At 33.9% G+C, this 72,089-nt stretch overlaps 4 protein-coding genes across 4 annotated transcripts; 1 reads left to right on the forward strand and 3 right to left on the reverse strand.

Moving 5' to 3' along the window:
• Window positions 1–15,268: 15,268 nt before the first annotated feature.
• Window positions 15,269–17,555, reverse strand: LOC109156393 (F-box/FBD/LRR-repeat protein At1g13570-like). The gene is made up of 4 exons (XM_019304232.1): window positions 17,487–17,555; window positions 16,195–17,025; window positions 15,930–16,103; window positions 15,269–15,741 (listed from the first exon to the last, which is right to left on the reverse strand). The coding sequence occupies exons 2-4, from the start codon at window positions 17,002–17,004 to the stop codon at window positions 15,460–15,462; spliced, it is 1,266 nt and encodes a 421-aa protein (XP_019159777.1). The 5' UTR covers window positions 17,005–17,025; window positions 17,487–17,555; the 3' UTR covers window positions 15,269–15,459.
• Window positions 17,556–23,346: 5,791 nt separating this feature from the next.
• Window positions 23,347–26,805, forward strand: LOC109156395 (U2 small nuclear ribonucleoprotein B''-like). Its single transcript, XM_019304240.1, has 5 exons — window positions 23,347–23,505; window positions 24,650–24,822; window positions 24,954–25,038; window positions 26,084–26,160; window positions 26,294–26,805. Exons 1-5 carry the CDS (start codon window positions 23,430–23,432, stop codon window positions 26,573–26,575), a joined length of 693 nt encoding a protein of 230 aa, XP_019159785.1. The 5' UTR covers window positions 23,347–23,429; the 3' UTR covers window positions 26,576–26,805.
• A 5,880-nt stretch (window positions 26,806–32,685) lies between these two features.
• LOC109156357 lies at window positions 32,686–33,563 on the reverse strand. The gene has a single exon (XM_019304189.1). It carries the CDS (start codon window positions 33,389–33,391, stop codon window positions 32,897–32,899), a length of 495 nt encoding a protein of 164 aa, XP_019159734.1. The 5' UTR covers window positions 33,392–33,563; the 3' UTR covers window positions 32,686–32,896.
• A 23,678-nt stretch (window positions 33,564–57,241) lies between these two features.
• On the reverse strand, window positions 57,242–59,654 carry LOC109156406 (exocyst complex component EXO70B1). Its single transcript, XM_019304257.1, has one exon. It carries the CDS (start codon window positions 59,367–59,369, stop codon window positions 57,504–57,506), a length of 1,866 nt encoding a protein of 621 aa, XP_019159802.1. The 5' UTR covers window positions 59,370–59,654; the 3' UTR covers window positions 57,242–57,503.
• Window positions 59,655–72,089: the final 12,435 nt, after the last annotated feature.

Below are 72,089 nucleotides of genomic sequence, written 5' to 3' on the forward strand. Positions count from 1 at the left end.
TCAATTTATTAAAATTATGTATCAAAAAAATTGAATCTTGAATCATGAACCGGCGGTTCTGGATCCGATTCGCGATTTTGAACGGTCTTTATTTTAAAATTTTATTTTTTATTTTAAAATAGTATAAATTCAACAATATATGTATTTTATTTTTTCAGTTCGGAACATGAACCGTCCGTTCTGGTTCACGATTTTAATAAACTCTAAATATCGGATTTCGATTCTAAATTGTAATTGGAATATTTCGGTTTGGTTGCTATAGTGTTTGTTTGGTTTGAACCAAATTATGGTCATAATTTGTTGGAGAAAAAAAATAAATTAAATATTTAGTTGAAGGGTAAATATGTCCATTTAACATTTCAGGGGAAAAACAGCCACTTCAATAATTTAGGGGGCAAAAATGCTATAGGTATATAACTCAGGGGGAAAAAGTGCCATTTTCCCTTGATTATAATTGTCAATAAAATAATTGTATAGGTATGGTTGAAACCAAATACGGGACATAAGGGAGAACAAATAAAAATTAGGGCATAAAATATTAAATATATACTAATATTGTTTGAGGAGATTCTGACATTAGGATTTGTGGTTAAGTTCTATTAAGACTTTAATATTAGAATTAGATTAATGGTGTAGTTATAATTCTATATTAGACTAACGGTGAATTAACGGAAAAGTTAAATGGATAATCATATAATTAAGGATAAATTAGAAAAGGATATGAACCATAAATTAGAAAATCTTAAAAGAAAAAAATTAAAACCTGAACAATATGAACCATTCATTTGATTTAATAATTTGGCGGTCATTTTTTCTACCCAATGTTAATAATTAAATAAATTCGCTGGTCAAATCCGCTAGTATAATTCGCTAACGCTAACCGCTACTGCTGATTGTCAAACAAGGACATTGCGAGGTAGTTCTCACTTCAATTTGTTGTGTGATTTGAATACTCTCTTTGTCACAAATCTCTGTAGTTAATATGGTTGGCTTTATTAATTATATTTTTTTAATTTTTTCATGGTATTAATAAAATACTTGGTAAATAAATATATAGCATTATTTTATGTTATAACTTTAATATTTAATTAGAAAAATAGTGCACAAAAAAGATAATAGATAATATAGTGAATATAATCAATTGATGAATTTGAATGTAAAAAATTTTACATTTCAGAAAAATAAAGACAATATAATGAAAATATTTCTTTTAATTAATTTATTGATAATTAATAATTTTTTTTCACTGAATAATGACATTGTAAAGACAATGTAGCGAATATAATCAATTAATAAATTTGAATATAAAGAATTTTTATATTGAAGAAAAATAAAGACAATATAACTAATAAAATTATTTATCTTATTTAATTTATTGATAATGAATAGAATTTTTTTTTTTTTGAATAAAGACATTGTGGACACATAATTTTAAATTAAAGAAATGCATATGTATTATTTTTTGTTGTAACTACTAAATTATTATTTATGTAATTTAATAAGAGTAAAATAGAGTACTTATTATGCCAACTTTGTTTGGGATGAGGTTCGAACCAAAGGCCTTTTTTTTTTTTATTGAAATCAATGAGTAAGTTAACGGTGAACTAACGGTAATTCTTAAAATTTTAACGGAATTAGTAACGGTGGGTGGGTATTTTAGAAAATTTTAGTGTAAAATTTAATTCTGGTCAATCTTTTAATCAATCTGAGCCATTCATTTGATTAAAATCTGTGACCGCCATTTTTTCTACCCATTATAGGCCTAACTCTCTTGGGCTCTTATTAGTATAGTAGATAGTAGAAATCTGAGTCATTCATTTGATTAAAATCTGTGACCGCCATTTTTTCTACCCATTATAGGCCTAACTCTCTTGGGCTCTTATTAGTATATATATATATATATATATATATATATATATATAATCAAATACATCAAGCATGGTTGTACTAGATATAAAATGAACTAGTAAAAAAAAAAAGTAAAAGATAAAAATACTAATACCGGTCAAAACTATAAGGTGTTGAAAAAAATTAGCTAAATTGACATTTTAAGTGGACATTTGAGGTATCAATTTGATGAGTGGGATCCACTTATAATTTGAGTCTAGTCAAAGTACGTAAAATTGAATTATCCTAGTTGAGATTATGAATTTGATATATTATACATTTAAAATAAATATTAATTGAACGAGAAATTGTTCCTCAAAGTATATTCATTACATGAAGTTGAGAAAATAGAGTTTTGAAAGGCTTTGAGTTTGTTTCAAATTGAAAAGGTATAAACATATTTCAATATTTTGAGAGTTGAATGATGAGCTAAGAAGCTCTCTCTTACAGGTAGAGGCTAAAATCAAAATCTCGAAATGAACTTTGTACTACGCTTTCAATTTGGTGTTGAGTTTTACTGTCACGTGAATTTGTATGAGAATATATTTGTTTTTAATTAGATCCCCTACCTAAAGATTCCTTATATTTATACGATGTCAAGATTTGACTTTAAAAGGGTTAGGTACTATTAAATTAGCTAATAATTGGACAACAGTTAAGTAAAATTTAATATGAAGGAGATCTTTTTATTAATTAGTTACGGATAAAAACAACTGAACAGTCAACTTCCATGCAAATGCCAGTTCCTTAGATTATGATAGCTACCAAATTCTAGCAACCATGGTTGAAATTTTCCTTAGATTAGATTGTATTGGGGCTACCTGTACCAAAAAAAAAAAAAAAGTTTCTTTGTTTGTAAGTATCGCAATTCATTATATTATTTCGAATTTGGTTATACTTGATTTTGTCAATCTCACAGCAAAATTTTAGCAACGACTGCAAATTTTTGTACAAAGTCCAAAACTTGGGATACAAGCTATCCAAAATAATACGTAAAAATGTGTGTGAGGTCGTCTCACGGATCATTTACCGTGAAATACGGGTCAATATGAAGATGTTTACTCGATCATACTGAAAAATATAATATTAATCATGAATAAAATGTTTGTTACTTATAAGAAAATGTGTAATACTTTGGAGGAAAATGTAAGACTTTTATAAATTTATTACATTTTTTTCCAAAGTATTACACATTCTCTAATAAGTAACAAACATTTTATTCATGATTAATATTACATTTTTCAGTATAAGTATTACATTTTCATATTGACCCGACCATTCGGCGGATAAGGATCCGTAAGACGGTCTTATAGGAAAGTCATTCAAATCATATACTATAAGTCAATAGAAATGCATATTAACTCCAGTCAAGTCGGCCAGATTATTGACTTGTTAACTGAGTTGATATTACAAGTTTGCCTCCTAGGGGCAACCATTTTTGACCTTCTTAGTTTGAACAGATTAACTATAGACAATCTATGCTGATTTATCTTTTTTAGTCACCATAAGGCGGCATTTACAATACACACTTGGGACTAGGTTACAGTTTTTCTCCTCACTCAAAAAAAATAAAAATAAAAAATTGCGTATATATATATATTATATGAACCAAGTTGCAGTGAGAATGAATTAAGAAAATTAAAAGAGAAATAATTCGTCAAATTCAGAAAGGCGGAGAGATTGGATGATGGATTGCGTAAGGCATTATATTGCACCCATACCCACATGGAGTCAACACACTCTACAGACTTATAGCATTTAATTGGTTTATATAATTTTTATATTAGTATTAGGTATTTAGGTATGTGGTTGGATATATGATGCGGTCCACGAACACGAATACTCTTCCTTGAAAAACTGATACACATACAAGTTTTTGTTTTTTTCTTTTAATACAGTGGAAAAGTAAAACAAAGCAAACGATTATAGGTGGTTAAGTCACTCTTATATTATCGGTGAGTGAACTTTCTTAGAAAGGAGAAGTCAGAAGTGGAAAACTTTAAAAGGTGAAACCAAGGCCCGGGCACTATAAGTGAAAATTATATCATGGATCAGGATCTATTTTACATTATAAATCTTAGTTTAAAATAAATTTTTGATTATGTATGTGTAGTGCAATTTGACATATTCTGTACACGAAGTTAATAGTTTATGTGTCTATAAAAAAAATTGAATACATAACATGTTAACTACAAATACAAACACATAATGACCATGTTTGGTAACATAGTTAGCTTATCAATCAATTTTGACTTATTTAACTACTATTAATTGTTTGACCTGGTTAAACAATCAATATAAGTGTTTCACTAATTAGCTTTCTGTAACAGCTTATTGTTCCAAAATGCTAAAATTCAAAAAGTTGCTCAAAGTAAATTTTTGGATCAACTTTTTGAGAAAGTCATTTTGCATGTAATCAGCTATCAGCTAACAACTAATTTACCACACACTTTTTAATAATCAATTAATAATATCAACTAGTCAAACCCACTAACCCAATAAACTAACATCTATTTACCGAAGACTCCCAATATGTTACAATTATTAGTAAAAATCACTAAGTGGTCAAAAATTAAATTCTTCTTAAAAGTTTCTATTTGTCCAGCTAGGTAGTCTGAATTTTCTATTACTTTGTTTGGTAGTTAGAAATTAGATTGTTTTATTACCTCAGACAGTAGCGGAAAAAGTAATGCAAAAAAAAAAAAAAAAAAAAAAAAAAACCTCTAAACTTCTCTACTTTTCTAAATAATTGAAAAAGTGAAGAAATTTACAATGGTGTAGATTACAAGCATCAAGTCACTCTCTAGTTAGGACAACCTTACCGACACATTTGTATGAATAGTAGCCTAGCCATGAAAGAGAAATTGTCATATCCATTGATTATGGCATTTTATTGTCATTTCCAAACTTGCTTCTTTCAAGCATTTTCATTTGCAGATCTGAAGATGATTTTGTAATTTTAATTTAATAAAATTAAGAAAGAAAATTAGCAACATTGACAAAGGTTTGATTAATTATATTGGTTAAAATATATTGATATAGACATAAGACATATCAGGTCAATGATATTATCTGTTTTAATATTATATATAAATATTATATACATTACATTAAATAATAGATTAAAAAAATCTTATTGGTGAAAAATTCTAAACTTTGAACTTTTGACAACTTAATGTCAAACAGTTGTATATGGTGACAATTATATACACATATTAATTTTTATTTGTAACAATTATAATTTCCAATTTTTAAAAAGAATCCAACCAAACTCTACTTTCTTACACATTATTTTAAACTTACAACATAACACTTTCTTTTAAAGAAAAAGAATAATATATCAAAATGTCTACTTTGTTAGATAATAATAAAAAAAAAAAAAAAAAAATTCAAAATTAGACCTTCTAAATCACTATTTAACATAATACTCCGTATATAAAAGATGTTCAAACATTATAGGTATAAATTAATACTTAAATTAGGAGAATTGAATTATTTTTAGTGTATAAATACTAAATCATCGCTTTGACTAAATAAGTGGAGCATGATTCTCGTATCTAGAGGATTACAATTTCGATTCTTGTCAACACCCTCTCAATTGAGCCTGTATATATCCATAGATCAAGAACAAATATGCACGATTATAGGTGTAATCAAGTCTATGAGAGTTTAAATAGAAAAAACCTCAAACTCTATTCGAAGCTCGAGTTTGATTGAGTTATAATTTTTTGAGTTTAAACTTGACTTAACTCAAGTTTGCGCTATTTGAGCTCAACTCAATCGAACTCTAGTATTCTATTTTTTACACACAAAAATATAATAATAAATATTTTATGACTAAATATTATTATAAAAAAAAAAACATTTTTATATATCTATTATGTTCATCATTTATAATATATACACATATAATTGTTTGTGTTTGTATAAAGCGTAACTAAGTTCTCAAATTGTTCAAGACGAGTATTAAATTACTTGAATTTATTAGGACTCTTGTAGTGGTAGTCCATTAGGACTCTCATCTATCTTGCTATATCATTCTTGTACAGACGATTAATGATTACATTCATTAATCAAATCCTCATCTAGTATCAGTATCCAGGTCTATTCCATGGCAACCTTGGGAGATGATAATAACAGTTCTGTTCGTGATTCTTTCGAACGGACTGTGTCCGAGGTTGCTCCACCCCTATTCATCCGAACCTAGCCTTTCTTCGACTCACCATTTTGTTTCCATAAAACTTACTGTCCATAACTATCTATTTTGGAGGACTCAAATGCTTCCGTTCTAGTGAATTGTCAAATGTTTGTTCGTCGTGTCAGTTAGGGAAATCTTCCTGTTTTTCATTACCTCGTGTTGCTACTTCTAGTACTCATGTGTTAGAACTTATTTACACTGATATTTGGGGCCCTACGCCAATAACCTCTGTGAATGGTTTTCGTTACTTTGTATTATTTGTGGATGACTTTACGCGTTTTGTTTGGTTTTATCCTATGCGTGCAAAAACCGATATCTATTCAATCTTTGAACGTTTTCAGTCACTTGTTGAGCGTTCATTTTCTCATAAAATAATTTACATTCAGTCTGATTTAGGGGGAGAATACAAAAAGCTCCACTCTACTTTTGAGTCTTTTGGTATTCGTCATAGGCAGTCCTGTGCGTATACGCATGAGCAGAATGGTCGGGTAGAGCGTCGCCATCGCATATAGTTGAAACTAGGTTGGCCTTAATGGCTCAGGCCTCTGTTCCCTCTCGTTATTGGGATTTTACGTTTGAAACGGCAGTCTACTTGATTAATAAGATGCATACTCGAGTGTTGGATAATGAGTCTCCTCACTATCGTTTACATCGTTCTCCTCCGTCCTATTCTTTTTTATGTGTTTTTGGGTGTCTTTGTTTTCCTCTATTGCGTCCATATAATCGTAATAAACTGCAGTATCGGTCGTCTCCGTGTATTTTCTTAGGATACCCTGACTCGTTTCGTGGCTATCGTTGTTTAGATACTAACACTAATAAGGTCTTTATCTGTCGCCATGTGCGATTCGATGAGTCCGTTTTTCCGTTTGCTGGTTGTGTTTCTACGCAGTTTGTTGACAAGCCCCGGGCGGTGCCGTGGGGTGTCGCTCTCGTTGTCTCTGTTCCTGCACCAGTATTGCATGCTAGGGAGGCACCTCCGGATCCTACCCCGTGATACCGAACTCAGACTCTAGCGAGCGGACAGTTTCTGACTGTGGGCAGGTCATGCGCCGTGGTCGGCCTCGTCGTGGTGCCAAAGTGGTTAGGCCGCGATCTCATGTGATGGGCACGCGGAGTATGGGTCCTAAAGAGCATGTCGCCCTGCTGTCTGCTACTGATTCACTTGAGCCCACGTGCTATTCCCAGGCTGTGCGGAATCCCGAGTGGCGTGAGGCCATGGATGTGGAGTTTAATGCCCTGCTTCAGAATCATACGTGGCGTCTTGTTCCTTACACCCCGTGTATGAATGTTGTAGGGTGTAAGTGGGTGTTTCGGGTCAAGCGAAATGCTAATGGGTCTGTTGAGCAGCACAAGGCCCGGTTGGTGGCTAAGGGCTTCAATCAGGTTGCAGGGAAGGATTTCTTCAAAACCTTCAGTCCGGTTGTTAAGCCTACCACGGTTCGGCTTTTGCTTTCTTTGGCTTATTCGCGTGGTTGGTCCATCCGGCAGTTGGATGTCCACAATGCGTTTCTGAATGGCTCTCTTGCTGAGACTGTGTATATGCGTCAGCCGCCCGGTTATGAGGACAAGTCGAAGCCAGATCATGTGTGCTTTCTGCAGCGTTCTCTATATGGCTTGAAGCAGGCCCCTCGTGCTTGGTTCACTCGGTTGCACAATTTTCTTGTTTCTGTTGGATTTGTTCCTTCTAAAACTGATGTATCGTTGTTTATTTATTCTGGTGGTGGTGCACAGCTATATTTTTTGGTGTATGTCGACGACATCCTGGTTATGGGCTCGGATCCACATCGTGTCTCAGGTCTTGTGGCCAAGCTGGCTACGGAGTTCAAGATTCTGGATATGGGGGCTCCGTCTTTCTTTCTTGGTATTGAGACTGTGCCACTCTCAGATGGTGTTCTGCTCTCCCAGTGGCGTTATGTCCAGGATATTCTTAAGCGTGCCAGGATGGTGGACTGCAAACCGGTCTCGACCCCAGTTTCGGTTGTTCATTCTGATGATGTTGAAACCGCTCCTTATGCAGATCCCACTCACTACCGCAGTTTAGCTGGTGCGTTGCAGTACTTGACTGTGACTCGCCCAGATTTGTCTTATGCGGTTAATAGGCTCTGTCAGCACATGCAGTCTCCCACCACGGCTGATTGGAGTCTGATGAAACGGGTCTTGCGATATGTTAAAGGTACTCTTGGTCTTGGTCTCTGTGTTCGTAGGTCTCTGTCTACTGCTATTCATGCTTTTTCTGACTCGGATTGGGCTGACAATCCGGATGATAGGAAGTCTACCAGTGGTTTTGCAGTATATGTGGGCAGCAATCTGGTTTCCTGGTCGTGTCGGAAGCAGCGCACTGTGGCGCGTTCTTCTACTGAGGCTGAATACAAGGCTTTGGCTGATGTCTCGGCTGAGGTTACATGGCTACTTAGAGAAATTGGGTTCCAGCCGGCTTCTACGCCGACTCTATGGTGTGACAACTTGGGTGCTACCTCTCTGTGTTCCAACCCGGTGTTTCATGCCCGGACGAAGCATGTGGAGATTGATTACCACTTCGTTCGTGACAAGGTGGCCAAGAAAGAGATTCAGGTTCATTTTATTTCTACAAAGGATCAGCTGGCAGACGTTTTCACCAAGGCTCTTCCATCTGCTCGGTTTTCCTATCTGCGAAACAAACTCAATGTTGCGGCTGCCCCGCCTTGAGTTTGAGGGGGAGTATTAGGACTTTGTACTGGTAGTCTATTAGGACTCTCTATCTATCTTGCTATATCATTATTGTACAGACTCTGTTAACGATTCATTAATCAAATCCTCATCGAATTCAGCTCAATTTTTACTTAAACTGTTCGAACTCAAGTTAGAATTCAACTCAACAATAACCAAATCATATTCGAATATTCATAGAATCAAATCTAACAGCATAACTCATGTTGTAAATTTTGATGTCCATTGGCTTATTAGCTCCTAATCGGTGAGTTGCTGGATTGTATCGACAATATAAAATGAACAATGTAGAACAATATAGAGATAGAGAAGAAAGGAGAATCTTTCATTCACCAATAACCAACCACACATGTCACACACACACACACACACACACACACACACACACACACACACACACATATACACACACACACAAATGTAATAATGATACAATAATGATAAAACTGTTACATCCATACAATAATCTATATATTTATAACACTCCCTTTGAACATTATTTATCCACAATCGTGGCTCGTTAAAAACTTGTTAGGAAAACTCTATTAAAGAATGAGGGGATTAGTCAATGTGTCCGACGGTGGAAACACTGGGTATTCTTTAAAAAAAAATCTAGATAAGAAAAGAGTCCAAGATTTATAGGTAATTATATTCATGCCTCGTTAATAATTTGACTTGTTTACATCCCATATGCAACGGATAGTTATGATGTGCATCAGTATGCACCATGCATGGTGCATACGGATGCAAAAACGACGTCGTTTTATTAAAAACGCGCGTCTCCCCTTAAAAAAAATTCAGGTTCGATTCCTAGCAACAACATTATGTTGTTCATTCATTCTGAAATTTTAGTTCATAGATTATGGAATTTTAGTTCATTGATTCTGGAATTATAGTTCATCGATTCTGGAATTGTAGTTCATTGATTCTGAAATTTTAGTTCATCGATTATGGAATTTTAATTTTTCGTGCCCCCAGTTGCAACATACAGTTTTATAACTCATAATTTACATTATTCTAAAACATAATCTACATTATTCTAAAGCATAATGTACATGATTTTAAAACATAATGTACATTATATTACCTTAGATGTTTCATTATTCTAACACATAATGTACATTATTCTAACACATAAGAAAAGAAATCAAAAGAGAGGGAGAAGAAGAAGGGCTAACCTTAGAAAATGTCGGCCGAGGATGACAACAAAACTAACTCGGGAAGGAAGGACGTCGGCCGCCGCAAAAAAAAAAAAAAAAAAAAAAAAAAAAAAAAAAAAAAAAAAAAAAAAAAAAAAGTAAAGGGTTGTGAAGATGGGGAGGTCAGCAGAGGATTTGGGGAGTGAGAGCAAAGAAATGCGGAAGGGGAGAAGGGAGAATGACGCGGGTATTTATAGGTATGGTCGGATGACCAGATCGTGCCACGCGTACTCGATCGAACGGCTGGGAAGTGACGTAACGTCTGAAGAGACGATTACGAAAAGGCATGCCTCGAGACTGTAACCGGCGGGAAAGGAGGGGTTGCCATAATTACATGTCAGTGACCGTACCGATTCTCGGCACTGTGCGTCCCGTGCCTCCCAAAACGACGTCGTTTTGGAAGGTGCGGTAGGAAGTTGACATGATTATGTATATTTGTTTATATAATTATGTATATTTTTTATTATGTACATTTTTTATACAATTATGTATATTTTTTTATACAATTATGTACATCCGAATCAGGCAATTTTTGTGTATTATGTTAAGAGTTGATGTGTATTATGTTCAAAGTCTATGTTTATTATGTATTATGTTAGATTATGTGTATTATCTTTTAAAAAAAGAGTATATGTATTTTGCTATATAATTATGTACATTCATGTATACAATTATGTGTATTCTAGTATAACATTATGTACATTTTTGAACATAAGTTTTTTTTAAAGAAAATTAACTGCCAAACACTGGGTAGCGAAATTTCAAAAAAAAAAAAAAAAAAAAAAAAAAATGAAATGACGTCGTTTTGCATCTGAGCGCACAATACAACGCGCGCCGTGGTGCAGGATATAAATTGCCTTATTACTTGCTGTGATTCTTGTTTACACAAAACCTAGTCAAGTTAGTGTTAGTTTAAGATATAATCCAGTGTTTGGTAGTATCTTTCCCGTCTTTCGGGCCAATCCCACCAAAAAAAAAAAAGATATAATCCAGTAACTCATTCAAATTAGCAATATATTTCAAATATAGTTCGAAAGTGTTCTGTTAGGTTAAACTTCAATTCAACAAATTGGATGGACTCAAAAGGACGATATAACTCACGTTCTTCATAGATGTTGGTTGAAGTAGGCGATGCACATGCTTGTTTTGCTTCTCCTCAATTTCTTTGTTAGGATACAAAGTTAGAATTTTACTCTCGCAAAAGAATCACTTTTGATAAAAAGTTGGCCCGTTTACTAGCTAACTGAAAATTTTCTCCTATTTTATGGAGAATTAAAAGAATAGAAAACCAAAAACATGTTTACTAGCATAATTTTTCATTTTGAAAACTAAATACATTTTTCAGTTTTTTAGAAAACTAGAGAACTTCTACAAAATGTTTGCTAAATAGAAAACAGAATCATCTATCATCTATTTGACTATATATTATTATAATCACGTTCTTACCATTATCTAATTATTACATATGTATTTATTACTATAATTACATTAATTATCATATTCTTTTCCTTATCACCATATTTTATCTTTTTGTACTCGCATTTACTTATATAAATATAACTTATTTGCTTACGTTTAAAGTTAGACATCACATTATCAAGATTAAAATTTGAAATCTACACCAAGTTTTAGATTTTGATTGAATTCGATAGATTATTGGTTTGAATATTTTAGGTTATGTTATATCGTAGTACAAGTTTGTTCCGGATATTGGATAATGAAATTTCACATATATTAGATATCAAAGTAAAAATTATATGTATACAAGTCATTCAAATGAATATATCAAAAAATATTAGCTAAAAAATATAAATATTATCTTAACTAAATTTTAGATTAACTTAATAGGTTATCGATTACGATATGTTTTTAGTTAGATATACGGATATGAATTTGGTTCGGATATTAAATGTAAAAATCTTACATATATTAGATTTAAATGAAAAACTATATTTATTCAATTTAAACCAAACATATCCAAAAATATTTTAAATACAAGGTTTTAAAATTACTCAAAATTAATTTTGTGTTAATTTTATAACGTTAGTCTAAAAAAAAAAAAAAGAAATTTGAAAAAAATGAGTGTTAGTAAACAAGTTTTCTAAATAGAAAACAGAGAATGGAAATTGGAAAATTAGAAAATAAAAAACAAAGAACATTTTTCTGAAGTAAACAGGCCCATAATTTTTACTTTGAATTCTAATATAGTAATATATGTGAAATTTCAATATCTGATACCCGGAACAAACTTGTATTATGATATAACATAAATAAAAATATTCAAATCAATAACCAATTAAGTTCAATTAAAATATAAAACTTGGTATAGATTTCAATTTGTAATTTTGACAATGTGAATAATGTCTAACTTTAAGAATAAGCAAATAAGTTATGTTTAAATAAGTAATGCAAGTAGAAAAGACAGAATATGATGATAAGTAAAAGAAGAGTATAATGAATATAATCATAGTATTGAATAAATAAGTAAGTATATAATGGTGAGAGTGTAGTTATAGTGACATATAGCCAAATAGATGATAAATGATTCTGTTTTCCGTTTAGAAGACAGTTTTTAATAGTTTTCTAGTTTGCTATAAAACTGAAAAATTGTTTCCAGTTTCAAAATGGAAAACTATGTTAGTAAACATGTTTTAGGTTTTCTGTTTTCTGTTCTCCAATTTTTCAGTTAGTAAACAGGCCTCATATGTTTGATAAATGTTTCTTAGACATTCTTGAGTCATGAGAATGTCCTTGAATATTCTAGTAGGTGAGATGACCTTGAGAAAGACTTCCATGTGGTTACATGACATCTATCATCTATTCAATTGACTCATCTTCTTGCTCTTAATTTGATTTCACTATCTTGACCTCATTTGTATTCATTCAAGTGTGCTGTTTGATATTGTGTTTGTATCAAAATCAACCTTATGTTTTGGCTAGATTTCAATGAGGAACATTAATATCTTATGTTTGAAATCTTAAAGCTCTATTCCTATTGTCAATTCTTGTGAGAACGAAATCATATGTAAGGGCAAATGTTGTGGAACCGTGTCCACCTTGCAAGGTGAACACGGTTTCAAAACTGTTCATAATTATTAATATATAGTTCAACAATTATGAACATATAGTTCTATAATTATGAACATAGAGCTGTGAACATAATTATGAATATATAGTTCGGTAATTATGAATATAGAGATTCAATAATTGTGAATATGAAGTTAAAAAATTATGAATATATAGCTTTATAATTATGAACATAGAGTTCTATAATTGTGAATATAGAGTTCAATAATTATGAATATGAAGTTCAAAAATTATGAATATATAGCTTTATAATTATGAACATAGAATCGTGTTCACCTTGCAAGGTTGACAAAGTTCCACAACATAATGATTGATATGTAAGGATATCCTCTTACACATCCACGACAAATTATGTTGTGCAATCGTGTGCACCATGCATGGTGCACACAGAATTGGATTCATAATTTTTATACTATAAATTCATAAATTTTGTACTATAGATTCATAATTTCTATACTATAGTCATAATTATTGAACTCTATATTCAAATTACAAAACTCTATGTTCATAATTTTCAATGTTCATATTCCCAATTGTTGAACTCTATATTCACAAATCACAGAATTATATGTTCATAATTTGATAATTATACAGTATAGAAATTATGAATCTATAGTATAGAAATTATGAATCTACAGTTTAGAAATTATGAATCTACAGTTTAGAATTATGAATTTACAGTTTAGAATTATGAATCTACAGTATAGAAATTATGAATCTATAGTATAGAATTATAAATTTATAGTATAGAAATTATGGATCCAATTCCGTGTGCACCTTGCATGGTGCACACGATTGCACAGCATAACGCTCCCACATCCACGGCAAATTATTGTGTGGATCATGAATATCAGATACATTTTTAATATATTAAAAATACATTATTTTTGTATTGAAAGTACATTATATAAAATAATATACCCTTAATATATTTTAAAAATGTACTTTCAAAATATACCTTACGTACATAAATAATGCACCCTTAATATATTAAAAATGTACTTTTTATTTATGGTCCACACAATTATATGGACCATAGTGCATCCAATAATGATTGCACATGCACTTGCCCAAAATGTTAATCAATCACAAACTGAAATATTTTGATTTAAAAATGGTTATTAATTGAAATATTTCATTTGGGTTGATTAATCATATATTTTATTAAATTGTGCACATCCCTAGTCTAGGCCAAGAAAATTGCTTAAAGATTTCAATTATTCATATGACCCAATTAACTTTTAGGCCTCAATTCCTCAGCTCAGTTGGTTTGTCCCTGGAGCCCATTCCCCCCACAGGTTTAAATCTATGACCCAATTAACTTTTAGTATTCCGTTTGTTATTTCGTTCATTTGGTGTTAAATAGACTGACAATTCAATAATTTAAATATTAGCATTTCTTTCCTCCTAGATTGGCGAAGTGCCAAATTTCTCTTTCTTTTACGAATTACTCCTAAACTTACGAATATAAAAATTTGATTTGCAGGTCTAGGAGTAATTCGTTAAGAAAAGAGGGATTTCGCGCTTCGAGAGCGGAGAGTAAAGAAAGACCAACATTGAAATTACTGAATTGTCCCTTTAGTTAACATCAATTTGACGGAATAACAAACGGATGACTAAATTGAGCAAAAACACATAAATTTAGGATTATATTAGATCACCAAAGTCGTTTAGGATGAAAATGAAAAAAATCACTATAATCGAAGACTATTTTAGGTATTAACTCTAAAATATCATTTTCTGACTTTTAGCCAAACACCATAAAGTGAAAATATTTTCTAGAAAATTAATCATTATTCAAAAAATATTATTTTTTGTTCCAAGCGAACCCTGGGTGAAAAAACATAAATATTTGTTTTTTAACAATTATATCCAATTATTAATTTATTAATTTATTATAGTATATAACACTAAAAATCAAAAATAATTCAATCATCTTGATTTAAGGATTAATTGTGATATAATATTTAAACATGATTTTATATTGTCAAATGTTTCTTTGAAGAGTTTAATTTATAATTTTTTATGAAATAAAGTAAACATTTTCATACATTATATTTTTAAAAAACAATTTAAAGTTGTACTTTTGTGCAAAAACTCAAGAAATTCGAGTTAGATTAAATGTGTACTTTGTTTGAAATTATAATTATTACAAAATATAAATGTTTGATATTAATTTGTTAAATTTTAGAGATTTTAAGATAATAATAATTATGCATAATTTGGTACAATTGTGACAGTATATTCAAATCTAATAAGCAATCTCACAAACCATTACACAATACAGAACTTACATACTAATTGTGATAGTACATTCAAATCCAATAAGCAATCTCACAAACCATTACACAATACAGAACTTACTAAGGAAACAACATAAAATTAAGATTCTTGTATGTAAAAAATTTCTGCTTCTGTAGAGGCACAAGCGGAACTTAAAAGTTTCTGCATAATTTTAAAGTCTTCATCAGAGCAAATCCAACCTCGAACAATGACAACCTTCTTAATTCCTGGAAAGCAAGCAAGGAACACCTCAATAGAAAGCATTTCAGACCTCGACCCATTAAAATGGCTAAACTTCAAAGTGTGAAGCATTTTCAGTGTTCGAGCCACAGTGCTGAGTTCTTCCATAAGCACAAAATCCTCTGGATTTAACTTCAAATACTAATAACAGAACATAAACAGGGAATCAGTTCATAATGTACATAACAAATTTGCATTAAGAAATGCAACAATAATGAAATCAATCAGAATTTTATAGAACAATTGATCCATATATATATATATATATATATATATATATATATATATATATATATATATATATATATATATATATAAATGAAGATTACCTCTAGGTGCCATATATCAAGTTCGCATAATTTTGGACATGCTCGCAGCAGATGTATGAATGCAGAATTATTTATATTCTCTGGCACAAAGGTATAACTTGATACACATAGCTTGAGGAGTTCAAAGTTTAGTGCAGGTGCATGTCCCACTCTAGTAAGTTCTTCAACAAATATCTTGGAAATCAAGAGAAAGACAATTAGATCAGTTCCTAAAAATCATTTTATAAAAACAGAATTAAACAAAATAAGTGTCAGGCCAATTTACCTTAAAGAAACATGGGGAACAACTCAAATCAAAACTAGATATAGAACTCAAGTCCAAGTTAGGCGGCAGAACACCAAATGTTTTGTAATAATAACAACACTCGAGCAGGCTGATTTTCAATCTACCAAGCTTTGGTGCAACAATGTCAAAATCAAATATCTTTTCGCATTCGCCAAATGAGAGATCCTCTAGCATAGGAAGATAAACAACATAATCCGAACAAGTTCTAGGCTTAAAGTCAACATTGTCAAGACAAAGTGATGTAACATTCGGAAGTACACAAGATGCATTTATTAGTTCAACAGAGATATTATCAAGTTTCAATCTCTTCAGTGTTGGGCAAGAAAACAAGCAATTCGTCACCCGGCATCTTGTATCTGTAAAACAAGAAATGTCAATTTCTTCAACACCATTCTGGGTGAGAAGAAGAAGCCACGGGTTCAAGTTGTCCGACAACAAATTAGCTATATCCCAAGGATCAAATTCTTCAGAGAAATGGAATGCAAATACTTGTTCAGAAAAGTTGATGACAATTTTCTGAATAGGTCCATTGTGCCGCATGAGAATTTTGTTGATTACTTCCAAAATAGGAGATTGAGATTCCGACTTCCAACCTTCAGCATTGGAATATTTAAGACATATGTAATCAAAGAAGCCATCACCAAAGTTGAGCTTTGTCAAACTAAACCAGATATCCTTCCAGAAGGAAGATAAGATCGCAGTTCTAGCAGCTTCCTGAATCGGTAAATATCCCAAAATATTGTCAAGTATACCCACGGGGAGTTCACTAATTCTGTCTTCTCCTTCCATATATAATCCAGATAACTCGCTCTAACAAACACAAATTGAAAAACAAAGAAATCAGAACATAGTTCTACAACATGAATTCAAAACAAACCTATTTTTGGCATTCAAATTTTGTAGGCCTATAACCACTAATTTAATCTGCAAATTATAATTTATAAAGCAGAGAACACTTAGATCTTGACTCGAATTGAGCTCGACCTTTCAACAATGTGCATTCATCCAACTACTAGCTAATACAATCTGACATTTCACCCAATTTCAAATTATTGAAAGATGCAACTTCAACATCCCTACACTACGGCCCACATCTCTCAGTAAATTAATTGATAAAATTAAAAAAGGAAAGTTGAGGGCTGGGAATAAACAGAGAAAGAAAATGGCAGTTCTTCTGCGGTTCTGCGTACGCCGTACAGAGAAAGAAAATCGACGACGGAGTGAGGGAGCGAGGCAGCGTTCCATAGATTTCAACGAAGAAGAAGACTTACCCAAATTCGTAGATTCGCAGGCCGTCGGAGTGTTTGGCGGAGTCGCTCAGTCGTTCTTCTAGTCGCTAGGGATTTTAGAATTTAGATTTTAGGATTTAGGAATTTAGATATTTAAGGATTAATTAATTACTGAAATGGTCCCTTGATTATATCAAGCGAAATTATCAATTTGGTCTTTGACTATTTTTTTTTAACCAATTAAGTCCCTTAATTTTAAAAATCTTAATCAATTTGGTCCTCTATTTGTTTGACTGTTAGTCAACCGTTAACTTGGGACCAAATTGGTAATTTCGCTATAGTCAATGAACCATTTTAGTAATTAATTTTAGGGGTGGGCAATTTGGTTTAGTTTTCTCGAACTGAACCGTACCAAACTAATTTGGTTCGGTAATATACTGAACAACCGAACGGGGATTGGACTCTTATATACCGAACGGTTCGATAAAAAATCTATCTGAATTGTTCGGTAAAAAATTGAACTGAATCGAATACCGTTTGATTTTTTAATAATAATAATAATAATAATAATAATAATAATAATAATAATAATAATAATAAATAAATAAATAAATAAATAAATAAATAAATAAAAAGTAAATCCTAGTCACTTACTGCTTGCTCTGTCGTTCAGTTCATATTCTCACGGGTATCTCTCGTATATATTTTATTTGATTTCTTTATTGTTTCTCATAAATCCAAAGTTCAAACGGTATTCAATTCAGTTCGGTTTTTACCGAACAAATTCAGTTCGGTTCGAGTTTTTTACCGAACCGTTCGGTATACAAGAATCTATTACCGTTCGGTTTTTTGGTATATTGCCGAATTTAACTAGTTTGGTACGATTCGGTTTGAGAAAACTGAACCGAATTGTCCATCCTTAAAGTTAATTACCAAAATGGTCCCTTGACTATAGCAAATTACCAATTTGATCCCAAGTTAACGGTTGACTAACGGTCAAACAAATGGATGATCAAATTGGTTAAGAATTTTAAAGTTGAGGGACTTAATTGGTCAAAAAAAAATAGTTAAGGACCAAATTGATAATTTCACTATAGGCAATGGACAATTTCAGTAATTAACTATTTAAGGATTCAGAATTTGAAGTATGAATTTTAATTTTTAATTGTTAAAAAGCTACTTCTATAAATTAGAGAAAATATCACAAATGGTCATTTCACTATTTGGTTAGTATTTTTTTTTTAGTCATTGACTCTCTATTTGACCAAAACACGTATTCTGACTTTTATGTTTTAATGTTTTATCATACATATAATCTTCCGTTAAGATTTTTGTTGAATAGATGTTAAATTTAAGGGATATTACCATCAAATTAATTAATATAATTATGATTACCTTTTTAGAAAAGTATAGCAAAATAATTAATTTTAAATATTGAGTGGACTATGAAAGTATTAGTGCAATATACATTTTTAATATATTAAGGTCAAAGTACGTATGAGGTCCATGCACTATAGTGTTTTGTTCAATTTAGTGCTTCTTCCTTAATTTTGTTCAATTTAGTCCCTGTACTTTATAAAATAAAACAATTAAGGACAATAGTTTATGTAGCGCTAACATTATCTTTGCCATGTCATCATACTTACATGCCAACTAATATATTATTTTATAAATATTTAAAATTAATTATTCTTACCACTAATATATTACATTAATATGTCCAAAATAAATACATAAATATTTGTTCACATCAGCTATTGTCTTTAATTGTTTCAATTTTTAAAGTATAGGGACTAATATGAACAAAATTAAAGTAGAATGACTAAATTGAACAAAACACTATAGTACAGGAACCTCATAGGTACTTTCACCAATATATTAAAAGGAAAATGGTCAAATAGGTTCTCGAACTTTAGCCAAAAACGCAAATAGCCCCTCAACTTTTTAAAGGTGCAATTACACCAATAAACAATTCATTTTGATGCAATTAAGTCAGAAAACTGGTAATTAGGGATCCGGCTACCCTCCGACGCAATTTCAGGCAAAAAAATGACTGGTGACTGATGAACGGTCGCCGGTCACGGAGAAGGCAACCCCAGTGGTCGCCTTATTGCTTTGAGAAGGCAACCACAGTGGCCGCCTTCTCACTGGATGTGACTAGAGGTGGCCGGATTTGATGACCTGTGATAGTAGGTCATTTACGGTTTTTGGGCTTAATTGCATCAAAATGAATTGTTTATAGGTGTAATTGCACCTTCAAAAAGTTGAGGGGTCTAATTAACTTTTCAACTAAAGTTTGAGGGCCTATTTGACCATTTTGCCTATATTAAAAGTACATTATTTGTGTACTGAATGTACATTATTTGGTAATATAAAAAATTATACTTTCAAACAATATATTTTATATATACAAATAATGTACTTTTAGTATATTAAAATATACTTTTTATTTATGACGAATAATAGGTATATATACTTGGGGTTATATTATATATACTTGGGGTTATATTATAAATATAAAAATATTTTAGGTATACAATGGAATATATATAGAAGACAAGAAGGAAGGCGAAAAGAAAGCAAAAGAGAGGCAGAAGAAGAAGGGCTAACTTTAGAAAATGACGGGCGGAGAGGACAACGGAACTGACTCGGGAAGGAAGGACGTCGGCCACCAGAAAAAAAAAATGGTTGTGAAGAAGGGGAGGTCGCCAGAGGATTTGGGAAGTGAGAGCAAAGGAATGCGGAAGGGGAGAAGGGAGAATGACACGAGTATTTATAGGTATGGTCGGATGACCAGATCGTGCCCCCGCGTACTCGATCAAACGGCTGGGGAAGTGACGTAACGTCTGACGAGACGATTACGAAAAGGCATGCATCGAGACTGTAACCGGCGGGAAAGCAGGGGTTGTCATAATTACAGTCAGTGATCGCACCAATTCTCGGAACCAGTCGGGATAAAGCGAAACCAATTGACAGAAGCACACACCCCCGACTGAGTGCCGGTTCAGCCCAAAAATGAGATAGCAATCTTCAACGGAAAAGAGAATATTTAACGGAAAAGTTATAGGATAATCATTTTTTTTGAAAACCAACGAGAGAGAACTTTTATTAAAACAACGAGACAATACAATCAGGTATAGAAGAAAACCAACAAACAGGATCAGTATATGAACGTGCTGCCGTAGCCAAGATATGTGCAGCCTTGTTCATTGATCCAGAAATAAATCGAATAGACACTATTTCAAAGTGTCGTTTTAAATCCCGACATTCTCGGAGAACACAACCTGCGAAAGAAAAATCTTGCAAAGTGTCATTTAGTAGGTTACACACCATTTGACAATCTGAATGAATAAAATCTCAATGAAAAATTAAAATCTGATAAATCTGATCCACTCATTTGATTAAAAAAATTGACCGTCATCGTTTCTACATATTATAGGCCTAACTCTCTTTGGCTCTTATTAGTATAGTAGAAAATAATAATTTAGTAGATACAACAAAAACTAATACATATGCATTTCTTTAAACGGCGTCGTTTCTTTAAGTAAAGAAACGACAGTCGTTACAGCTTAATGGAGCGCGCATTTTGTGTGTGTTAATTATCAAATGAAACTACAATGTATCTAAACTAACACTACTTCACTTACTTCTTCCGTCCCATTTTATGTGTCTGGTTCAGTTAACGAAACTTAACTGAAGTTATTTTCAATTCAATTTTTCATAATATTAAGTTTAGTATTAGTATACAAAATTTATATATTTAGAAACTACACTAAATTACTATTAACCATAAAAAAAATCAAATTTAAAAATAAGTAAAAAAATACTAAAGAAAATAAACAAAGAATAAATAGTTGGTTTGACAAATGAATAGTAAGTAAGACATATAAAATGGGTGGAGGGATTATTGTTTTTTATATTATCAAATGAAACTGCAATTGAATTGAAATGAAACTGTAGTGTATACAAAATGAAACTAAATAACAATTTCACATATTTGAATGTATATTGTTCAGTAAAACTGTAGTTATATCCACATGATACTACAGTTGTGTTGAAATGAAACTGTAGTTGTGTTGAAATGAAAATGCAGTGTATTCAACATGAAACTGAATATGTTATACAATCAAAGTTACTTTTTACGGACAGCACGGAACGACGTGAAACATCTACCGTTTCTTTTCATTAAAAAAAAACGACATCATTTTGATGCCTGAACCACAATGCACTGTGGACCGCTATCCACAATATAATTTGCCAGTGGCTTTGCCACACTCTTGATTTCCGGCAAATTATATCCTGCAGCGCGGTGCATAATCCATTATGCACCGCGCATCAAAACGACGTCGTTTTGTTAAATGAAAATAAACGGCATTTGTTTTCCGCCGTTCCGCACCCTTCCGCAAAAACTAACTCTGTTATTCAGTTTCATTTTGTATACACTGCAGTTTCAGTTCAACACAGTTACAGTTTCATTTCAATATAACTACAGTTCATTCGATATTTATAGACTCAAATATGTGAAAATGTTATAATGAAAATATTTATTTTGATTTTATATACACTATAGTTTTATTAAAACACAACTACATGATCATTTTGATATAATTACAGCTTCATTGTACAATATACACTCAAATACGTGAAATGTTATTCAGTTTCATTTTATATACACTGCAATTTCATTTCACCACAATTACAGTATAATTTTGATATAACTGCAGTTTCATTTGATAATATAAAAATAATCCGTGAGGCGTCGGTTTAGATGTACTGTAGTGTCAGTTGGTGTTTAATACACCAAACATGTGGACTCCGTTAACGGTAAAAACGGGCCGTTTCTTTACTTAAAGAAACGATGCCGTTTTTTACCGCGGCTCGGACTTGGGTCTCTCTCTTAGGCGGGGCGTCAAGTACATGTATCTTTACCGATTAACCTATTTCTAAACGCTGGAGTCGATTCTATTAGATTAGCAACAACAAACAACTAACAACTAAGAATCTATTCATGGAAGAATTACATGGAAGAACGAATCGGTAAAAAATTTATGACTGCACCAGCTACAAGAAAAGACCTCATGATAGTCAATATGGGTCCTCACCACCCATCAGTGCATGATGTTCTTCGACTTGTGCACCGCGGTCTACGATATAACAAGTGTTGATTTCCTTTCTAATGTTTTGATGGAGGATTTTCTTTAGTTATGAAGTGGTTTTATCTCAATCGTTATATCCTACACCAGGCGCACATAGCACTGTGCGCCGCGCGACTCCCAAAACGACGTCGTTTTGGGGTAGTGTTGGGAGGCGCGGTAGGAAGTTGCTGAGATTATGTGTATTTGTTCACAACGTTATGTGTATTTGTTCACAACGTTATGTGTATTTGTTCACAACGTTATGTGTATTGGTTCATACAGTTATGTGTATTTTTTATACAATTATGTACATTCTTTTTATACAATTATGTACATCCGAATCAGAAAATTTGTGTGTATTATGTTAAGAGTTGATGTGTATTATGTTAAAAGTTTATGTTTATTATGTATTATCTTAGATTATGTGTATTATCTTTTAAAAAGAGTATGTATATTTTGTTATATAATTATGTACATTCATGTATATGTGTATTCTAGTATAACATTATGTACATTCTTGAACAACGGGTTTTTTTTTAAGAAAAAACTACTGCCATTCATTGGGGTGAAAATTTCAAAAAATAAAATAATTAAAACGACGTCGTTTTGCATCTGGGCGCATAGTGCAACGCGCGCCGTGGTGTAGGATATAAATTGCCGTTTTATCTCGGGGGAAAAAAAAACCTCTCATGAAACAACTAAGGCCCATTATTATTTTGCAAGCATTGGCCCATTGGACTAATTGGCATCTGTGGTTTTGAGTGGTTTGACTGCTGAACCGCTAGACATTTCAGCTCGCGCTCTTTCTCAAATTCTCTCCTTTTTTTTCCGAGTCGCAGTGGCAGTCGGGATGATGCTCACCGGAGATATACCGCCAAATCAAACTATATACATTAAGAATTTAAATGAGAAGGTCAAGAAAGAAGGTAATATATGCGCGTCTCCGGGTGATTTCTTTTCTGTGCGTTTCCTAATTTTGCTCTAGGGTTTTAGCGGGATTTTGAGATCTTAATGTGTCTTTTTGTTGAGCTTCTCTCTCGGTTATCTGTTCTATACTTGCTGAGCAACATGAAAGTATCCAGCAGTGGTTGTTGTGGTAGTTCATAAAATTGTCTGTTTTTGAAACCTATTTATTATCTTTGCAGCTTGTATTGTATACGTTTTATAGTCTGATAATAGTATGTTTCTAATGTGAAATGTGTTTGCCATGTCCCCCATGTGAAACATTCTTTCTATGGTGTGTGGCACTCAATGGATGGTACATTTGAGCTAGTTTTGTGTTTACAAATCACTAGAGCACAATGAAATTTGTTCAGGGTGCATTTACTAACAAATTCTCCATCTTCCTGGAGAAATGGAAAGCTTGAGAAAGTAAAACAGAAAATCTTTTTTGTACATTTCTCAAATTTGAAAATAGAGAATGGAGAATGGAAAACTGAAGAATTAAAATAAAAGGCAGTCTTAATTTTGTTTAACTTTTGAAAAATAAGTATTACTGCTCAGATTGGTGTAGAACTACCTATAGGCTGCAAACAATCATTCATTAGGAAAGATTACATCTTGAGAAATAAAATTGTATTTATGTGCTTGGCTTATCATGATTTCCTATGTTAATAGCCAGTTGGCCACAAAAGCCACATGTGAATCTATGGCCAAAATGGATAAATAATGATTATGTTTTGCCACAACACTGGAAGATTTTATGACACCCCTTTTTCCCTTGCAATGGATCAAATGGAAAAAGGGTAAAGTCATGCCCATTACTTCAGAATTCACATTACATGATATGCTAACATCTAGTCATTTATCTTTCCTATATTTGTGCTTGTAATGTTTTGGACAGTCAAATTTGACAGTTTTCAGCATTGGATATGAGCTGTAGTCATATCTTCTATAATTTCTACCCATACCCACATGAAATGTGGACTTATTATAGACAAAATGGTTCCTTGCAATAATTCCCCCCATAAGGTGGCCTAGGGTGTGTCTGTGTATGTTTAAGTTTTCCTTCTACTTTAGATAATTATGTTTATAATATTTAGACAAATATTGACCTTTGATGTTTGGCAGAGTTGAAGAGGTCTCTTTATTGCCTGTTTTCACAGTATGGAAGGATTTTGGACATTGTTGCCTTGAAGACAGCCAAGCTTCGAGGGCAAGCTTGGGTTGTATTCAGTGAAGTAACAGCTGCTAGTAATGCAGTGCGACAAATGCAGAATTTCCCATTTTATGACAAACCAATGGTCAGTATAATGTAGTAGTACTTTTAATTGTAACTTATACTTTTCTAAGCTATACACTACATTGTCGGGATTAATATGATATATGACGTGCTCCTTAAATGATAGAGCTGTTTATATTTGATGCAATGCAGCGGATACAATATGCAAAAACAAAGTCGGATTGTATTGCCAAAGCAGAGGGTACATATGACAAGAAAAAGAAGCAAGAGGAAAAAGGTGACATTATTTGTGTTGTTGTAGGCTTATAGCTGGCCTCCTGTTTTCCTGACCTTTAACTTCCTATTCCTCTTTACTTTTTTGTTCATGCTTATCGTTTAATGTTTTAGCTTTTATATTCCAAACGTTATGTTCCATGCAATGTGCCTTCATATGTAAGGTTCAACCTCATTGTTGTGCTAGTCCAAAGGAACCTGGCTCATTATAAAACTTCATAACGGCACTAGAGTGGCTTTCTTAAAGTGAGAAAAGTGAACAATGCACTGCCCAGGAGCTTAGATATTGAGATGTGAAAAACTTATGTGTACTTTAAGGAAAAAGATATATGCAGAATTTCATTCCAGTTGCTCCACTGCATTAATCGATGTGTCCTTCCATCTTTTGGAATCTTAAGATGGCTGAAATGATTACATAGCTAAGGGAATTGTTTAAGGTCTCTTTCGTACCAGGCACTAATGACCTATAAAGAGTCTCTTGAAACTATTATTCAGAGTATTGTTTTAGTATTGTGAATGAAAATAATGACACGCAAATCATATTCTATAGGCCCTGTTTGGTAAAATGGCTGTTAGCTGATAGCTGTTAGTTGTTAGCAGATTGTGTTAATTTGAGGGTATAAATAGTTGATAACATTAGCTGATTGTAAAAAAGTGTTTGGTAAATTAGCTGTTAGCTGATAGCTGTTTGGTATAATTTATTTTTTTAAAAAACTAATTGAAAAAGTTGCTTGGAGTAGCTTTTTAAATTTTAGCCTTTTGGAGTTGCAAAAAGCTAATTAACCAAACATTTATATTGATATTTTAACTAAATCAAACAATTGATAGTGGTCAAATAAGTCAAAATTGGCCTATAGGCCAATTTTTTACCAAACAGGGCCATAAACAAATATGTCAAATAGCTACATCTATGTATATTTATATGCTAGTGCTTCATGTTCTTGATAGTTGATACCAATCATATATGTGGTTTTACTGTTGATAAATTTCCCTCCAACCATATATTTTGCTTACATAATTGATAAATTTAAAGTGTTGCATTTGTTCAGCTGAAAGGAAGAAACGCGCTGAAGAAGGACAGCCTACTGCTAATGGCCCAAGGGCTGATACCAACGGAGGCCCAGCGGTAAGTTTCAAGTTGCTTCCTTTGTACATATAGATTGTGTTGTTTGTTCGGCTGAGTTGTCAGCCATACTTTTGACTCATCAATGCTTAGTACTCTGGTAAATGGTTGATTACATGTGAATACGCCTTTGCAGAATGCTGCTCGGCACGGAAAGCCAGGAGCACAGGAAACAACTGCAGAGCCGAACAATATACTCTTCATACAGAATCTTCCCCATGAGACTACAAGCATGATGTTAGAAGTGCTTTTCAACCAGTACCCTGGTTTCAGAGAAGTTAGAATGATAGAAGCAAAGCCGGGCATTGCATTTGTGGAATTTGAAGATGATGTCCAGTCCTCTGTCGCCATGCAGGCGCTTCAGGGCTTCAAAATTACACCCCAGAATCCTATGGCTATCAGCTATGCTAAGAAATAGGCTGCTAATGGGGCAAGTACTGCCTTCATTTCTGATTGTTTTGTAACAAAAAATCTCTCTTTAGTTTACCCTTCTTAGACAGGGGCAAGGTTTGCAAAGCCGGCGCCACAATGAGAAAAAAGTTGGAAATCTTCAATGTGCAATGTTTAAACTGGCTGCATATATCTTGTTAACGCTGGAGCTTGCTCTTTTTAATAGCTAGTTAATCTGGTCTCATTCTTTGACTCTAATCTGAATATCCCTTATGTCAAGAGTTACTATGATGCAACTTACATGGGCAGTTATTGGTTGCTTAGGTGAAATTTGTCACAAGAGATTAAGAATCGAATTTCACTAGCAACAGTGTAGGAGCAACTTCTTAAATGAAGGGCTCTTTGTGCGCAGTGAGTAAAACTATCTTATATACATAAAAAAAATTCCCCCCAAAAGAAAAAATCATTACATTCTTGATTGTGTTCTTGAATCTTGATGCATGTTCTTGAGTTTCTTAAAAAACTATCCAAAAATAGTTTTCTATCTTTTCCATTCAATGTTTTTTTTTTTTTTATTGGTTGCCCAAATGTATCCCTCCAGCTTTTTCCATTCAATATCAACGATACTTAACACCTCCAAACCACCATATTACCATAAATTTTGTCAAGAAAACTCCATCTCAACCTTACCAAAATCCTAAGTGGATATCCTATCCAGATTTCCGCTGATCAGTTTTAGAAATTGACCTATATCTGAAGAGACTAGCTAGTTTCATATGAAATTTATAGGGCGTTCTTTTGATATATTATACACTTTCTAATTCGTTCTGGTCATTGAAATATTGATCTTCAAAGTCAGGGTAGTGTTTTTGTTTTTCTGGGCGATTCTTGAAATTCCTGATTCTGTTTTCAAGGGCTTGTGTGCCATGATTTACCATCTATAATCCTGTTGGGTCAAGATGTGAGGGCACCTGGAGTGAGCGATTCCACCTTTTGTCACAGGAATTTTTGTTTTTGTATGTCATTTATCATGCGTTATTGGTTTATTTCCTGAAGTTTGAACAGCATTCAAGATCTACGGATTAATATTTATTCCATATTTCAGAATCCAAAGTCTCCCCCCACCCCCAACACTGCACCTGGCCTGGGAGACAATAAGGCATATACACAGGGATCAACAGGTCTCACTACCTTAAACAGGGGCCAATACAAACTCTTCTCCGAGAACTGTGGTGGATGTCCACTCTTTTTCAATCTTAAGCAATGCTTTGCAATTTGTAATTTTCAACTCTCAATACCAAATGTGTTGGGATCTAACAACAGTAGTAATATACATACTCTTTTACTCGACTGATTGTAGGCTGATTGTTTTCTTTATTACTGCATGTCTTCCGATTTCAGTATAGACTTGATGCACTAATAAAGAGTTTGAAATTAAGAGTAATGTAGAAGTTGTTAGTTACTCCCCCGTCTTCTTAATTTATGTGCCGGTTTGATTAATGAGACTTGTTATTTACAATTTATTTTTTCATAATATTAAGTTTACAATTAGTATGTAAAATTTATATATTTAAAAACTACATTAAAAATATTATTAAACACAATCAAATTTAAACATTATGAGAAAATGCTAATAGAAATAAACAAATAACAGAGAGTTGGTTTAACCAATGAATAGTAAGTATGACAGATAAAATGGAACAAAGGGAGTATTAAATAAAGACTTTGATGCACTAATATTGAAATTTGTATGTATATTTTAAAATTCTAAGGAAAATGGTCAAATAACCCTCAACTATTAATGAAACAACAATATAATTAAACTTTTGAATTTTAAAATATTTGAATTAAATCATGAACTCTATATAATATAACACAGGTTACTCATAAAAAACTGGTTACATGATTTTTTTTTTTTTAACAAATAACAATAATACTAATACTTTAATTTACGATAAAGCTTACAGTTGATTAGCCTATGTTGTCTATAACTTAAGGGTTAAAGGTAAATGCTACTTTGTGATCCTAGGCTCCTAGCCAACAAATGATAACAAAGAGGTAATAGCCTATGTTATTTATAACTAATCGACTAAAACTGAGAAGAACAATAATCAGCTCCCACGAAGAGTCGAACTTGAAATCTTATGATTGTGAGCTTCATCGTCATTTTCTATAGCGGCTTGCAATATAATTGGTCTTCAATGGTTAGGTTAACCATAATAATTTTTTTCATTGAATAGCTAGTTTTTTACCAGTTCAATCTCTTGGATTGTACTATTAATTCGTCTTTCAAGTTATCGTTGACATTGAATTGTGCCTATATATCAAACTTATTGGGCAATTTGACCAATATACCATCATTTGTGTGTATAATGTATGTTTAAATGATTTTAATTTACCAGAAAACACACCATTGCTATTCGAATGTACTCTCTTGGCAAAGCTCGTCTTTTGACCCTAATCAGCAAAGGATCACGAATAAATAAACAAGTCTAGATTGTCCATAATTGACCGATTCAAACCGAGAAAGTCAATAGGCAATACATTTTCAGAGGGAGTCAATCATTTAATGTTTAAATGATTGATCACTATAGACTAAATAAAGTAATGTTACATGTATCAAATCTTTCACTAATATATATAACAAAACTGAAAAACACCGTTTTATTTAATGACAACATATAGAATATGATGCTTTCAACTTAATAATACTTCATAATTAAGGGTATGAAAATAAGGGCTGCTTATAATTAGTGGTAGTTATATACTAAGGTGTATCAATAATGAAACTAACAAACACGTAGAGTACAATCAATATGGCATTCCATGCATGTGTGAAGAGACTGGGAGGGGGATCCATGTGAGGTCTGATCCATTGGGGAATTAGATAATTAGGGTTTGACAGCTATTTGTTTACATTATTTTAATATCATGTAGCGTGGACTTGTCGCCATTCCTGCTTTACTCTTGGATTTAATTTATGCATTTCCATATTAATTCTCTCAAATAATGCCTTATAAATCAGTGAGCTAGCTAAACTGGTGTGGATATACATAATTGATCTGTTAATAAGAGTGGGAGAAACCCACTTCCAATTTAATAGAGTCTTTATCACCTCCTGCATACTCATTATTATATTATATTATATTACATTGATGAGATTATCATGATAAAATAAATATCTAATAAAAGTAGTAAAATTATAAAAAAAAAAAATTAAAAAAAACAATACTACATCATGAACATAAGAAGAAATGTAAATTGGAATAAATTTGTACGTGTATAAGAAAACACAACGTAAAAGACTAGAAGTTATCGATGTTAACAACTTGTAGGAGAAAAGAAAAATGAAAAAGGACAAGATAAAAAATAAAAATTGTATACAAAAAAATAAATGTAACATACAAATTAATACAACTAATTATATCAACTCCCTTAAGCATGAGATTGCGGGTTCAATCTCTACCCATGTGAATGGATCAAACCATTTGACCAGTTTTTTACCACTTAGTGTGCTGACCGTTGGGACGGAGAATTAGTCTTCTGGCTATCGACTGGAGGGATACTATACCTTTGGGCAACAACAAAAAATTGAGTTAATACCCAAAATCGTCCTCAACTATAGTGGTTTTTCTCAATTTCGTCCTAAACGACTTTGGTGACCTAATATCGTCCCAGACTTTTGTGTTTCGCTCAATTTAGTCCTCCATTTGTTATTCCGTCAAATTGGTGTTAAATAAAGGGACAATTCAGTAATGTCAATATTGATCTCTCTTTACTTTCAACTTGTGAAGTGCGAAATTCCTCTTTCTTGTACGAATTACACCCAGAATTACTCCCGGACCTGCAAATCAAATTTTATATTCGCAGTTTTAGGAATAATTCTGGGAGTAATTCGTAAAAAAAAAAAAAAAGGATTTCGCAGTTCACATGTCTATGAGTAAAGAGATGCCAATATTAAAATTACTGAATTGTCAATTTATTTAACACCAAATGGACAGAATAACAAATGAAGGACTAAATTGAGCAAAAACACAAAAGTCTAGGACTAAATTGAGCGAAACACAAAAGTCTGGGACGATATAAGGTCATCAAAGTCGTTTAGGACGAAATTGAGAAAAACCACTATAATCGAGGACGATTTTGGGTATTAACTCAAAAAAAATTATATCAACACATTTTCTATTTTTATTAGAACACTAGTTTTTTTACGCGCTTTGCGCGAATGAGATAATGCCCAATGATTATTTATAAATAAGTATTTCAAAATATATCAATGCAATATTATATCGGAGATGTTCATGCATATGTAAATAAATATTGAATTTGTTTATTTAAATCGGTAATTCAAAATATATAAATGCAAGATAATATTTATTGAATTTTTTGATCGATATTTGGTAGTGGTAGTTTTCCCCTACATGTTTCATGCATTGTGAGATGTGTGTGTAGGTTATCATGTGAAAGTATTGAACAAAATATTAATATTTATTATATTTGTATAAAATACTTAATTGGTAAATAAATATATATAATGTATTTTGTATTATAACTTTGATGTTTAATTACAAGATAATGTAAAAAGAAGACAATGGACAATGCAGTGAATATAATAAATTGATAAATTTGAAGGTAATGAATCTTTGAATTGTAGAAAATAAAGATAATATAACTAATGAAATTATATCTATTTTAAATTTTTTATAATGAATAATTTTTTTTTTTAAATAAATGCATTATAGACATCTAATTCTAAATTAAATATGTATTATTTTTTGTTGTAGCTACTACTTTATTTAGTTTAATAAGAGTATTAAAGTGGCGTATATACTTTTCATCAACAATAATGCAATCATTGATTTTTTTTAAAAAAAAAATACGTACAAAAAATATTAATGCAAAAGTATAATTGAAATATTAAGTTTTTTTTCTGATCTAAATAATCAAAAGAATATTAAGTTTTTTTCTGATCAAATGATTTTTAAATTTCTTGATTTATAATCTTTGATGCTTAACTTTGAATGTTATGTATTTAGTCAGACTAATTATTTGAACAAAGTTTATGTTAAATTTTATATTATATATATTTTATATTTTAAATATATTTTAACATTTTCGTAGTATATATGTTTAAAAATTATGCCAACTCTAATTGGGATGTGGTTCGAAACTAAGACTTTTCTTGTAGAAATTAATGTATAAGTTAAAATAATAAATACTTAATGGAATATTCCGTTACTAAAGTTTATGCTAACGGAATTTAGGTTATTTAAGGGAAGAAAATAATATAATAGAGGGTAAATAAGGAAAATCAATAAAAAAAAATACTAAAATAAAAATAATTTGAACCATTCATTTTAAGAAACAATAGTATAATATGAACCATTCATTTTAAGAAACAATAGAACCGACATTTTTTTTGTTTCAGTTAAGGGCCTAACATTATTGGCTCTTATTAAAATTGTAGATTACCATCACTAACTTTTAGATATTAATTAAGATCGGTTAATCTCCTATATCTTAAGATTACCAAAATGTGAAATAATAAATTTTATTTATTTAATTTATATACTTAGATAATCTCAACTTCGTGAATTGCGCAATTAGTCCACTAATCATACCCTAGTTTTCATCCATAAATTATTGCTTTTACTATAATTCCAATGCTCTATCGTTGTGGGAGACTAGGGCAATTATTAGTTAAAAAATGAAAATTATTAGAGTTTTAAGTTACGGATAGAAACCCAAATATATAATTGTCATATAAATGTAACAGTCACTTTACGGAGTGCAATTTGTGAGTAATAAATGTAAAAGTGTGTAGCATTGTCTAAAAAATTACATAATATATATATATATTTTGCCTATAATAAAATAACTCTAAAAGAATCAAAGATCTTATATATGGTCAAGCGGCATATCTATGGTTCTCTCAAATGAAAGATAGTAATACCAAAAATAAGCCAACATAATATTACTTCGAATATTTTTTAACGAACGAGACAAGGTAAAATATGTTCAAACATAATTACATTTCTTTTTTTTTTTTTTTCCTTTAAAGTACAACACAGCCACACATGGAAGCATCCAAAGAAATTCACCAACAAGAGTGTGCCAATAATATAATTCCAAATTAATCAGAATTTGATATGATTATCATACTAAAAAGTAATTATACCAAGAAAAAAAAAAAGAGTATAACACGATGCTCAGGGCACCGTAAAAACTCTTGTGTAAAATATATCCACATGGGGTAAAAAAAAAAAAAAAAAACACCGCGAAGGTGTAAACAAAAACGTTGGGTAATTTTGGCAGAGTATGCAGAAACAAAGAAGTTGGCATTTTGGTTTCAGTCTTCAGAAATGCTCTCAAGATGGGGCCTCCATATCCCAACCTTACCGCTCCGGCGGCGATGCCGGCGACACGGTGACTTCTTCTCCGACGGCGGCACGACATCGCGCGAGACTTCTTCTCCGACGGAGGCGGCGGCATTAACGTGGTACACTCTCTTGCCCATCATCTTCTTGGATGGATTCTTGGTAGCTGGGTGGATGATCTTCTTGTTCTTCTTCTTCTTGTCCGGGACAGAAGTCGCCGGGATCAAGAAGTAGATACTGCCTCTCTTGAGCTCAGACTCCGGCGAGAGGATCATGATCCGGCGAACCATGCCTTGAGAGCTGCTGGGCTTACTCAAAACGTGGTTTGGGTTGTTGTTGAGGACCTCGCCGGCGGTGATGGGATGAGCAATTTCCTCAACCTGCCCGTTCAAGTGCACTATACGGATCAAGTCTAAGGCTCCGCAAGGAATAACACAAGCCAAACAGCACCTTAGACTGTTGCCCATCTCTTGCAAGCCAGAGAGAAAAATTATGATGTTTTTGGGTATATTATGGTGGGTTTGAATGAATGGAGAGGGGAGTGAAGGTGTTATATATATAGATTCAACTTATTGTACTTAACCTGCATAGCTATATATATATTGAATTGACACGAGGTTTGAGCGGAAATGATGCCAATTTAATACTAGGGTGCATGTACATGTACAATGTACTACACACCAATGAGAGGTCACTAGTCACTTGATAACAAGGATGTTTTTACTAGATCATTATTTCACATGAGATGTGTAATACTGTTTTTTTTTTTTTTTTTTTTTAATATCTTTGTAAAAAAAGTACTACATTTTATCTAAAAAAGTATTATACATGTTGCCCATCTCGGGTGATTCATGAGTTTGACTTCCTTGGACGAGGCAAGTCTTTCCATTAGTACAGAACAACACATCCGCTATATTTGTATAAGGGAATCGCTACACTTGTACACGCAGATGTGGGTGACGCAAAAAAGGCCTAAGATTTCTGCGACACTTGTTAAGATGTTGCAAAAAGTTTAGAATCGATGAAATGAAATTGCAGTATATATAAAATGAAACTGAATAACATTTCACATATTTGAGTGTATATTGTACAATGAAGCTGTAATTATATCGAAATGATCATGTAGTGGTGTCATAATGAAACTATAGTGTATATAAAATAAAATTAAATAACATTTTCATATATTTGCGTGTATAAATATTGAATGAAACTGTAATTATATCGCTATCTCCTTTGTGGTTTGATGTCACCTGGGTTGGACTTTCAAATTGAAGGTTTCAGGATTGATTCCCATCCCATGCATGGGTTGGAATAATTTGTTGAAAAAGAAGGGTCTAGGAAGGACTAGATAAACTTGGAACCAGGTAGGAACCAAGAACCAAGTGAAGATTCGAGGTCGAACCATTCCTTTCAAGAAGGGGAGGATGATGCGACCCAACATCTTGAAAATCCATCAAGAGTACCAATTGTCCAATGGAGAGTGTCGAATCATTCCTTGATCCATCAAGAGTACCAATTGTCCAATGGAGAGTGTCGAATCATTCCTTTCAAGAAGGGGAGGATGATGGGTTAGAATAATTTGTTGAAAAAGAAGGGTCTAGGAAGGACTAGATAAACTTGGAACCAGGTAGGAACCAAGAACCAAGTGAAGATTCGAGGTCGAATCATTCCTTTCAAGAAGGGGATGATGATGCGACCCAACATCTTGAAAATCCATCAAGAGTACCAATTGTCCAATGGAGAGTGTCGAATCATTCCTTTCAAGAAGGGGAGGATGATGCGACCCAACATCTTGAAAATCCATCAAGAGTACCAATTCTCCAATGGAGAGTAAAAATCCAAGTCAAGCCCATTCCTTTCAAGAAGGGGAGGATGATGCGGCCTTGGTTTATGATCAAGTCAAGCCCAATTCTCCAATGGAGAGTAAAAATCCAAGTCAAGCCCATTCCTTTCAAGAAGGGGAGGATGATGCGGCCTTGGTTTATGATCAAGTCAAGCCCATTCCTTTCAAGAAGGGGAGGATGATGCGGCCTTGGTTTATGATCAAAGAGTGAAAATCCAAGTCAAGCCCATTCCTTTCAAGAAGGGGAGGATGATGCGATCAAAGAGTGAAAATCCAAGTCAAGCCCATTTGCAAAAGATGAAGAGGTGAAACAAGGTGGAGCTATGAACAAGGGAACGAGGATCTAGGTGGTGGAACCAGGAACCTGGAAAAAAAAATATACAAAAAAAAAATGGTAGTTATATCGAAATGAAACTTTAGTTAAAGATGAAGAGGTGAAACAAGGTGGAGCTAGGAACAGGGGAACGAGGATCTAGGTGGTGGAACCAGGAACCTGGAAAAAAAAATATACAAAAAAAAAAACGGTAGTTATATCGAAATGAAACTTTAGTTGTGTTGAACTGAAACTGCAGTGTATACAAAATAAAACTGAAGAACGGGTTATTTTTTACGGAACGGCACGAAACGGATTCCATTTCTTTTCATTAAATAAAACGACGTTTTGATGCGCGGTGCATAATCGATTATGCACCGCAGTGCACGATATAATTTGCCACATAAGCCCATCAATACTCTACAAAAAAAAAAAAAAAAGTTTCCTTCTCTTTTTCTATCTAATTTTCCTCACTCATCTTTTCACTTGTAACAAATAAATGTTAAGCACTAATACAATTATAAATGGTGCATCATGCTAAAGAGTTCTATGTCATACTTATCCTTGAATAAGAATTAAATTATGCAGATGAGACCCAACTCAAATTTGAATTAATTTCAGAGTGATGAGGACACTAAATGTCATATGCATCGAAAAAAAATTATAGAGAGAGGATTTAAACCGAAAAATGTGATGAATGTTGGGGTGGAGAAGGGGAATATAGAGAGATTTAAAAAAAAATATTAAATATTTCTAATTACAATTTAAATTTTAAATTTCAATCTACACGAGTAGATAGAAAGATGTTAAAAAACATAAAAGAAAAAATGGTTATTTTAGTCCCATTATAAAAACATAGTTAAGCCCTTTAACAATAGACACTTTTGTTTTTGCTTCAATGGCATGTCTAATGACGAGGAAAATTTTGCATCCATGGGTAAATAGAAATTTCTTTCCACAAATTGTTGGAAAAAGTTGTCAAAAAGTTTGGCTTAAATGACATTTAAAGTGATCATTTTGTGGTATAATTTTCAGTTCAATCCATTTTGTGGTATAATTTAAAATGGCTTAAAATGGTTTGGTTCAAAGTAGTTCAGATTCTCTTAGTGAGAAGTTTAATTTGTATATTATATTCTTAAATGGATAATGTATGAATGAGAAATTGATTTACAAAGTGTACCAATTTGAACTGGGAAGGTTTTCTAAGAAATCCAATTTGAATATGGGTTTACACTAGTATGTATGTCTGTGTGTGTGTGTGTGTATACATACATACATACTAGCACTTTGTACGCGCGATGCGCGAAAATTCATGCTAAATATTAAAATATTGATAAATACAAATAATTAAAAATTATAATTTGAATTATATATACACAATAATATATGTATTGTGTACACACACATGTATAATTTATCATTCATAGAAATTTAATTAAAATATAATTAAACATTAAATTAATTATATAATGATTTTAATAAAATGATAATTAAAAATAGGAAAAAGATATGATAGATATAGGTGTATGGTAATAATGATGTGTTATCAATGTTAGAATTAAAAACTAACGGTGTTATAACGGTGTAAGGGTAGTTTTGTCTAATAATATTGAAATGTACAACCTTTAGAGTAAAATGTACACATTTATTTGCATACAAAAAGAGGGACATAAATTAAGGATATGACCTTCATTGAGACTTATTATGTTTTTAGATATATATATATATATATATATATATATATATATATATATATATATATATATATATATATATATATATATATATATATATAATTAGGTTAAAATGCGGTTGGTGCGCCAGGTGCATGCGGATATGCGGTGAGATGAGAATCATTGATCTTGCATAAATCAACGTCCAGGATTAATAATAATTAAAAAAATACATGGTGGCAATTTAGTCTTTTTGCATCCAGGTCGAATTTTAAGGTGCATGATTTTTCTTCTTAACGTGCTTGGTTTTTGTGCTTAATGTGCGTGGTTTCTGTGCTTAAGGTGCGTTAGTTGTTGAAACTTAAGTGCGTCGGTCTAAAGCTTTAGGTGCATGGTTTTCCTTCTTAAGGTGCGTGGGTTCTATGCTTAAGGTGCAACAGTTTTGAGTTGAGAACTTAAGGTGCGTTTTTTAAGAAACTTAAGGTGCGTTGTTTTACTTCTTAAGGTGCGTGGTTTGCCGCGTCAATTGTTGAAACTTAAGGTGCGCCATTTTAAAACTTTAGGTGCGTGATTTTTTTTCTTAAGGTGCGTGATTTGTATGCTTAAGGTGCGTCAGTTGTTGAAACTTAAGGTGCGCCATTTTAAAACTTTAGGTACTTGGTTTGTGTTCTTAAGATGCGTGGTGCGTGGTTCACCTGGAGAAGGCAACTCGGAGAGAAAGCAACCTAGTGATTGCCTTCTCGGAGAAAGCAACCTAGTGATTGCCTTCTCGGAGAAGGCAACTGGGTGTCCTTCAAAGTTGCCTTCTCCGTTAATTCAAAATTGACTGGCGACCATTCTATGGTTGTCGGTTGATTTGTTGCCAAAATACCGCCCGGGGTTAGTCGGAGGTTGCCGAAATATTGACTGGAATCCTAGTGACATGTAATAACAGCTCACTAATTGATTTTTGAATTTTATTACACTAAAATAAGATGTTAAGTTTAATTGCAACTTTAAAAAGTTTAGGGGTTTAATTGACTTATTAGATAAAGTTTCAAGGTCTGTTTGACCATTTTTCCTTTTATTTTATTAACTAGTATTTTTTATGCGCGATGCGCAAAAAATAGGTGCCCAATATTAATACATTATATTAAAATTTTAAATTTATTTAGATTTTAGATATTTAAATTATTCTAAATAATAATAATAATAATAATAATAATAATAATAATAATAATAATAATAATAATAATAATAATGTAAATCATTTTTATAAATTTGATATTTATATTTATGTAATAATTAACATATAACTCAAATATTTAATGTTTATATACTATTATTAATGAAGAAGATAAGAAAATATATTGTGGATGTATGTACATGGTAACAATAGTGGAAAATAATGGTAGGGGTATGTTTGTCCAAAATATTTTAATGTACAACCTTTATAGCATAATGTATAAAAAAAAAAACTTAACAAAAAAAACGGACATAAATCAGGGGTATAACTTTCATTCACACTTATTATTTTTTAGAATTGTAAGTGAAGTGTTATAAATTTATTTGTCATTTTGAGAAAAGAAGAAGTGAATAAGTGATACATTTAATTGCCAAAATCCATAGAGCACAGCTGGCTATTGTGGTTTACGAGATTGTTGTTTTAAGTTTATCAATAAAATAAAGTCTGCAGATGATACATTTTTGTAAACACAAATTCCAGAAAAAGTATTCCTAATAATTAAGCAACCAAAATTTAATGAAAGCTGGTACCGAGTAGTATTCCTTTATCTAAAACATAAGGCAATGCAACAACTCAAGAAGGGTTACATTCATCCTTCTCTCGTCTCCCTAGATTTAAAAAATAAATAAAATAATAATAGTAATAATAATAAATAAATAAATAATAACGGAAGTCAAGAGTTTTGTCTTCATATCCACGTTAATTAGATTATTTAGAATACCACCAATTAACTTTTGGCTTGAAGATGTGAGAATTTAGAGATATGATTTGGCTTGAAGATAAAATCTAATTGTTTAGTTATTTGGGAGTTTTTTAAATGAGATGGTGTTACGCCGTCAATTATATTTATAGAGAAATTTATAATATTCATCTAAAATTGGATGACAAGGAAGCATAATAAGCCCTGTGGTAAAATGGCTGTTAGTTGATTGTGTTAATTAGCGAGTATAAATAGTTGATAATATTAGCTGATGGTAGAAAAATGTTTGGTAAATTAGCTGATAACTGTTTTGTATAATTTTTTTTCTCAAAAAGCTAATTGAAAAAGTTGTTTGGAGTAGCTTTTTGAATTTTAGCCATTTGGAGTTGCAAAAAGCTAATTAGCCAAACATTTATATTGATATTTTAACTAAATCAAACAATTAATAGTGGTCAAATAAGCTAAAATTGACCTATAGGCCAATTTTTACCAAACAGGGCCTAGTCATTTTTCTTTTTAGCTTGTATCCCTTTGACGTTGTCTCATACTCTTGGAGAGTTGGAGGGCATTACACCTTTTTTTTTTTTTTTTAAATACTAACGATTCTTTCTAAGGTGTAGTATCTGTTCTATACTTTTTCAAACATTTTTAGCCTAAAGAATCTAAGCCTCCACTGGATTCAAACCTTGGGATGTTATCACACTTCATGGTAGTTGGTTAGACCTTTGTTAATTTAGTGAAAATTGCACTTTTCGTCCCTAAGTTATAGGGTAACTGTAAAATTCGTCCCTAAGTGTTGGTCATACTCACTTTTCGTCCCTAAGTTATCATTGACGTTGCATTTTTCGTCCCTTTACTAATAAAACATTAGGGATGAAATTTACAATTTTAGTATAACTCAGGGACGAAAAGTAAGCACGAAAGGACAAAAAATGCAACTCCAATAATAACTTAGGGACGAAAAGTGAGCATGACCAACACTCATGGACGAATTCTACAAATACCATATAACTTAGGGACGAACAGTGCAAATTTTCCTAATAGACACGAGTGCAAATTAGTGACGTGATCGTGCACTGGTGCTAGTAGACACGGGCATCTCGGTGAACATCATGTACTACGACACCATCACGCAGCTGGGGCTCTCAAGGAAACAATTGAGACAAGTGAAGACCTCCTTATCTGGGTTCACGGGGGACTCCATCGAGACGGAAGGATCAATCAACCTTGATGTGGAGAAAGACCCCCCACTCTATGTCAAGAGGTGTGAGGTGGAATTCGTAGTAGACAAAATTAGCTGCGCCAACAACATAATCCTAGGTCGAACCACCCTAGAGGACCTCAGGTGTGTAATCTCCATGAAGCACATGTGCCTCAAGTTCCCAACGTCAATAGGGGTCGGGGTCACCCGAGGGGACCAGAAGGTGAGTCGTAGCTGCTACCTACGGGCATGCTACCACATAAGTAAAAGAGACCCCCAGGTCCACACCACAGCTGAGAAGGCGCTGTAGGAGGAAGAAAGCCGACCACGGGCTCGGACAGACGAAGTCGTTCTGGACCTTAGCCAACTCGACTGGGTTGAAAAGGTGGGGGGCCCAGCCGAGCTCCGAGCTCGGATCATCGACACGATCTGGAGCTACAAGGAAATATTCGCGTGGGGTTCCGAGGACATGCCACGCCTCAGCCGAGACATCATCACTCATAAACTAGCTATAGACCCCTGGGGCAAGCCAGTTCTGCAGCGCAAAAGGTACCTCTCTGCTGAGAGGAGAGGGTTTGTGAAAAAAGGAGGTCAACACTCTCCTTGAGATAAGGCACATAAGGGAGGTCCTCTACCCCGAGTGGCTCGCCAATGTGGTCCTCGCCCCCAAGCCGCCCACCTGGAGGATGTACGTGGACTACACCGACCTCAACAAGGCATGCCCCATGGACCCCTTCCCCCTACCCAACATTGATCAACCGGTAGATGAGACAGCGGGGTGTGCCCTCATGAGCTTCCTGGACGCCTTCCGGGGGTACTACCAGATCTTCATGCATGAAGATGATGAGGAGAAGATCACCTTCACCACCCCGGAGGGGCTCTACTGTATACATATACCCGAATGGTGGCCAAGGTGTTCAAATGAGTCCTCGGTCGCAATATGCAGGCCTACGTCGACGACATGATCGTCAAGAGCCCCGAAGCCGACCCCCACGTGGACGACTTAGCCGAGGTATTTTCAATAATGAAGCGTTTTAATTTGAGGTTGAATCCCAGAAGTGCACCTTTGGGGTATACGAGGGTAAATTCTTGGGGAACATGATCTCGAAGAGGGGCATAGAGTCCAATCCCGACAAGGTCAAGGCCATCATAGACATAGAACCTCCGAAGTCCCTCTAGTTAATAACTTAAAGATGAAAAATACACAATTCTCCCTTTTTTTTTTTTTTTTTTTTTTTTTGTATCATCACATAAATCTAACTTGACATGCTACAGTAGGGAGTAACTGATATGTAATGATTGTAGTTGATAAAATAACATTATTTTAAGATAAGATTAATTGCATTATTATTATTATTATTATTATTATTATTATTATTATTATTATTATTATTATTATTATTATTATTATTATTATTATTATTATTATTATTATTATTATTATTATTATTATTATTATTATTAAAAAGTTAAGACAACCATTTTCTTTTAATTTGGTGACGAGGAAACCGCAGCAAAGTTATGACAACTTATTAATTTGCGTTATTAGTTTTGTGTTAGATGTTTAAGGCGAAGCTTGGAAGCAGTTGCGTTTCGGGCGCCGACCACAGCTCAGATCGAATAGATGAATACAAATTTTGTATAATAATAATAATAATAATAATAATAATAATAATAATAATAATTCAATTCCTTGTGGGTTACACTATAATTGTACTAAGTACTTCAAACCATGAAACCAACAATAATAATAATTAGCCATGTTGTAGCTTGTTGATTTGTATCCGCTAAGGTTGACATAAACTTATTAGTCCAATTTACACATGCAAAATGTCAAACAACACAGCGTTGACTGTAATTTTGTTTCTAAGCACACAGTTTTTAAGCTGCCCCCGGAAGAGTATTCTAAATTTGTAATACAATATTTATATATACACATACCTCAGTGCCTAGTATTGATGTGTTCATTAGTTTCAAATTTGAGTTAAGCTTAATGTACTTTCCCATCACCATTATATTTATTTACAATAGTGAAAATAAAATTGTAAACATACCAAATAGATAAATAGTTCTACTACATATACTTCTAAATTCTACACCCTCACTTTTACGTCATGATGTGGTTAACAAGGATTGAATATTTTTATCATGTGGATCACAAGAAAAATGTCTACATCAAAGATCTATGAGAAGTAGTAAGAAATGAGAGTCCATGTAGTATTTTCCATAAATAAATGTGCTTAATTTTTTAAAATTTTGTTGATAGTAGATTAAAAGGTGAACTTAGACTATCTTTATTTTTGTAATTTTTTTCCTCACTTTTAAACGCCGACTATACTTTTATATCAATATATTTAAAATTTACTAATATTTTCTCTCCATCCTTACAAATTCAACTCACTTTAAAAATATAGCATAATAATATTTAAATTTATTATTAAATAAGAAAAATTAAATAATGTTAGAAAAAATAATATAAAATGATATTTTAAATGATTATTTTGTGATACAAATATTAGTGGGGTCTACTTCCGACCTAGAACGTGATTAAAAAACAAATTGCAATTAACGGTCTTTGAAACTATTGCTTGAAATTTTGCTATTACTATTTACATTAAAAAAAATTAAGAAAAGAATATTAGGTGGCTTTCCACACAAGATTGCGAAACAAAGTATTATAGGTATGAAACCAGCCTTGTAAGCTCTCCTTATCCTTGTAATAATATCTCCTCAAATTTGTAATTCATTTAATATTATATTACAATGCAATACCAGGACTATGTGGTCTAATGGTATCCGAGTTGGACTTCCAATTGGAAGATTATGAGTTCAAGCCTCAGTGGAGGCGTTATTGGTTCTTTGTGTTTCAGTAGGTTGAGAAAGTATATGAACAGATACTACAATGTAATAGAACCAGTAGCTTTCAAAAAAAAAAAATATTACAATGCAATATCTGTTCAGATAATCTCTGATTTTAGTAATCATAAATGACAAAAAAAAAAAAAAAAAAGAAAAAACAAGAATACCCTTACTACAAATAGAAAAAGTCATGAGAAGGACTAAAAGTGTTCAAAAAATAATAGTCTAAGGATGTTAAATGGGCAAAACGATAGTCTGTAACTAAATTTGAAATTGTCAACAAAGACATCGGACCTCTGGTAAAATTTACTCTAAAATAATACATAAATTTAAAAAACAAAATAAAACAAAAAAAAAGTCAAGAGGCTGCTGACTGGCTGAAAGCTTACAAGCTACATAAGTATAAATTAGATATTAAACAAATAAAATTAAAAATTACAAAGAAAATGTCAAGTCGCCTTGCAAGGATAAGGCCATCCTTATAGTATATTTTAATAGATGAATATTCATTTGTTAAAAGTTAGTAACTAATTGTACCAACTTTATAATATATAGAGGGAGGAACTTTTTTCTCTCTAGGGTTTCCTAGGGTTTCGTCTTTCTCCTTGGTGTATCGAGGTATTTGCTGTTCAATATCTTTCCTTCTCTACGGCGAAGCGTCGGCTTTCTTCCATAATTATCGAGTATGCAGGCAGCAGCGTCGAGGGTCGTGGAGGGACCAGGAACGGAGGGAGAGGGGGGGCAGGGGGGCGGCTGCCCCCTCACTCACCCCACCCCATATATAGTATTTTGTATGTATATATGTATATATAGTACATGTTTTAGTATTAGTATAAAAAAACTATAAAATATTACTCTGTAATAAGAAGTGAGTTAGAGTAGGTGGGTAGAGTACAACTTTGGTAATAATGAGGTTAAGGGTTCTAATCTTAGCATTAATGTAGTTTTATAATTCTTTTTTAATAGCTTTTTTAATATTACATACACTCTCTATAATAAGATGTTAATTTATAATGTATTTTCTATTCAAATTATTTTATTAATTATGTTTCATATTTTGTTATGAATATTTTTATAAAGTTTCGATGTGTTTTATTTTTCGTCCATATCCAACAATATTTACAATTATATTTCTTAGGTAGTTTATTTATTTATTTTTAAGTTATCTCTTTTGTTTTAATGTTTCGCCTTTTCTAGAAAAATTATCTGAATCCGTCTGTACTGTTTCGCCCCCCCCCCCCCCCTCCCCCCCTCAACCAAATTTCTGGCTCCGTCCCTGGGAGGGACTGATGAGGCGGTGGGCCGACATGGCTCTAGAAGAAGAAGAGGAGTTCTTCGCGCCGGGAAGGGGCAGTCAGCGAGGAGGCAGTGCCGGCGGAGGAGAAGTGGAGATTGGTGGGGAGGTTCCTGACGACAAAGATTATTAAACTTGAGTTTATGAGTCAGGTTATGGCTTCAGTGTGGCAGCCGGTGAAAGGGGTGCAGGTGACAGAAATTCAGTCAGGGCTTTTCTTGTTCGTTTTCTATCATGAACAGGGCCGGCCTGGGTAAGTCTGCCCAGGGCCTTTGCACAGGGCCCCCAAATATTAAAAAAAAATTATATTGTATACAGTCTATAAGATTAAGCAGCACTAAGCACAGACCTTTTCCTTCGGCGCGCAACCCTATGGCTATTACTCTTTCTTCTCAAAAGAGATTTATCAAAATAAAGATATTCTAATTCTAGTAAAAGGTAACATCCTATGTAATATAGGCCAACATTTAGGCTAATAGGCTTTTATATCATTCAAAAGAACCCTATTACTCTATTAGTACCGTAGCTTGAATTTATTACCGACGCAAATCTCACACACGGAAACAATAGACAGTCGACAAGTCGACAATTAGGTAAACGCAAATATCAGTCAGTAACGACAGACAAACGCCAATCTCAAGTTGTTCAATTCTCTTAATAGGTAATTAATATGAATAAATATTGCACAATTCTTGTTTATTGTTTTATTTACATAATTTAATAATTCTGATTTCATAATAATATATTCAAGAATTTGTTTCTTGATTAATTATTTATTCATAGAGTTTTTAAATAAATTCTTATTTTTTCCTTAGAATTTTATAATTATGTCTTTTAGAAAATATTCATTTGGATTTGAGAATCGTAAAAAGAAAAGAAGAATTGAGCAACTAACTTAATCTCAATAGGGAGCTCTTGAAAAATTCAGTACAAAAGAAACTCAAATAGATGTGCAAAAAGTTGATGCCAAGGAAAAATTGTTAGATGTTAATCTTCATATAGAAGATCAAGATGATTGTGAGATTGAAAAAATTTTAAATGATAGTGTGCACAACGATGATAGGTATCCTTGTGACAATGAAAATAATAAAAATGTTGATAGTTGTTTAGATGATGTTGGCCACAATGATAAACCAAATGATTCGTTTTATTTGACATATATGATCCAAGAAATTGGGATGTCCTTGCTTCTAAATTCATAGGTATTATTGTGAAAGATGGTCAAAAAAGAGATTTTATTAATAAATAAAGGTCCTAAAGATAAATTCTCTAGAAGATTTTCGTCAGGGTTTTACGTTACACAAGATATTTGCCAAATGGAGAGAAAGTGTGATCGAGATTAACTTGTATATTCAAAAGAACTTGAAAAGGTGTTTTATTTTTGTTGCAAGATTTAAAAAAAAAAAAGATATATGAAAAGGTGTTTTGGTCCATGAAGGTTTTAGGGACTAGACACATCTTGGTGTTAGATTTAAAGTACATGAAACAAGTGTAGGTCATATGACTATTATAACTAAAAGGGACTAATTTAAAATATTGCACAAGACCCCAATTTTTATTAGAACGGCCCTGATCATGAAACTAACATGCAACACGTTCTAGACAGAGGCCCGTGGTCATTTGAGAATCACACCATAATATGCCGGCAGCTCAGGATGGTGTTGTTCCTGTTACGATAGCTCTTGATTCAGTTGATATGTAGGTGCAGGTTCATGAGCTTCTACTAGGATATACATCTGATGTGATTTTAGAGCAAGTTGGGAATTTTCTAGGCACCTTTGTTAAGATTGATGAGAGGTTTGCTAATGCGCCATGGAAAACGTTCTACCGTGTTAGGGTTTCGATCCCTGTTATGAAACCGCTCAAGCGGCGTATGAAGCTCTTGAAACGAGATAAGACCACCTGCAGGGTGAATTTTAAGTACGAGATGCTGCATAATTTTTGTTTTTTCTGTGGTATGCTTGGACACTTGTGCAGGTATTGTTTGAAGGCCCAAGAATCGGCCTTATCGGTAGACCAGTATCCCTATACCGATGACCTGTGTGCTGGGCAGAGGAGGGGGCCGTGTAAGGTGGGTGCGCCGTGGTTGCTAGACAAAGATGGGAAGTCGGTACAAGCGGCGGCAGCCGTAGCTTCTGGACAGCCGGGAGGACCGTCCGCCGATGCTCCGGTGTGCTCGGATCCTAGCCGGCGGGGGCACGAGCCGCTTGTAGTGGTTGTTGAAAAGAGGAGGCGGGAGGCGGATGAAAATAGCATGCATGCAGATGATACTAATCGTGATATTGCAATGACAGAGGTTTCAAAAAACTTGTACATGGCGGGTTATGGTTCCCAGACCCGCCTATCATCATGAGTACCATCAGCTGGAACTGTCGTGGCTTGGGCAATCCACGAACAGTTCGCGAAGTCGTTGACCTTGTGTCACGTAAGAAGCCGGATTTTGTTTTTCTAATGGAAATTAAGGTGGGACGTATACATGCTGAACGTATTCGTGTCAAAATTGGTTTTGATGGTTTATTTTTTGTTGATAATATTGGTTTGAGTGGTGGACTTGTTTTGCTGTGGAGGAAGAATAACATGGCAAGGCTCATGAGTTTTTCAAGGAATCATATTGATATGGAGGTTAGTATCACTGGTTTCTCAAATTGACGTATGATGTGTTATTATGGCTATCCGGACCGCAACAAGCGGCATGAAGCATGGGATTTAATTAAATCGTTGGCACCCAGATCCGACCTACCATGGGTTATGGTGGGCGATTTTAATGAACTCCTGTTTCAGTATGAGAAACGTGGGGGTAATCCGCACCCAGACAACCTCCCTCGCGGTTTTGGGGATGTTGTCCAACAGTGTGGATTGTCTCAAATGCCAATGAATGGGTACTAGTTTACTTGGAAAAAAGGAAAGGGGACGGCGAGCTGGATTGAGGAAAGACTAGATAAGGTACTAGCCACAGAGAGCTGGTGTGGTGTTGTGTGTGGAGCAAGTGTGACTAATTTGTTGACAAGGGAATCAGACCACTCTGCCTTATTTTTAGGGATCCAGGACCATAGTAGACATAGAGGTGGAAGGAGAAGGGGTTTCCGGTTTGAGATGGCTTGGCTGCATGATGAGGGGTGCAGAGAAGTGGTGGAAACGGCATGGGAAAATGGGAGAAATATGGGCTTTCAGGATTGTATTCTCTATTGTGGAGATCGTTTGTCAAGGTGGGGCGGTGATCGTTTTCATAAGTTTGGGGAACAGATCATGAATCTACGCAAAGAGCAGTTGCGCCTCAGAGAACTCACTGAAACAGCCTCTTTAGCTGAGTTCCAACGCCTGGAGGTAAAATTGAGTAGTATGGAAGCTCAGGAGGATATTTAATGGAGACAGAGAGCCAAGCAGCACTGGCTTAAGAACGCCGATGCCAACACAAAATTCTATCACATGTATGCCTCTCATCGTAGAAAAAAGATTACTTTATCTAGACTTATGAATGATAGTGGGGATTGGGTGGAAGGAGAGGCGTTGAGGAACATTATTCTGGATTATTTTGATAAAATATTTTTTTTTGGTAATCCGGCCAACGGAAATTGTTTGTTTGAAAAAGTGGCGCCACAGGTTACCCAGGCTCAAAATGAAATATTGCTCAGACCTTTTGAGATTGATGAGGTCAAAGATGCTCTATTTGCAATGTACCCGGATAAAGTCCCTGGTCCTGATGGAACGAACCCGGGTTTTTATCAACACTTCTGGGATGTGGTGGGTTTCCGTGTCCTTTCCCCCTGGTTTAAATGAAACAGATGTTGTGCTAATTCCTAAGAAAAAACTCTCGAGCTGGTCACTGATCGCAGACCAATAGCTTTGAGTAATGTGATTTTCAGAGTTATGGCTAAAATGATTACTCACAGGATGAAACCTATCATGGAAAATATTATATCTGAGTCACAAAGTGCTTTTATACCTGATAGACTTATTACAGATAATATATTAATAGTTGCAGAGGTAGGCCACTTTTTGAATAGAAAGCAATGTGGGGCGGTAGGTTGGGGGCCCTAAAGTTTATGGCCAAAGCTTATGATCGAATGGAGTAGCCCTTTCTACGAGGAATGCTTGTGGCTCTGGGTTTTGATGATAGGTGGGTGGAGCTAATTATGCTGTGTGTTTCTACTATATCCTATAATTTTCTAATTAATGGATCCAGGAGTAATCCGGTCACGCCCATGCGTGGATTAAGACAGGGTGATCCCATATCCCCTATTTGTTTATTATCTGTACGGAGGGACTTTCCTTGTTATTACAATAGGCACAAGATGATGGTTTGATTCATAGATGCAGGGTTGCTAGGGGGTCCAGATCTCACACTTATTTTTTGCAAATGATAGCGTATTGTTCTTCAAGGCTAATATGCAGGAAGCTTCAGAGATTAAGAACTGTCTATCTGTTTATGATAATTTGTCAGACAGGTGGTCAATTATAATAAATCCAGTATATGTTACAATAAGAATACATGTGAGAATGATAGGGAGGAAGTGGCACAAATTTTAGGAGTTGTCCAGGCTCCTAACTTTGGAAATATCTGGGTTTGCCATCATTTGTTGGGAGAAATAAGAAAGCAGCTTTTGCGTATATCGAGGATAAAATTCGGCACCGGATTGGGTCATGGAATAAGAAGCTACTGTCACAGGCGGGTAAAGAAATCCTATTGAAAAAGTGTAGCTCAGGCATGCCTACTTTTTCAATGGGAGTTTTTTTTGCTACCTATATCTGTTTGCACAGCCATTGAACGGGTAATGAATCGTTATTGGTGGGGATCCGGTACTGACCGAGGCATTCACCGGAAAACATGGGATAGATTGTGTATCCCAAAGAAATATGGAGGTCTGGGATTCAATGATTTAAGAGCATTTAATTTAGCAATGCTAGGTAAGCAGGCATGGAGGATGCTTACTAACACTGGCTCTTTAGTATCTCGTGTCTATAAAGCAAGATATTATCCTAAGCAGACTTTGCAGACTTTCTTTGAAGCATGCTTAGTAAATAACCCAAGCTATTATTGGCGTAGTATTATGGCAGCTAAAGATATGGTATGTGGTGGGGTGAGACGCCGTATTGGAAATGGAAATTCTACCTTAATATGGGAGCATCTGTGGCTGCAGGATGATTTGGACCCTATGATCCATACGGAGATGCCACCCCAGTTGGCAGGAGCTAAAGTGAGAGGATTGATTGATCAGGATACTGGGACATGGACCCTCATATTGTAGCTGATATCTTTCAACCAAGTGATGTGCCTAGAATTTAAAAATACCAGTTTCTCCAGTTTATGATGATGTGTGGTACTGGCATGGGAACCTGAATGGATGCTACTCTGTAAAGAACGGTTATAGGCAAAATATTGAAAATTATACGAGTAGCAATAATGGGGAATTTGATAAATGGCTTACCTTATACAAGCTAAAAATTCCCTCAAAATGGAAGACATTTTTATGGAGAGCTATAAGTGATATCCTTCCCACTATCACCAATTTGCTTATAAAGAGGGTGGATGTTGATCCAACTTGTGCCATGTGTGGAATCATGCAAGAGGACACTATGCACTCATTAGTAACGTGTGGTTATGCAAGTTCTATATGGACTCGATCCAACCTTCCAATCCCCAATATTGTGACAAATGTTTTCCATGTGTGGTTTAGTGCAATCTTAAATGTTCTTGACACTAATGGAATTATATATGCAGCTGCAATCCTATATCACATCTGGAGAGCACGAAATTGAGCTGTTTGGGATTCATGTTTACCGTTGCCCGGGAAGCTGATCACTATGATGGTTGCCAACATGCAAGCATGGTGAGCCATCCACACATTCGTCGTGACAAGGACCGACGACACTACCGCGGCCGGTACCGGCGCCCTCCCACTGTTGTTGCCTCGACGTCTACAACTACGGGGATCATGGCTGTTGCACGGCCAAAGAGGTGTTATGTGGACGTTGGACATCATTATTCCATAAATTCGGCCACGGTGAGTGCTGTTTTGCTCGACGAGGACGGAAGCTATGTGGCGGCATTCTGCGCCCCCTTACAAAATTGCTTATCTCCCATCATGGCCGAAACAGTTGCGTGCAAAGAAGCATTATCATGGTTAAGAGCGCGTGATGAGCAGGCCATCCAACTTTACACAGATTGCCAAACGTTGAAGTGCTACTTATCCTCACCAGGGACTCCGCCCCGATCATATATTGGATATGCTATTCATAGCTGCAAAGCTAGCATGTCTACTTTTTTTACCTGCTCAGTTATTTTTGTTCCTAGATCGCAGAATTTGTTAGCTTATACTTTAGCATCCGCAGCTTTTGATCAAACTACAGCAATGTATTGGGACTCTGTCCCTCCTGACTTTATTTCGGTTTATCTCTAATATAACCATATTGGTTTGCTTTCAAAAAAAAATGTACGAAATTTGTTAACATTAAAATCTAATTAAACAAAATTAGAAGTTCAAAACATTAATTTCAACATTATCATTTTTTAATTGATGTATCAAATTACACAATTACTAAAAAATAAATTCTCTTTTAGTTATCAACTAGTGTCACATTATTACAATTAGTCTTTTTTTTTTTTTTTGTCACATTATATTCTTACTTTTATTTGCCTGTCATAATTAATTAATTCTTATTTAAAATTCTATCATTTTACCTTTTAATAAAAATAACTAATATATATTTTTTTTTTTTGAATGTTACTAGCTCTATTACATTGTAGTATCTGTTCATATACTTTCTCAACCTACTGAAACACAAAGAGCCAATAACGCCTCCACTGAGGCTTGAACTCACAACCTTCCAAATGGAAGTCCAACCCGGATACCATTAGACCACATAGTCCTGGTAAAATAACTAATATATAATTTCTCTCTTTTTCTTATAAATCCTATTTATTGAATGATGAAATTATATGTTAGATGTATTTATTAAATGGCTGATCGAATAGTAAAACTTTAAAAGGAATACTTATTGTGATTAAAAAAAATGAAAGGAAGAATAATTGTGATTAAAAAAACACAAGTCAATGATTTAAATAACAAAGGCACAAGTGTCAAATAGGCCCATCTACTACTACGAAGTGCTCAATTTTCACCACGAACTAAATTAAGTGTCAAATAGGTCCATCTACGAGTTAAATTTGTTAAATTGACTTTTTTTACAGGTTAATAACAGGTTACCTATTTAATTATTAAAATAAATAAATAAATAAATAAATAAATAAATAATAAAAGAATACAGCCACCGGGTGTCCTCGCCGGACAATCTCTGTTTTTTTTTTTAATTATTTTGAAATTATTTTGAAATTATTTTTTTAATAATTGAATTGGTAACCTGCAAAAAACGTCAATTACTTGCAAAAAAAAGCTAATTGAACAAATTGAGTAGGTAAGTGTGGTTAATTAGCCTTTAATTTAGTTCATGATGAAAATTGAGCACTTGACAATAGTACATGGACCTATTTGACACTTATCCCAATAACAAATTTTAAAAAATATAACTAAATGTATCAATGTATAAGTAGAATTGCTTTAAAATAAAAATAATAATAATAAAAAGTATAAGCAGTATTTGCTCATTACTAAAAGAAGAGCATATTTGACTTGTAAATTATACCATTGACAAGGGTTCACCTTTCATTGTGGACCAGGGTCCAAAATGACATTCAGATTATGTTTTTGCAATTAATATATTAATTGCTTACAGTTAATAAATTATATATTTGTAAATAAATTGAATGCACATAATATGTTAACGACAAACACATAATATATTAATGACAGATATATAATATGTTAACTGTAAATTACGTGTCATATTATGTACATGCAGTTAACATGTTATGTGTTTTCAATTTATTTAACGACACATAATTTGTTAATCGAAAGCATATAATATGTTAACTGCAAATACATCATTTTTGAATTAAAATCCATACTTTGTTCCATGGTATAACAATTATATTTGACATTTCGTCATTTTCCCTCAGACTCTATGATACAACCAAGCAAATCAACGGCAAATTATGATGTGCATCTGTATGCACCATGCATGGTGCATACAGATGCAAAAACGACGTCGTTTTATTAAAAACACGCGTCTCACTTAAAAAAAAAAAAAAAAATCAGTTTCGATTCCCAGCAACAACATTATATTGTGCATAATTTGAACTATATATCCAGAATCAATGAACTAAAATTCCAGAATCTATGAACTAAAATTCCAGAATGAATGAACTAAAAATCTATAATGAATGAACTAAATATCCATAATGAATGAACTAAATATCCAGCATGAATGAAAAAAAAATCAGTTTCGATTCACGTCTAAATATCCATAATTAATGAACTAAAATTCCAGAATCTATGAACTAAAATTCCAGAATCGAAACTGAATTTTTTTTTAAAGTGGGATGCGCGTTTTTAATAAAACGACGTCGTTTTTGCATCTGTATGCATCATGCATGGAGCATACGGATGCACAGCATAACGATCCCAAATCAACCTATCCAAAACATATAATAATATGAAAAAACAAGCCCAATGGGCAATGAGGGTCCATTATCTAGTCCAAAACCTTTACCAACTTAATAATGATCTATCCAATATAATAACCCATTGCCCAACATTTAACTCCAATCCCATTACAAAAGAAAGCCCCTAAACGTAGAGATCACCCCATTTGTTTTTCTTTCTTGCAAATTTGCATAACATCAATGCCATAGAGAGCTGTTAAGGAACAACCGAAGCTATTCTGTTGGACATATTCATCGAGAGATAAATATAAGCATACGATTGAATGACTACAAACTCTTGCACGGTTAATGGCAGACTGTATTGAAATAACTCAAAAGTATCATCGGTGTATTATAACTTATAAGTCAATTAGAATCTCTTTGGCCGGAGTATCAGTTTTCAGGGAAGATTGTTATCTATTATATCCATGGTTACAGTAGGCGCTAGGCACTAATTGGGCGGCAGAGGAGCGCCTAGCGTCTAAACAGTCTAGGCGGCGCCTAGGTGGTTGCCTATGCGGCTAACTAAAAAAACAAAAAACAGTGCATGTGTGTGGTGTATATATGTCATATTACACACACACACACACATATTGGGTCGCACTCCTGTGCGAATAGGTGACCAAGTGCGAATATGCGAATCAATCAGCGTGCGCCGCGTGTCCTCGGTGCATGTAAATGTGTTATATGTGCAAGTAGTTGGTGCACCTAGGCAAGTAAAAGTGCATGTAAAATCACTTACAAGTGCACTTACTTTCTCCTACAAGTGCATTAATTTTGTCTTGTTAACATTCATTGATCGGCACCTACTTTCACCTACAAGTGCATGTAATTTTGCTTTGTTAACATTCATTGATTGGGTGCACCTACTTTCACCTATAAGTGCACCTACTTTTACCTACAAGTGCACTTACTTTCACCTCGGTGCACCTAGTTATAACTATATGTGCACCTAGCTCTGGACACACGGCGCACGCTGATTGGTTCGCATATTCGCACCTGGGCGCGCTATTCGCACCAGAACGCATATATATATATATATATATATATATATATATATATATATATATATATATATATATATATATATATATAAAATTAAGTTCCAGTGCAGTTGAATGTCTCCCGTGCAGTTGTGCGGGTGATTAATGTACGTGAGTTTTATACTTAAGGTGCGTGAGTCTTGTGCTTAATGTGCGTGAGTTTTGTGCTTAATGTGCGTGATGTGTACTGAGTTTTGTGCTTAGTTTGCGTGAGTTTTGTACTTAAGCCTTAAGGTGTGTAAGTCTTGTGCTTAATATGCGTGAGTTTTGTGTTTAATATGCATGAATGTGTATTCAATGTAAGTTGTTGTTGAAACTTTAAAGTGCATGAGTTTTGGGCTTAATGTGCGTAAATTTTGTGCTTAAAGTGTGTGAGTCTTGTACTTAAGGTGCGTGAGTTTGTACTTAATGTGTGCGAGTGTGTACTTAATGTGAGTTGTTGAAACTTAAGGTGCGTGTGTTTTTCTGCTAAAGGTGCGTGCGGCTTGTGCTTAACATGCGTGAGGCTTGTGCTTAACGTGCGTGGGTTTGTGTTCTGAAAGTGTTTTATTTGTGTGCTTAATGTGCATGTGTTGTGTACTTAAAGTCCGTCAGTTAATGCTTAATGTGAGTCCAACCACACAACCGCACCACCTGATCCCTTCCCCATATATATATATATATATATATATATATATATATATATATATATATATATATATATATATATATATATATATATATATATATATATATATATATATAATGAAAAAAAGTTAGCAAGGTCGAGCTTACCGAGTTAACTCAACCGAAATGGACAAGTTAACTCGGACAAGTTAAGCGCTAGGCAGCCGAGTCGGCCAAGTTAGGCGCTAGGCGGCCGAGTTGGCCAAGTTAGGCGCTAGGCGGACGCTTAGCCGGCCTGTCGCCTAGGCGAGCGCTTAGGAAAAAATCACCACGATCTAATGACGCCTAGACCGATTTTTACAACAGTGATTATATCATACAATTCTATCTCAAATACATTGACCGTTTATTATCTAGTTTTGAGATGCTCAATTTTATGCTGTTAAGCTTGAAACTTGCTGCCTGAAATGCATGAAGCACACTTAGATGGACATAATCAACAACACACAAGAATACCATTCATTCTCACCTTCACAAAGGTACTTTAAACACCTGCAAATTATTTCACCCAGTTTATGCAGTGCAACAAAATGAAAGCAACATGGTATATATAAACATCTCAAATAATTGTATTGGATGTTTTCGCGGTTTAATGTGCTTATATTCTCCCCGAATTCCCAGTACCTATTTTGGGATGCATTTGATAGAAACAAGTGTTTACCACTACGCCATTAGCTAGTAATGAAAACGGAATAAATAGCTAGTAATGAAGGCACAACTTACTTCCTTATATCGCTACACATTTCCGCTAGACTTGGCTTTATATTGGCCTCAACCAAACAATTCCCCTAGCCACATGGTGTTGGACTTGACCCTTACTGGCTTCCGCCCAACAATCCCCTTCCAGCACCAACCAACTTTAATTGAGACTCGAACTTGTGATCTGACTCTGATACCACTTGTTGACCTGACTCTGATACCACTTGTTAACTGATACAAATCAGGCAGGAAAGGAAAGTTATCAAATCATTCTAGTGACAGAATTCAAGGAAGCATAGAATAAGGGATTGATATGGAGAGTATAATTAGGGATTGAATAATTATGTAATCAGTAATTGATGCTCCTACCTTATTTTACATATGGTAATAGATTATAAATATGGACCATCTCTTAGAAGAGGGGGCATCCAGTAGATAAGAGTAAAGAGACATGATCAAGAAATCTAGGAGATTATGATATTCGAAAGTAAAACCAAAGGAAAGAAAAACAGGGGAATTCAAAGAATATCCCTCCAACAAGAATAAATTCTTGCCCACAGCTACTTAGAGCTAATTGTTCCAATTCTACTGGATGCCCCATCTTCTAAGAGATGGTCCCTATTTATAATCTATTACCATATGTAAAATAAGGTAGGAGCATCAATTACTGATTACATAATTGAATAATCCCTAATTATACTCTCCATAAAATCAGTCAATCCCTTATTCTATGCTTCCTTGAATTCTGTCACTAGAATGATTTGAGAACTTTCCTTTCCTGCCTGATTTGTATCATTACCGACCGCTAATGAAACAGCCTTGTCCTCAAGGCTGGAGTGCAAAGCATGGTGTTGTTTAACATGCCCGAGTTGTGACCCATGAAAAACATGGTGTGCTCTAAATGTGGGTGGCAACACACGTTTGTTAGCGAGTGCACTTAATTTTTGCAAAATTCTAAAATGCCCATAATACCATGGAGCTTGCATTGCGTTAATACAACGTTGGACTGTAGAGTGGCAATGAGACTGGAGCTTAAGCAGCACATTATTACCCTTAGCAAACACTAAGTCACACCTTTTGGCTTGGGCCATCTTGTCCCTACGATGTTGAGCGTGATCTAGATTAAACCAGTGTTGCTTGGCAAAAAAGATTGGCAAGAACCTTGGTGGTGAATGGATGACATAGACATGTGCTTGGTATTCATTAGCCAATTCATCCATAGTGTTGACTTGATGAAGAACAATTGGTTGTTCAACCAGAGGGGTGGAGAGATCACTATTGATTTTGTACATGAGATCCACTTTAAAGTTCAGTGCTGGGGTTTGTTGTTGTGACACATAGAATGTTGATCCTTCCTTACTAACAAAGGCTGTTGTGCCCTTCAATTCTTCACGAGTCTGTTGTATAGCAAAGGGATTTTTCTATCGGGGATTCAATCTTGGAGCCAGGCTTGGTGACAAGACTGGATACGTCATTCCCATTACTTTGCAGCCACAAGGTAACCATCTTGGTTAGTTTAGCGACAGATTCCTCCAACTTGGTGAGTCCTTGACACAATTCAGTGTGTCCTTTTCCCTGACTCTTCTCTAATGCGTCAACTCTTGAGTCCAATTGTGTCATGTTGGTTGGCAGGTCGGACCAATTGATAAGAGTAGTAAAACCAAAGGAAAGAAAAACAAGGGAATTCAAAGAATATCCCTCCAACAAGAATAAATTCTTGCCCACAGCTACTTAGAGCTAATTGTTCCAATTCTACTGGATGCCCCATCTTCTAAGAGATGGTCTCTATTTATAACCTATTACCATATGTAAAATACTGATTACATAATTATTCAATCCCTAATTATACTCTCCATAAAACCAGTCAATCCCTTATTCTATGCTTCCTTGAATTCTGTCACTAGAATGATTTGATAACTTTCCTTTGTTTGATTTGATAACTTTCCTTTGTGACAGAATGATTTGATAACTTTCCTTTGTTTGATTTGATAACTTTCCTTTGTTTGTATCATTAACGAAGACAGAACGGTTCTGTCACTAGAATGATTTGATAACTTTCCTTTGTTTGTATCATTAACGAAGACAGAACGGGTGAATCAGCTAACCTGGATAGCATTCTCTTTAGACAGTGGTTGGCTATGCATTTCATTTTTACTTGCAAGAAATGCCAAGAATATCACCATTCGTTATGCACAGATTGATGCATTGGATGGTAACCATTAAACACAAGTTTAAAAGCCAAGTCATTAGATAGGCCAAGTGTTATAAAATGTTGAAATTGTATTCACTTCGTTTTAGATGCTATATAATACAATGTAGCCAAGCAATTGTATAGCCACAAAATTTCATCCAAACAACACCAAGCACAAATGAATCATAAACTAAGACAATGCTAATACAACTCAGCAGACTCTCTATGGTTGCATATTAAGATACAATAACCCCTTCTACACCTACGGGCACATACATACATTATACATACATGCTCTATTGTTACAACACAAGCAATTACTCGGTTTTACTCTTACTTCCTGCTGCAATTACCTTGAAACAACTCGTTTATTCGGGCCTCGAGGTCCTCCACGCTATACCTGATGTGCTTCTCAGTGTGCTTCCCGAAATCAGGAACGTTATAAAGCCTTCCAATAAAGTTCCGATAGGCGGGGGACAGAGTCCCGGTCACTGAAATCCTCAACTCCTCTCTTAATTGCTCGTCGAAAACCACCCATGTTGTTTGGTTTTTACATATCTCCTCAAAGTAGGAGTTGAATAGCTTAAGCTTATCCTTCAAAGCCTTTGATGCTTGACTCGGTGACATCGAGTTATCCATCTTCAAAACACCCTGAACCTTGCTCCACGAACTCCGTTTGTAGTTCACGTGATACTGCCTCACCTTGGCAGTGTGCTTCCGAATCCAATCGTCACCCAATAGCGTGCCTAATTCGTTGTCTTTCACCTTCTGAACAATGTATCTCCCATTGTTCATCATGAAAATGGAAGACAAAGCGGAGTCCCGGTAAACTTTGGATTTCGCTTCGAGATTGCTCTCCAATAACTCCATGATCCACGCCATTTGAACCGCCAATGAGGACGAGGCAGCTCGATCGTCCCCTTCCCTGCCATAGTCAATGCTTTCCTCGAAAACTTGTTCGAGAGTGAGCCTTGACCTGCAAGCAGCTCGGAGATAATTCATAACGTATCGAGTAATGGGATGGAGTCCACCCCCGGGAACGGAAGCCTTAGCAGGATCCCGGCGAATCAAATTCTCCAACTCCATGAATATCCTCTTGATTGCTTCTCCCAGCCTCTTCCAGATTGTCACGGACTCGTTTCTCAAGAACACACAGTACTGATCGGAGAATAACAGTTCAAATTCCGGCATTAAATCTCTTAGGGTTTCGTAAACGTCGAGTACCTTGAACAGTCTTTCCGGCGCGCGGCTCCCGATTGCTACGGCGTCGGCGAAGTTGAGCAGCTGAATGGTGGAGCCGCGGCAGACCTCCATGAACGAGAGGTCGGCGGCGGAGGAGAAGCCGAAGAAGACGCGATCGCAGAGGCGGCGCTCGCTGGGGAAGAGGATCCGGAGGGCGACATTGATGGCCTTCATCCACCTCTCAATCTCGTCCTCCAGCTCCGTCCACTGCATTTTCTGCACCTCGTCGATGCTCAGCTTCTGTATCCCCAGGCGCGCGAGGCTCTCCTCCAGGAACTCCCGCCGGCTGGTGCTGTACGCGTGGGAGCACTCCTTCCCGTAGCCGGCCGCCACCATCCGCTTCGCGATCTCGTGGAGATCGCTGATGGTCCCCGCCGGGAGAGCGTCGATGATGATATCGTAGTCGGTGATGGGATGCGCCACCGGAATCTCGCCGCCGTCGTCGTCGTCCGCTTCCTCCGAGTCCGACGAGAAATCCCGATTGGCCGACTCGCCGTTTCGGTAGTTGGTCAAATCGAAGGACTCCGACCCACGCTCCATTAGGGTTTTGAACTCGTCCTCCAGCCGGAACATCGCCTGCTGGAGCAAATCCTCGGCCCGGTCCAAACACGAAGCCACCGGCTTTTCATTCCCCATCGGAGTCCACTCCCGAATCGCAGATATCAGTTCATCCACAGCTTCAAGAAACGCAGTAGAATCAGCAGAATCAGACCAGACCGGATGCTCCGCCGACACATACCGAGAGATCTGCCGGTCCAGGGACTTGAGGGTCCGTTCTAGCGCGGCGCACCCACGCGAATCCTCCTCGGAGAGCTTCTCGCTGAGCTTCTCCCTCAATCGGCCATCGAAGTTGGAGAAAATCTGGAGAATATCATCGGTCATAGTATCGGTGTGACCCAGAGTCTTGGCTATGTGCCGGGCCACGGCTATAAGCTTCTCCTCACCGTTTTCCGCCATCGCCACGAAGAAAAGGGCAAATCTTTACAACTGGGTTCTTCAAAACTCAGGCCTATGCATCGAAAATCATTGGATTTGTGAAGGTATTTGGGGGGAGAGAGTTGAAGACTAGAGATTTGTTGAGGAGAAGAAGGATGAGGAAAATGAAAAACAAGGAAAAGGGGGGTCGGGGATAGAGACGGTGGGGGCCCACAGGGAAGACATCGGAAAACGCGGTTTCTGTGAAAGACAATTGCTGTTGGTATTAAAGACTAATAAAGAGAAGAAAAGTAAAAGATAAAAAATGAAAGTGATGAATAAAGAAACGCGGTTTAGGGGAAAGACGAAGACGAAGATGGAAGATGCAAAGGGGAGACGCAGTCTCACCGAGGGACTATGGTGCTACGCATGAGACTGACAGCAAAACTTATTTTGTCTTTTTTTTTTTTTTCTTTTCTTTTCCTTTGGTATTATTAGGCCCTATAATTCATTTTTTTACATTATTAGTTGCCCCCCAAACAAGTAAAAATTCCAAGTAATTGCCTAATTGGTCATTTGGTATAGCATATATATTTTTCATTTGTGTTAATTAAAAATATATAGACTAAAATTGTACAAATATTTTAAATTTTGAGTAAATACCAGCGGAGGTCCTCTGACTGTGGTGACACTGTCACTTTTAGTCCTCAACTTTTAAATCAAACACTCTTAGTCCTCTTACTTTTTGTTTCTAGCCATCTATGGTCCTTCCGTTAAACTTGACCATCTAATGTCGTTTTCTCAAGGATAATTCAGTCCTTTCATAATTAATAAATTAATTATTATGTTTGTCGAGTCATATCGAGATATCCCGACGTCGTTTTGGCACAACCTTCGTACTAGTTTTTGTACGCCATTTTGATTCACTAGCTGGTTTTGTACACGTTCATAGTTGGGAAACCATTGTTTGACTATTCTGATGAGGAAATTAAACATAATAATTAATAAATACATAAATATCATGTACTCATTTCTCACTAGTTTTCTCCCATTGGGTTTTTCTAGTGTGGTTTTTAACGAGGCATGAATATATGATATAATGATGTAAATGGGGAAATGTTGCAAAATAATTGTTTCAGAAGACAAACTCCAAAATCCGGAAGATTATGTCGATTATGCTTTGAAGGCTCACGGTTGTACTCTTTTTCCCTTAACTAAGTTTTTCCCACAGGGTTTTCTTAAGTTAAGATTTTTAATGAGGCGACCAATACAATATATGAGTTTACAAATATCATGTACTTTTTTCTTCAACTAGATTTTTCCCACGTGGTTTTCCTAGTGAAGTTTTTAACGAGGCATGAATGTATTCAAATATACCATATCCATATACCCATGGTTGCAATAGGCGCTAGGCGCTAGTCGGGCGGTAGAGTAGCGCCTAGACGGCCTAGGCGGTCGCCTAGGCGGCTAACTGAAAAAATAGAAAACAGTGCACGTGTGTAGGTGCATATACGTCATATTATATATATATATATATATATATATATATATATATATATATATATATATATATATATATATATATATATATATATATATATATATATATATATATATATATGTGTGTGTGTGTGTGTGTGTGTGTGTGTGTGTGTGTGTGTGTGTGTGTGTGTGTGTGTGTGTGTGTGTGTGTGTGTGTGTGTGTGTGTGTGTGTGTGTGTGTGTGTGTGTGTGTGTGTCATATAAATGAAAAAAATTAGCAAGGTCGAGTCGGCCGGGTTAACTCGGCTAACTTGACAGAAATTGACGAGTTAACTCGGCCTAGGCGGCCGGTCTCCTAGGCGGGAGCCTAGGGGGGAAATCGCCACGGCCTAGGGGCGCCTAGCGCCTAGGCGCCAATTACTCAGTGCCTAGGCGGGATTTTTGCAACCTTGCATATACCTTGTACTCTTTTCTTGTTTAGGTGTTTCCCACAGGGTTTCCTAGCAAGTTTTTAACGAGGCAAGACTGTGGACAAATAATGTCCAAGGGGGAGTGTTATAAATATATATACTTAGTGGACATTATTATGTAACGGACGTAACGGTCCGGTAATTAAGCATGCCATTATTGTATCTGTTATATTTGTATTGTATATATCCTTACATATGTCGTATTGTTTGGATGCTAATGAAATGGAGATTACCCCCTATACTATTGTTTATCATTCTCCGTTCTCTCTTTACACCTTACTTGCGATGTTAATCAGTTCATCGGTTAGGAGCTAATGGCCAACGGGCATCTCACTTTACAACAGTAAAAACAAATTTCAAATACTTTCTAGATAAGCAATAGAAAATAATTAAACATTAGACAATTCTAAAGTTGGCTCAGTAAGCTTTTTGTCAATATCAATGTTAGGATTAATGGTAAATTGCTACAACATCCCCATGAACATTGAGCAACATATCAGCTTAATCCCTTATTTCATATCATAGATGGAAGCTTTCATCATCGCCATAAATACATAATAAAATATTAAAATGTGCCAAATACAGTCATAGTCTCATAGAAACATTACCAGATTTATACCAATGCACAAGGGGCCAACTTTGCCAACTTAGTAACTTACCAACTTACACCAGTGCACAAGAGCAGCAACTAACAAGTTATCAAGCCTCTATAGGACAACTGGAGTCTGGACAACATTACCAAAAAAAAAACTATACAATAGTGCAAAAGCAACAACTAACAAGTTACCAAGTCTCATCAATAATAGTATAATACATTAATACAAGATGTATTAATTAATGTAATATAAAAGTATAAAGCATAACATTACCGGAATTGTAGAAAGTGTAGAACCACCATTCCTCTCAGTTACACTGCCACCATTAACACTAAATTCTACAAAATAAAAATTAGAAGAATGTTAAAATTACAAGAAAAAGTTAAAAGTAAATAAAAATTGCAGGAATTGTAGGAAGTGTTACCTTGTTCAAATCTCTCCAATTCCTCCTGATTTTCCTCAATTGATAAGGGGGTATTTGGTAGCCTAAGCCAATCCTGAGTACAAACCAAAGCTTCCACAATTTTTGAAGTTAATGAACTAACTCCTAAAAGGATCTAAAACCCTCCCAGATGTACTAAAGGTAGATTTTGAGGCAACAATGAATATTGGTATAGCTAAGACATCCCTAGCTATCTTAGAAAGATAGGAAATCTTTCAGGATTCAACTTCCACCACCTAAGTATATCAAAAGAATTTTCCTCTTCAACAATTGCCTCAGCCAAGTAAATTTCCAACTCAGTTTCTTTCTTCCCCCCACTTTTCATTCTTTGTTTCTTTATCTGGGACTTTAGTAAATGTTGTGGCCTCCCAACTGAGGCAGAGACTGTGAAGAATTAGTACAAGGACTACCAGAACTCCCAGAAGTAGTAGGGACAACAGTAGGACTACAAGAGGCAGCATAATCATCAAACAACTCTGTCAAAGCAGCAAGCACTTTCTCAACAAGGCACACAGATAACACAATATTACTATTTCACCAACAAGGAACACAAATAACACAATATTATTACATACAAAGAAATTCATAATCAGGAACTTCTACGATTCATCATTTTACTAGATTTCACCAACAAGGTAGACTAATTTACTAGATTTAATAAATTGGGGCTTGAGGGCTTCCACCAATATCATTATACATTTTTACTGGATTTCATAATATTGAGTCTTCCACGAATAAATTAATAATATTTCAATTTTTACCAACAAGGGCAAAAAATACTGAAATACACAAATAACACAATAAATCAATAATATTGCACATTTGCACACTGTATATCACAATATATCAGTATATCACACATTCACAATATAATGAAAAAATTAAAAATATAAAAACTAGGGTTTGTGATTTACTTCGTTTCTCAAAATATTACCCATAGAACTAAGGTCGTCTAAGAACAGTTGAACACCAAAACACCAGTCGAACAATCGAACACCAGTCTTCGTTTCTCGCTAGCTAGGACTTCCACCACCGCACCACACCACAATCGCTAGGGCCTATGGCTTCCACCACTCCACATGTTCCACCGGCACCGCCCCACCGGTGAGAACAGAGAACTCAGGGAAGATAGAACTGGACAACGGATCGGTCGGTTCGTCAAGACTCGAGACTCGAGAGAACTTAGGTCTCGCTGTCTCGGAATCTTAGAGAATGAGACTTGAGAGTCAAGACAAGTGACTCTGGTCTCAATGTCTCAGAGATGAGACTATCAGAAAGAAAAACTCAACGACTAGAGAGTATAGAGGTCTCTGAGAATTGAGAAACAAGAAAACCCTAGAGGAGTAGAGACTAGAAAGAGGACGAAGTTAGAGTTTGACAGATCACGATTGCACAAATGACTGAAATGATTACTATTTCCGACCACTTTTTGTTATCAACTTGATTTAAGATCACTTTCAGGTGGTCGGAAATTTCATAATTTCCACTAGTGCCCTAACCCTATTTTTAATAAGATATTCGGAAGGATCGGTTCAAAAAAAATGAACACCTTACTCGAATTCACAAAATTGGCGTAACGGCTTTCTTGGGTCGGTTTTGAAGATTCCGGACCGGACCGATTTGCACTGTATCGGGTAGCGGGTCGGTCGATTACGTCGAGTTGGGCGGTTTTTGCTCACCTCTAGACTTAAACAGGGTTGTAAAAATCGGTCTAGGCGCCTCTAGACCGTGGCGATTTTCCCCCTAAGCGCCTGCCTAGGTTACCGGCCGCCTAGGCGTCCGCCTAACGCCTAATTCGGCCGATTTTGCCGCGTAGCGTCTAAGTTTGTCAAGTTAACTCGTCCATTTTGGTCGAGTTAACCCGATCTATTCGACCTATTTTTTATTTTATATATGTGTGTGTGTGCGCGCGCACGCATACATATATATAATATGACATATATACACTCGTAGACTAGTTTGATACTTTGAATCTTTGGATGATTGAAGTATTTGAGTATTTTTAATTTTTAATATTGTTTTAATGTTTTTTTTTTTTGAAAACCATTGTTTTGATGTTATGACTTATGTATTATCATTAATTCATTTATTTTGATGTGTTATTTGATTAAATGTTGAAAACAACCTCATTAAAATTGTCAAACTGCAAGCCTATCACTGTTTTTTTGGCGCCCGCCTAAGCGCTAGGCGCTGTCCGGGCGCCCAGCTAGCGCCTAGCGCCTACTGCAACTATGGACTTAACTGGATAAAAAATCCATATTTTTATATCTTTTATATGAAGATATTGGGTATTTGGGTTTGTATTGAATTGGGACAAATAAAACCATCACCAGATCATGGATGAAGTTAGTCAAAATTTAGGCAAATGCGGCCAAAAGAGAGTCAAAATTGGCAATTGCTAAGAAAGTCCTAAAGTGTTCATGTTGTTTTTGAGTAGACTACCAACAGGATCTTTGATTGCGACTACATATCCAACCCAATCCAATCTAATCATCTTAACAAATGGTTGGATTTTTTTAATTTTTTGTGTCCTAAATTATCCTTATTGTTTTATCTTTTTTATTTTCACTATTTGTTCTTTTTAGAGAGTGTTCCACCTAACAGAGTGGATTTAGAACATTCTTGGAACCTGCAAATCTTCATTTACATGGTGCGTGAGGCCCTTGCCGAGATTATATGTTCAACCTAAATAATGTCTGTCTCAAATTCTCAATCATATTTTTTGATTTATGAAGAAAAGTAAAAAAAAAAAAAAACACACACACACACAAAAAGACTAAGTTTAATACAATAAAATAACTGATATCTTCATTAATACATGTGTAGAGTTAATTTCATAAATGATCCCTTAACTATTAACGGATCGATCAACTCAACTCCATTTTTTTTTTTTTTCATTTCGGAGGAAAAATAAAAAATCATTTAGAATCCTAATTAAGCAATGTGCTTTGTTTTACCCAATTCAAGTCGAGGTTTCTATAAAACTGTGTACAGCAAAATTACCAAATGATACATAAAATCACCTTCAAAGGTGCAGTTAATTTTTATTATTATTATTTTTTTGAAACCAGGCGCAGTTAAAAATTAAAATACAATAAATCAGAACAAAGTTTGAAGCCTATAATTTGTAACTTTTTTTTTTTTTTGGTAGTGTCGGGAAACTTGCAGATACTATTTGAAGATGTGTACGGGATAAATTTTGCCTTGTGATCTTAGTCGGTAAAGGATCACAATACGATAAATCAGTATAAGTTATCTATAGTTGGCTGATTCAAATTAAGAAAATCAATAGATCATTCTTACTGAAGTGAAGATTAAAATCTTATATTTACTAAACTAACAATTCGAATAACTTCATAAATTAATCTAGGTTATCTTCCCTGAACAACTTGGTTGGGTTTCCTCCATAATTTATAACTTTGTTTCACTTGTTTGGGTGGCCCATTTACAATTTAGTAATAAATAAAAATATGAATAAAATATCAACAAATAAATGTCAATGTGATATTTTAGAGATATAAAGTATAAACCATATGAAGTGTTAAAACCACATCACAAGAGGTGTTTGGCCACTAGTGAAGCTATTATAGTCCGTTTGGTACATCAAAATTCAAATTCTTTAAAATGTGAATTTTTCATGTTTGGTAGGTAGATTTTTTTTTTTTTTTCCTTTGAAGTGTCAATTCCATAAATATGAGAGATTAAAATTCCATTGGTTTGAATGGTTTCCTTTATTTTTAAAGTCCTCATCACTTTGAAAAAAAGGAAAAAAAATGATCCAAATAGTACAATATATATTAGTGACTTAGTGTCACATGCCTGTGTTACATAATGACATTTAAATATTGTTGTTAATTATTTTAAATAAATTTTTTTTACCAATTAAAAAAAAAAACAAAATATAAAATCTACATTAATTCATTTTCATAAAATTTAAATTTCATTCATTAATAATTATTTTGTCGTGAATCAAACAAATGGGTAATTGTTAGTTAATAATATTAGTTGCTAGTTCTCGTGCCTTAATTAATTGTTTGTATAAACGAGTTTGATAAAATTATCTAGTAGTTTTAGCAATAAGTTGTTTAAACATGTAAAATAATAGATATCAATCAAGCAATATATTTTATTATTTTTAATTAATAGTTCAATTTTTCACATATTTATTATGTATGCACAAAAGTTAGGGTAGGTTTGTGAAAAGGATTAATTTTGAAAACGAGGGTATTGGGTGAATACAAATCATTTTACTTGACCTGTTTACAGTTCTAGAATGCACACGGTATATACATGCTGTGGATGCAAAAGATCTACCCTGTCCTGTATTTTTAAAATCAGGGCAATAGAAAAAAGTTGGTCCGATAACTTTTTATTCTCTTTTTTAAAACGATAAACAAAAACATATTTATTTGCATTATATTTCATTTTATTTTATTTTTTTCAAAAAAAAAAATCAGAAAAGTAATGCTTTTTGAACAAAATGTTAAGTACAAAACACACATAATCTACAAATCTACAATCTACAAATCTAATAAGAGCCAATAATGTTAGACCCTTAAATGAGAACAAAAAAAATGTCGATGTAATTGTTTCTTGAAATGAATAATTTATATTATTTTAATTTTAGTTTTTTTTAATGATTTTCCTTATTTATCCTGTATTATATTATTTTCTTCCGTTAAATAATCCTGGATTCCGTTAGTATAAACTTTAGTAACGAAATATTCCGTTAAGTATTTATTACTCTTAACTTAGGGGGGTGTATGCAATCATGACTTTCATAGAGTTTTAAAGACTTTTATGAACTTTAAAAGTTTGGAGATATTCAATTCAAACTTTTAGAGAGTCTTTAAAAGTCAGACGGTATTCAATCAAGATTTTTAAAGAGTCTTTAAAAGTCGTGTGGTATTCGATTAAGACTTTTAAAGAGTCTTTAAAAGTCATGTGGTATTCAAAAAATTATAAACTTTTGTTGACTTTTTAATTTTAAGACTTTTGTAGACTTTTCCTTCTCAAATATAAATAGTTGAAATTCGACCATCAACCCCAAGATTTCAAATTTTCTTTCTAACAACTTTGAATGTTTTCTCTCCCTATTTAAACTCTATTTTTTCTCCCTATTTAAACTCTATAAACCTATCTAAATTCAATAAAATTATTTTTTTCTTCATTATTCTATATTTTTCTCATACCTAAACTCTACCAATTTTTCTCTCTCTCATAAACTTTAGAATCTTCATCTAAAAAATTCGAAATAATATTATTTTTACTTCATTATTGCTTGTTTATATTGGTTTTTATTTTTTTCTATGAATTTTTTATCACTAACTTTCTCTAATTCTCCCTAAATACATGAACAAAGCAAATTTTTCATTGTCAAATTTTAGTATATGTTTCATAATATTCATATAAATACTTATATATTTTGATTTTTATTAATTTTATGTTTATATTCGTAATATATATATATATATATATATATATATATATATATATATATATATATATATATATATATATATATATATATATATATACAACAGGTTACTACGAATAGCGAATTACTGTTCGTAACAACAATTTGGAGTTGCAAACAGTAGCACCATGTTGTTGTTTGCAGTCTCAAATTGCTATTGCAAATAATAGTTCTTTGCATGATACCTAGTAATATATCAAGGATAATTTTATATATATTATTAATATTGGATTTTTATTTTTTTTATTTTATGCAACTTGTAATTATATTTTTAAATATTTTATTTGATCAAGTCTTTTATTATAAATTGTATTATTCAATATTGTTATGAATTTCTAATGAAATAGTTTTTTTTTTTTTTTTTGTTGATGTTTATTAATAATATATATAAGTAATTAGCATATAAGTCTCAACATACTATGGATAAAAATAATAATGTTGAAAATGTTGATGTGGGTGAAGAACTATATAATAAGAAGAATTTGATGATATATTATAAATGTTTTGTAAGAAAATTGTAAATGATAAGAATCAAAATCATTGAAAGTTTGTAATGATGTATTCAATTTAGAATTTCAATGACTTTTGTAGACTTTTTAAAATAAAAAGTTGATAAAAGTCTTAAATGTTTTTTATATAGACTTTTATAGAGTCTTATAAAGTTTTAAAAAGTTTTGAACGACTCTATGAAAGTCAATCAAAGTTTATTAAAATCTATCATTTTAAAAGTCTTTAAAACTCCACAAAAGTCATGATTGAATACACCCCCCTTACTTATTAGTTTCTGTAAGAAAGGTCTTAGGTTCGAACTTCATCTCAATCAGAGTTGGCATAATTGTTAAATATATACTACGAATATGTTAAAATATATAGAGTATTAAAAAAATAAATACAATATAAAATTTAACATAAACTTTGATCAAATAATTAGGCCGACTAAATACAAAACATTCAAAGTTGAGTATCAAAGATTATAAATCATGAACTTTGAAAATCATTTTCTTGCATTAAAAAAAAAAAAACAAATTTCGGTTAAGTTTTTTTTTTTTTTTTTTTTTTTTTTCCATTTTTTGAAAACCAAAACTCATATTAAGCCATCAAAGAAACGCGAAATACGACTAGGCGGGATGCCATCCCAAGACCCAAGGACAGAAGGAGAACCAGTCGCCCGTGCTAGCACATGAGCTACGTTTAATTAATCTTCTTTTGATTATTTAGAACAAAACTCAATATTTCAATTCTGTTTTTTGCATTATTGTAATAATTATGTGATTATGGTATTAATATTTTTTGTATGTCTTTTTTTATAACGGTACAATTGCATATTACTTTACAAATATTATACTATTATTTTTTTTATCTGACAAAATTGTTCTTACATCATTGTGTGCGGCCTAATTACAAAGTTGTTGATCAGAAATACAATTACATCTGGACTCTAAAACGATAGGACAATTATCTAAAGAATTGACAATGTTACATCCCACTGGCTCAAATTGAACAAGTTTACACATCATTCTTAGAATTTTATCAATGTATGAAAGCTTCCAAAAAAATTTGTAAGTTAATTTTTATTATATCATTATAACAATATCTATTGTAACAATATATTTTGAATTATTTATTATCTTAATCTATTGATAGTAATTGTAGCAATTTTCATTGACAAACTTCCAAAACAATTTGTCTCAACAACGAATGTAAATTAAAAAAAATCAATGACTTTATTGTTGTTGATGAAAAGTATGTACATCATTTTTATGGAGGGCGATAAGTGATATCCTCCCCACTACCAACAATCTACTTATAAAGAGGGTGGATGTGGATCCAATATGTGCCATGTGTGGAATCATGCAAGAAAACATTATGCATTTCATTAGTATCGTGTGGCTACGCTACTTCCGTATGGGCGCTATCCAACCTCCCACTTCCCAATATTGTGACAAATATTTTCCATGAGTGGTTTAGTGCAATCTTAAATGTTCTAGACACTAATGGAATTGTCTATGCAGCTGCGATTCTATATCATATTTGGAGAGCACGGAATGGTGCAGTATGGGATGAATGTCTACCCCAACCCAGGAATCTGATTGCCGTGGCAACCGCAACGATGCATGCATGGCGTCGGGTACACTGTCCGGCCGACTGGAACGTTGCCGACAACGTTGTTGCGCCCGCCGCTACCGGAGCTTGTTGCTGCTGCTACGGTGGAACCACGCCCAAGGAGATGCTATATAGATGGCGGATACATTCATGCCACAAATTCGGCCACGGTGGGCGCAATGTTGCTAAACGCCGACGGAGGGTACGTTGCGGTGTACAGTGCCCCTCTTCCGAACTGCTTTTCCTCGCTCATGGCCGAGGCGTTTGCGTGCAAAGAAGCTTTATCCTGGCTACGGCTGCGTGGTGAACGGGCCGTCCAGATTTACACGGATTGTCAAACGTTACAGTGCTATTTATCTACACCAAGGGCTCCGCCCAAATCATATATTAGTTATGTCATTGATGTCTGCAAAACTTGCATGACTTCATTTAATTTTTGCTCAGTTAGTTTTGTTCCTAGATCGCAGAATTTATTAGCTCAGGCATTAGCTTCTACAGCTACACAGTTTTCAATGGCTATGTATTGGGACTCTATCTCAGACGCTATTTCAGCTTATCTATAAATATAACCACATTGGTTACTTTCAAAAAAAAAAAAGATTGGTAGCTGCAACAAAAAATAATACATATGCATTTAATTAATTTAAAATTAGATGGCTATAATGTCATTATTCAAAAACAAAAATTATTCATTATAAAGAATTTAAAAAGAGATATAATTTCATTAGTTATATTATATTTATTTTCTACAACCTTCAAAAAAATTATTTATTTTTGGGAAAATGACACTTTTTCCCCCTAAGTTATATACTTATAGCACTTTTTCCCCCTGAATTATTTAAGTGGTTCTTTTTTCCCCTGAAATGTTAAATGGACATATTTACCCTTAAAATAAATATTTAAAATTAATATTTCATTTATTTTTAATATTCTCCAACAAATTATTACTATAATTTGGTTCAAACCAAACAGATACTATAGCAACCAAACCAAAATATTCCAATTACAATTTATAATCAAAACGCGATATTTAGAGTTTATTAAAACAACGAACGGGAATGGCCGGTTCATGTTCCGAACTGAAAAAATAAAATACATTTATTGTTGAATTTAGACTATTTAAAATTTTAAAATAAAGACGGTTCAAAATCGCGAACTGGATCCGAAACCGCCGATTCACGGTTCATGATCCAGTTTTCTTTTATTCTTAAATTTAATAAATTGAAATCCAAATATTGGGTTCTAGATCTGAATCATAACTGAAAACTTTTAATTCGATTGTTATAGCGTTTGGTTCAGTTCGAACCGAACCGTGGTAATCGCTACATATACGCAATAATTTGTTGGAGAAGTAAAATAAATAAAATGTTTGCTTTAAGGGTAGATATGTCAATTTAAAATATTTTGGGGAAAACAACCACTTTTAAAATAATTAAGGGGGCTAATATGCTTACATAAATAATTGAGGGGGGAAAAGTGCTATAAGTATATAATTTAGGGGGAAAAAGTGCCATTTTCTCTTTATTTTTCTACAATTCAAAGATTTCTTACATTCAATTCAAATTCATTAATTAATTATATTCACTATATTGCCCATTGTCTTCTTTTATACATTATCTTGTAATTAAATATCAAAGTTATAATACAAAATATGTTATATATTTATTTACTAAGTATTTTATAGAAATATAATAAATTTTAATATTTTGTTCAATACTTTGACATGATAATCTATGACACACATCTCACAACACATGAAACATATGTAGGGAAAACTAACACTATCAAATATCAATACGCACTTGTAAGATAAAAAGTTCATAGTACAACTAAGATCTTAGTTATATACACAGCAAGGAAAATTTAAAACTTTCAACACGATAATCCCATTGCATGATGATGCCCTCTATGCTACCACCAGTAACCCAATTGCACATGACATACTATCAATAAAAAAAAAAAAAAAAAAAAAAAAAAAAAAAAAAAAAAAAAAAAAAAAAAAAAAAAAAAAGAAGACATGAGATGTACTGAAGATGAAGACAATGATAATGCTACCCAAAAGAGAATTAAGAAGACTTACAGAAATTTAAACCAAAAGTAGTATTTATTTAGACTATCACTTTTAGACTAAGTATTTAGACTAGCGTTATTACAAAGTTGCAAATGTTAGTGACAATTATAATCATTCTCTCA

Source organism: Ipomoea nil, unplaced genomic scaffold, assembly GCF_001879475.1.
Source record: "Ipomoea nil cultivar Tokyo-kokei standard unplaced genomic scaffold, Asagao_1.1 scaffold2705, whole genome shotgun sequence".
NCBI lineage: Eukaryota > Viridiplantae > Streptophyta > Magnoliopsida > Solanales > Convolvulaceae > Ipomoea > Ipomoea nil.

Bases quoted from the DNA above. Each gene is read 5' to 3' on its own strand.
- LOC109156393 (XM_019304232.1), bottom strand. From the start codon at position 17,004: ATGGAAGGAGAAGACAGAATTAGTGAACTCCCCGTGGGTATACTTGAC. The intron at 16,104-16,194 runs GTAAATTGGCCT...TTGATTTCCAAG, and splicing joins GTTCCCCATGTTTCTTTAAG to ATATTTGTTGAAGAACTTAC. The intron at 15,742-15,929 runs GTAATCTTCATT...TTCTGTTATTAG, and splicing joins TTGATATATGGCACCTAGAG to TATTTGAAGTTAAATCCAGA.
- LOC109156395 (XM_019304240.1), top strand. From the start codon at position 23,430: ATGATGCTCACCGGAGATATACCGCCAAATCAAACTATATACATTAAG. The intron at 23,506-24,649 runs GTAATATATGCG...GATGTTTGGCAG, and splicing joins TGAGAAGGTCAAGAAAGAAG to AGTTGAAGAGGTCTCTTTAT. The intron at 24,823-24,953 runs GTCAGTATAATG...GATGCAATGCAG, and splicing joins CATTTTATGACAAACCAATG to CGGATACAATATGCAAAAAC.
- LOC109156357 (XM_019304189.1), bottom strand. From the start codon at position 33,391: ATGGGCAACAGTCTAAGGTGCTGTTTGGCTTGTGTTATTCCTTGCGGA.
- LOC109156406 (XM_019304257.1), bottom strand. From the start codon at position 59,369: ATGGCGGAAAACGGTGAGGAGAAGCTTATAGCCGTGGCCCGGCACATA.